Source organism: Triticum aestivum, chromosome 3B, assembly GCF_018294505.1.
Source record: "Triticum aestivum cultivar Chinese Spring chromosome 3B, IWGSC CS RefSeq v2.1, whole genome shotgun sequence".
Classification (NCBI taxonomy): Eukaryota; Viridiplantae; Streptophyta; class Magnoliopsida; order Poales; family Poaceae; genus Triticum; species Triticum aestivum.
This window is the reverse complement of record NC_057801.1, coordinates 96,596,426-96,668,514: the sequence shown is the minus strand read 5'-3', so window position 1 is coordinate 96,668,514 and position 72,089 is coordinate 96,596,426. Positions and strand designations below refer to the sequence as shown.

At 46.7% G+C, this 72,089-nt stretch overlaps 3 protein-coding genes and 1 pseudogene across 3 annotated transcripts; 3 read left to right on the top strand and 1 right to left on the bottom strand.

Moving 5' to 3' along the window:
• Positions 1-36,967: 36,967 nt before the first annotated feature.
• On the top strand, positions 36,968-40,417 carry LOC123067364 (receptor like protein 27-like; the record flags this gene model as incomplete). The annotated part of the gene is made up of 2 exons (XM_044490189.1): positions 36,968-37,622; positions 38,364-40,417. Coding segments are annotated over 2 exons (2,547 nt in total), but the record flags the coding sequence as incomplete, so codon positions are not given.
• Positions 40,418-43,218: 2,801 nt separating this feature from the next.
• LOC123068851 (receptor-like protein 6) lies at positions 43,219-44,395 on the top strand. Its single transcript, XM_044491534.1, has one exon. It carries the CDS (start codon positions 43,231-43,233, stop codon positions 44,041-44,043), a length of 813 nt encoding a protein of 270 aa, XP_044347469.1. The 5' UTR covers positions 43,219-43,230; the 3' UTR covers positions 44,044-44,395.
• Positions 44,396-52,035: 7,640 nt separating this feature from the next.
• LOC123068850 (receptor-like protein 35) lies at positions 52,036-53,644 on the top strand (annotated as a pseudogene).
• Positions 53,645-55,113: 1,469 nt separating this feature from the next.
• LOC123067363 (pentatricopeptide repeat-containing protein At3g62890) lies at positions 55,114-58,067 on the bottom strand. The gene is made up of 3 exons (XM_044490187.1): positions 57,949-58,067; positions 57,008-57,194; positions 55,114-56,926 (listed from the first exon to the last, which is right to left on the bottom strand). Exons 1-3 carry the CDS (start codon positions 58,065-58,067, stop codon positions 55,139-55,141), a joined length of 2,094 nt encoding a protein of 697 aa, XP_044346122.1. The 3' UTR covers positions 55,114-55,138.
• Positions 58,068-72,089: the final 14,022 nt, after the last annotated feature.

The following is a 72,089-nucleotide window of genomic DNA, read 5'->3' as shown; positions in this document are numbered from 1 at the left end:
GTCCTGATGGACGGCGGCAACAGCCTGAACCTGCTTTACCAAGATACAGTGCGCAAAATGGGCATAGACCCCTCAAGGATTAAACCTACCAAAACGAACTTTAAAGGCGTCATACCAGGTGTAGAAGCCAATTGTACAGGCTCAATTACACTGGAAGTGGTCTTCGGATCCCCGGATAACTTCCGAAGCAAGGAGTTAATCTTTGACATAGTCCCGTTCCGCAGCGGCTATCATGCCTTGCTCGGACGTACTGCGTTTGCAAAGTTCAACATGGTGCCGCACTACGCATACCTCAAGCTCAAGATGCCAGGCCCTCGAGGAGTCATCACGGTCAACAGAAACACCGAACGTTCCCTCCGCACGGAGGAACATACAGCGGCTCTCGCGGCAGAAGTGCAATGCAGCCTCTTAAGGCAATTCTCGAGTCTGGCCTTTAAGCGGCCAGACACAGCTAAGCGCGCCCGGAGTAACTTACAACAAGACCACCTGGCACGTTCCGAGCACGCGTAGCAGTGCGGCCCCAACCCCAGCTCCTGCGAAACGTTAAAGCAGATCCTTCACGTACACCATTACGCTCTGAAGATACCATGGGCATGGGGAGAGGAGCACGACCACGATAAACCCAAACTGCGGCTCAACCGCACCAGGGGCTCTCAAGTGTGTCGTTCTTTTTTCTTTTCTTTTTACCTTTTATTTTTTACCCATAGGACTCCGTTTGTCAGAGGCCCTGTTCGGCAGCAGATCTGCCGAACTCATGATGCAACAGCCAGGAAAGGATAAAGGCTACAACGAATATATACAGGTGGTCACTGTTACGAGCATTTTTATACACCAATCTGCAGCCTACCCCTGGAGGGGGGACATGTTTAACCGTCCCATACCTTGCTTATCGCACTATTTGTATCGTTCCGCATTCATAGCAGCACTTATTGAATAAAACAATGCAGCACCTTTTTGCTTATAATTGCATTTCCTTTTCATACATATGTTCATTCACGGCATATTGCATTCGTACACTTTGGTACGGCTAATACACATCAGGGGTTTATGTTCCCCGAATCATGGTGTGATGAGTCCGAACACTTTCACAAGTGCGGCACCCCGAACTTATAGCACTATATGCATCGACTCTGAATCATGTCTTGGGTCAATAGTTGGGTTTGCCCGGCTCCCATGTTTTGGTACCTTACGTTCCGTTATATCGGCTAAGGTAGCACTGGGAGAACCACTGCGATTCCGCCCCAGTTGAGCTGGGTTAACGCCTCAGTGGAGAAAGCTAAAACTGACCGTCATGATGAGGCGAGAGCCGGTCGCTGTTCGAGAGGTTTTTTGCGAGTCCTTAAAGACTTATGCCGCTTAGAGCGAGGAGCCGGATACTGTCCGGCCAAGGCGTGGATAGCGCCCCAAATTCGGCCTTCCGAAGACTAGGGGCTTCGCCGAAATTTAAAATTATAGAATTCTATGGCTAAGTGAGAGTGTTCAAGCATTATAAGTCCGGTTGCCTTGTTCGCTGTGTCGAGCGCCTCCCTAGATGGACCCAAAAATGGGAACAAGAGCGCTCGAGTTTATCCCGAACACCCCAGCACTTGTGGCATGGGGGCTGAAGCCGATGACTTGCCATCTCTCAGATTTGATAAACAGCCGCACAGAAGGTAATATTTTAAATTAACAAGTGTTGCTTAGCGCATATGAACCAAGTTTTCAGCGCACAGGATAACAAAATGTGAGTCTACTCAAATATTACATCTTTGGAGCACTCACCCGCAATAGTGCGGGCGCCCTTCAGCACACTCTTATAATACATCTCGGGCGTGCGATACTCCTTGCCCTCTGGTGGTGGGTCCGTCACAAGCTTCTGGGCATCCATCTTGCCCCAGTGCACCTTTGTGCGGGCAAGGGCACGCCGGGCACCCTCAATACACGCGGAGTGCTTGATGACTTCAACCCACGGGCACACATCCACCAGCCGCCGCACCAGGCCGAAGTAGCTCCCAGGCATGGCCTCCTTAGGCCACAGCCGAACTATGAGGCCCTTCATGGCCTGTTCGGCCGCCTTGTGGAGCTCGACCAGCTGCTTCAGCTAGTCGCTAAGGGGCACCGGATGTTCGGCTTCAGCATACTGAGACCAGAAGACCTTCTCCGTCGAGCTCCCCTCCTCGGCCCGGTAAAATGCGGCAGCATCGGACACGCTGCGAGGAAGATCTGCGAACGCTCCTAGAGAGCTCCGAATTCGGGTAAGCAATAGGTAATTAACACTCACATGCTTACTTTGCATGAAAAATGCCTTACCCGCTGCTATTTTCTTCACCACCTCAATCTCCTGGAGGGCCTTGTAGGCTTCGGCCTTAGCGGCTCTGGCACTCTCAAGATCCATTGCAAGCTCAGACTCTTGAGTCTTCGAGTCACGCTCCAAGCTCTCATGTTTTTTCACGAGATCCTGGAGCTCTTGCTGTACCTCCGCCACCCGCGCCTCCTGCCTCTCTCGCTCGGTGCGCTCCGCGGCCGCATTGCGTTCGGCCGCGGCCACCGCCTCCTTCAGGGTCGCCACCTCGTTAGTGGCCCCTGCATTACCCAATTTATCCTTGTCATATGTCTTGCAACCAAATCCTTTTCTGTAAGGTACAATTTTCATAAGGTATTACTCACCTTCTTTTTCCTCAAGCTGCTTCTTGGCACGGCCGAGCTCGTTCTCGGACCACTCGAGGTTTTCCTTCAAAGTATTGACCTCTGCAGTCAGTGCGGCAGAGGTCAGCAGTGCAGCCTGCAATCCCATATTGACATATTTATTATGGCTCCTGCGTATATCTTTTTAGATCCTCGGTCCGGCTTTTCTTTCCGAACACCGAACTGAACATCAGGGGCTACTGTCTATGCGGTACCATTTTATACATATTGAAATTCTTACCTCAAAGCCTGTTAGAAGGCTGCTGCAGGCTTCAGTCAGCCCGCTCTTGGCGAGCTGCACCTTCTGAATCACCGCACTCATAACAGTGCGGTGTTCCTCTTCAATGGAGGCGCCGTTAAGAGCCTCCAGCAAATTGTCCGGCGCCTCCGGTTGGACGGAGGTTGCCGGCGTCACGGTCTTGCCCTTCTTGCGAAGGGGTCGCCTGCTGGACTCCGAAGCCACTGTGGGTTCCGGGGCCGAGTCCGGTGCAAAGTTCGGGAGGTTGTCCTGCAACACCTCCGGGGCCCTTCCCTCCTGGTGGGTCCCTTCCTGGGATCCCACCTCGGCATCATCTGCGTCACGGGGGGTAGAGGCAGTCGGAAGAGAATCCATATCCGACGCACCTAAGGACCCGCTCGATGAAGCGGGAAGATCATCCTTAGGCGGACTGCAGGGTTGTATGCGGCATTAGAAAGACATTATGTGGTGGAAATCGAAAACCTTGAAGTTATTCGGGAGTCCGGATACTTACGATCTCGCCAGAGCCTTGGCCCTTGGGGGCCAGTCCTCGTCGTCGTCACTGGCGTTGGCGGAACAGTCCGGGGGAAGAGTTCTTCCCCTCTTGGACCCTTCGGCCTCCCTTGTTGGGGAGGCCTTCCTTTTCTTCCCTCCCCCCGCTGGCGGAGAGGCTTTCTTCTTCTCCTCCTCGCCTTGGTGGGAGGAGTCGGCCTCGGATTCATCATCCGATAGCACCTGAAAACGGGAACTCTTCCGAGTCCCCGTGGCCTTCTTCTTGGCCTTCTTCTCCGGCACCACATGGGGTGCCGAAGCCAGCAGCCCCGTTAGGCGGGCGTCAGCTGGGTCCTCTGGCAATGGGGCCGGGCAGATAGCCTGTGTGGCCTTCTTCAGCCAGTCTTGTCAAAGGAAAGGGAGTTTAGATCCCGCATAGAGTCAAACTATGGAAAACAAGCATCCCTTAAAGGACAGAATAACTTACTTCATCAGCTGGACGCTCCAAGCTGAATCCGCGATCTTCGGTAGCGGATGCGGGAGCCCCGACGCCCTTGAACAGCACCTTCCAGACCTCTTCGTACGTAGTGTCGAAGAGCCCATTCAGAGTCTGGTGCTGTGCCGGATCGAACTCCCACATATTGAAGCCCCATCGTTGGCACGGGAGAATCTGGCGGATGAGCATGACCTGGACTATGTTGACAAGCTTGAGCTTCTTGTCCACCAGCTTTTGGACGCAGGCTTGGAGTCCGGTCAGCTCTTCCGAATCGCCCCAAATCCGGCCGCTCTCTTTCCAGGAGGTGAGCCGTGTGGGGATGCCGGATCTGAATTCGGGGGCCGCTGCCCATTCGGGGTCACGCGACTCGGTGATGTAGAACCACCCCGATTGCCACCCCTTGATGGTTTCCACAAAAGTGCCCTCCAGCCACGTAATGTGGGACATCCTGCCCACCATGGCGCCTCCGCACTCCGCTAGGATGCCCTTCACAACCTTCGCCTTGACACTGAAGGTCTTGAGCCACAAGCCGAAGTGGGGCTGGATGCAGAGGAAGGCCTCGCACACGACGATAAACACCGAGATGTTGAGGATAAAATTTGGGGCCAGATCATGGAAGTCTAGGCCATAGTAGAACATGAGCCCCGGACAAAAGGATGAAGTGGGAAGCCCAGTCTGCGGAGGAAATGGGGAAGGAATACTACCCTCTCATGGGGCCTGGGGGTGGGGATGAGCTCTCCCTCATCGGGGATCCGATGCGCGATGTCGCTGGACAAGTATCTGGCGCTGTGCAGCTTCTAGATATGCCCCTCCGTGACGGAGGAGGCCATCCACTTGCCTCCCGCTCTGGACATGTTTGGAGAAGGTTGAGGTGAGATGTGTGGGCTTGGGCGCTAGAGCTCGAGTTCACGGAGATGGATAAGCCAAGGAGGAAGAAGGCGCAGGTAAAAGGGTTGGATCTTTATCCCCTTATATGGGCGGACGGAAACACGCGTCCCCACCGGCCTGGTAAAACTCGCTTATCCCCCAAGCGCCGCAATCAATGGCGCGGTTGGGTTACCCACGTCCGTATTGATGGGAATCCCGGAATAAGGGGAACACGATCTCTGCTTCGACAAGACGCGCCAAGGAAACAGCCTCGCTAAACGCGCTGAGGTGGAACAATAAAAACAATTCGAGTAAAGGCTTGGAAGTGGTGTGACGTCACGCCACAGAATACGTCAGCAGATTGATCTTGTGTAATATTATTCTCTCTACGGTGGTATGTGGAATTTATTTTTGTAGAGCCGGACACTATCCTGGTGTTCACAATCTTCTATAAATTATTCGGAGGAGGAACCCGCCTTGCAATGCCGAAGACAATATGCGCGCCGGACTCGTCGCCGTTGAAGCCTAGTTCAGGGGCTACTGAGGGAGTTCCGGACTAGGGGGTGTCCGGATAGCTGAACTATCATCATCGGCCGGACTCCAAGACTATGAAGATACAAGATTGAAGACTTTGTCCCGTGTCCGGATGGGACTTTCCTTGGCGTGGAAGACAAGCTTGGCGATACGGATGTGTAGATCTCCTACCTTTGTAACCGACTCTGTGTAACCCTAGCCCTCTCTGGTGTCTATATAAACCGGATGGCTGTAGTCCATAGGACGAACAACAATCATACCATAGGCTAGCTTCTAGGGTTTAGCCTCCTTGATCTCGTGGTAGATCTACTCTTGTAACCCACATCATCAATATTAATCAAGCAGGACGTAGGGTTTTATCTCCATCAAGAGGGCCCGAACCTGGGTAAAAACATCGTGTCCCTCGTCTCCTGTTACCATCCGCCTAGACACACAGTTCGGGACCCCCTACCCGAGATCCGTCGGTTTTGACACCGACACTTCCGCTTAGCGATCTACAAGGGTATGTAGATGCACTCTCCTTCCACTCGTTGTTGGTTTCTCCATAGATAGATCTTGGTGACACGTAGGAAAATTTTGGATTTTTGCTACGTTCCCCAACAGTGGCATCATGAGCTAGGTCTATTGCGTAGATTCTTTGCACGAGTAGAACACAAAGTAGTTGTGGGCATTGACGTTGCTCAATATGCTTACCGTTACTAGTCCAATCTTGTCTCGACGGTATTGTGGGATGAAGCGGACCGGACCGACCTTACACGTACACTTACGTGAGACAGGTTCCACCGACTGACATGCACTTGGTGCATAAGGTGGCTAGCGGGTGCCAGTCTCTCCCACTTTAGTCGGAACGGATTCGATGAAAAGGGTCCTTATGAAGGGTAAATAGCAATTGGCATATCACGTTGTGGTTTTGCGTAGGTAAGAAACGTTCTTGCTAGAAACCCATAGCAGCCACGTAAAACATGCAAACAACAATTAGAGGACGTCTAACTTGTTTTTGTAGGGTACGCTATGTGATGTGATATGGCCAAGAAGAATGTGATGAATGATATGTGATGTATGAGATTGATCATGTTCTTGTAATAGGAATCACGACTTGCATGTCGATGAGTATGACAACCGGCAGGAGCCATAGAAGTTGTCTTAATTTATTGTATGACCTGCATGTCATTGAACAACGCCATGTAATTACTTTACTTTATTGCTAACTGGTAGCCATAGTAGTAGAAGTAATAAGTTGGCGAGACAACTTCATGGAGACACGATGATGGAGATCATGGTGTCATGCCGGTGACGATGATGATCATGGAGCCCCGAAGATGGAGATCAAAAGGAGCAAAAAGATATTGGCCATATCATGTCACATTTTGATTGCATGTGATGTTTATCATGTTTATACATCTTATTTGCTTAGAACGACGGTAGTAAATAAGATGATCCCTCATTAAAATTTCAAGAAAGTGTTCCCCCTAACTGTGCACCGTTGCGAAAGTTCGTCGTTTTGAAGCACCACATGATGATCGGGTGTGATAGATTCTTACGTTCACATACAACGGGTGTAAGCCAGATTTACACACGCGAAACACTTAGGTTAACTTGACGAGCCTAGCATGTACAGACATGGCCTCGGAACACAAGAGACCGAAAGGTCGAGCATGAGTCGTATAGTAGATACGATCAACATGAAGATGTTCACCGATGATGACTAGTCCATCTCACGTGATGATCGGACACGGCCTAGTTGACTCAGATCATGTAATCACTTAGATGACTAGAGGGATGTCTATCTGAGTGGGAGTTTATCAGATGAACTTAATTATCCTGAACATAGTCAAAAGATTCTTGCAAATTATGTCGTAGCTCGCGCTTTAGTTCTACTGTTTAGATATGTTCCTAGAGAAAATTTAGTTGAAAGTTGATAGTAGCAATTATGCGGACTGGGTCCATAAACTGAGGATTGTCCTCGTTGCTTCATAGATGGCTTATGTCCTTAATGCACCGCTCGGTGTGCTGAACCTCAAAAGTCGTTTGTGGATGTTGTGAACATTTGACATACACGTTTTTTATAACTACGTGATAGTTCAGTTAAATGGTTTAGAGTAGAGGCACCAAAGACGTTTTTCGAAACGTCGCGGAACATATGAGATGTTTCGAGGGCTGAAATTGGGATTTCAGGCTCGTGCCCACGTCAAGAGGTATAAGACCTCTGACGATTTTCTAAGCCTGCAAACTAAGGGAGAAAGGCTCAATCGTTGAGCTTGTGCTCAGATTGTCTGAGTGCAACAATCACTTGAATCAAGTGGGAGTTGATCTTCCAGATGAGATAGCGATGTTTCTCCAAAGTCATTGCCACCAAGCTGCTAGAGCTTCGTGATGAACTATAACATATCAGGGATAGATATGATGATCCTTGAGGTATTCGCGATGTTTGACACCGCGAAAGTAGAAATCAAGAAGGAGCATCAATTGTTGATGGTTGGTGAAACCACTAGTTTCAAGAAGGGCAAGGCCAAGAAGGGATACTTCATGAAACGGCAAATCAGCTGCTGCTCTAGTGAAGAAACCCAAGGTTGAACCCAAACCCGTGACTAAGTGCTTCTGTAATAAGGGGAACAGCCACTGGAGCAGAATTACCCTAGATACTTGGTAGATGAGAAGGCTGGCAAGGTCAATAGAAGTATATTGGATATACATTATGTTAATGTGTACTTTACTGGTACTCCTAGTAGCACCAGGGTATTAAGATACCAGTTCGGTTGCTAAGTGTTAGTAACTCGAAATAAAAGAGCTACGGACTAAACGGAGACTAGCTCAAGGTGAGCTGACGATATGTGTTGGAAGTGTTTCCAAGTTTGATGTGATCAAACATCGCACGCTCCCTCTACCATCAAGATTAGTATTAAACCTGAATAATTGTCATTTGGTGTTTGCGTTGAGCATAGACATGATTGGATTATGTCTATCGCAATACGGTTATTCATTTAAGGAGAATAATGGTTACTCTATTTATTTGAATAATACCTTCAATGGTCTTGCACCTAAAGGAATGGTTTATTGAATCTCGATCGTAGTGATACACATTTTCATGCCAAAAGATATAAGATAGTAATGATAGTACCACTTACTTGTGGCACTGCCATGTAAGTCATATTGGTATAAAACGCATGAAGAAGCTCCATGTTGATGGATCTTTGGACTCAGTCGTTTCTGAAAAGTTTGAGACATGCGAACCATGTCTATTGGTGTATACGCATGAAGAAACTCCATGCAGATGGATCGTTTGGACTCACTTGATTTTGAATCACTTGAGATATGCAAATCATACCACATGGGCAAGATGACTGAAAAGCCTCGTTTTCAGTAAGATGGAACAAGATAGCAACTTGTTGGAAGTAACACATTTTGATGTGTGCAGTCCAATGAGTGCTGAGGCATGCAGTGAATATCGTTATGTTCTTACTTCACAGATGATTCGAGTAGATGTTGAGTATATTTACTTGATGAAACACAAGTCTGAATTATTGAATGGTTCAAGTAATTTCAGAGTGAAGTTGAAGATCATTGTGACAAGAGGATAAAATGTCTATGATATGATCATAGAGATGAGTATCTGAGTTACGAGCTTTGGCACGCAATTAAGACATTGTGGAAATTGTTTCACAATTAATACCGCCTGGAACACCATAGTGTGATGGTGTGTTCGAACATCATAGTTGCACCCTATTGGATATGGTGCGTACCATGATGTCTCTTATCGAATTACCACTATCGTTCATGGGTTAGGCATTAGAGACAATCGGACTCACTTTATAGGGCACCACGTAATTCCGTTGAGACGACACCGTTTGAACTATGGTTTGGAGAAACCTAAGTTGTCGTTTCTTAAAAGTTTGGGGCTACAACACTTATGTGAAAAATTTCAGGTTGATAAGCTCGAACCCAAAGCGGATAAAATGCATCTTCATAGGACACCCAAAATAGTTGGGTATACCTCCTAATTCAGATCCAAAAGTAATAGGGATTGTTTCTTAAATCGGGTCCTTTCTCGAGGAAAAGTATGTCTCAAAAATTGAGTGGGAGGATGGTGGAGACTTGATGAGGTTATTGAACCATCACTTCAACTAGTGTGTAGCAGGGCACAGGAAGTTGTTCCTATGGCGCCTACACCAATTGAAGTAGAAGCTTATGATAGTGATCATGAAGTTTCGGATCAAGTCACTACCGTACCTCGTAGGGTGACAAGGATGTGTACTACTTCAGAGTGGTACAGTAATCCTGTCTTGAAGGTCATGTTGCTAGACAACAATGAACCTATGTGCTATGGAGAAGCGATGGTGGGCCCATATTCCGACAAATTGTTAGAAGCCATGAAATCCGAGATAGGATCCATGTATCAGAACAAAGCATGGACTTTGGTGGACTTGCCCGATGATCGGCAAGCCATTGAGATAAATGGATCTTTAAGAAGAAGACGGACGTGGATGGTAATGTCCCCATCTATGAAGCTCGACTTGTGGCGAAGAGTTTTTCACAAGTTCAAGGAGTTGACTACAATGAGATTTTCTCATCCGTAGCGATGCTTAAGTCCGTCGGAATCATGTTAGCATTAGCTGCATTTATGAAATCTGGCAGATGGATATCAAAATGAGTTTCCTTACCAGTTTTCGTAAGGAAAGGTTGTATGTGATACAATCAGAAAGGTTTTGTCGATCCTAAGGATGCTAAAAGGTATGCTAGCTCCAGTGATCCTTCCATAGACTGGAGTAAGCATCTCGGAGTTGGAATGTACGCTTTGATGAGATGATCAAAGATTTTGGGTTTATACAAAGTTTATGAGAAACTGGTATTTCCAAAGAAGTGAGTGGGAGCACTATAGAATTTCTGATGAGTATATGTTGTTGACATATTGTTGATCAGAAATGATGTGGAATTTCTGGAAAACATATAGTGTTATTTGAAAAGTGTTTTTAATGGAAAACCTGGATTAAGCTACTTGAACATTGAGCATCAAGATCTATGAGGATAGATCAAAAATGCTAAATGGTACTTTCAAATGAGCACATACCTTGACATGATCTTGAAGGTGTTCAAGATGGATCAGTCAAAGAAGGAGTTCTTGCCTCAGTTGTAAGGTATGAAGTTAAGAGTTAAAGCTCGACCACGGCAGAAGAGAGAGAAAGGATGAATGTCGTCCCCTATGCTTCAGACATAGGCTCTATAGTATGCTATGCTGTGTATGGCACCGGAAGTGTGCCTTTCCATGAGTCAGTCAAGGGGTACAAGAATGGTCCAGGAATAGATCATTGGACAGCAGTCAAAATTGTCCTTGGAGTAAATAAGGACATGTTTCTCGATTATGGAGGTGATAAAGAGTTCAGCGTAAAGGGTTACGTCGATGCAAGCTTTAACACCTATCCGAGTGACTCTGAGTAGCAAACCGGATACATATAGTGGAGCAACCATTTGGAATAGCTCCAAGTGGAGCGTGGAAGCAGCATTTACAATATGACCTAGAGATTTGCGAAGTACATACGGATCTGAATGTTACATATTCGTTGACTAAAACCTCTCTCACAAGCAAAACATGATCAAACCCCAGAACTCATTGAGTCTTAATCACATGATGATGTGAACTAGTTTAGTGACACTAGTAAACTCTTTGGATGTTGGTCACATGGCAATGTGACCTGTGAATGTTAATCACATGGCGATGTGAACTAGATTATTGACTCTAGTGCAAGTGGGAGACTGTTGGAAATATGCCCTAGAGGCAATAATAAATTAGTTATTATTATTATATTTCCTTGTTCATGATAATCGTTTATTATCCATGCTATAATTGTATTGATAGGAAACTCAGGTACATGTGTGGGTACATAGACAACACCATGTCCCTAGTAAGCCTCTAGTTGACTAGCTCGTTGATCAACAGATGGTTATGGTTTCCTGACCATGGACATTGGATGTCGTTGATATCGGGATGACATCATTAGGAGAATGATGTGATGGACAAGACCCAATCCTAAGCCTAGCACAGAGATCATGTAGTTCGTATGCTAAAGCTTTTCTAATGTCAAGTATCTTTTCCTTAGACCATGAGATTGTGCAACTCCCGGATACCGTAGGAATGCTGTGGGTGTACCAAACGTCACAACGTAACTGGGTGGCTATAAAGGTGCACTACAAGTATCTCCGAAAGTGTCTGTTGGGTTGGCACAAATCGAGACTGGGATTTGTCACTCCATGTGACGGAGAGGTATCTCTGGGCCCACTCGGTAGGACATCATCATAATGTGCACAATGTGATCAAAGAGTTGATCGCGGGATGATGTGTTACAGAATGAGTAAAGAGACTTGCCGGTAACGAGATTGAACAATTTATTGGTATACCGACGATCGAATCTCGGGCAAGTACAATACCGTTAGACAAAGGGAATTGTATACGGGATCGATTGAGTCCTTGACATCGTGGTTCATCCGATGAGATCATCATGGAACATGTGGGAGCCAACATGGGTATCTAGATCCCGCTGTTGGTTATTGACCGGAGAACGTCTCGGTCATGTCTACATGGTTCCCGAACCCGTAGGGTCTACACACTTAAGGTTCGATGACGCTAGGGTTATAGGGAATAGATGTATGTGGTTATCGAATGTTGTTCGGAGTCCCAGATGAGATCCCGGACGTCACGAGGAGTTCCGGAATGGCCCGGAGGTAAAGATTTATATACGGAAAGTTGTTGTTCGGGTTCCGGGAAAAGTTCGGGTTTTTCCGGTATTGTACCGGGAAGCTTCCAGAAGGTTACGGAGGATTCCGGAGGGGTCCGGAGGTCCGGAAATTGCTCCACCACGTCCAATACAGCAACATGGGCTGTACGGGGGCGCCCTAGCCTTAATGGGCCAGGGGCACCAGCCCCCCCAAGGCCCATGCGCATGGGAGAGGGGAAACCCTAAGGGGGAGGGCCTCCACTTGACATGGGAGGCACTCCTCCCCCCCTTGGCCGCCGCCCCCTCCTCAGATTGGATCTGAGGGGGCCGGCCCCCCTCTCCCTTGCCCCTATATAAATGTGGGGGGTGGGAGGGCAGCCGCACCCAAGTTCTGGCGTAGCCCTCCCCCTCTCCCAAATCCTCCTCTCCCGCGGTGCTTGGCGAAGCCCTGCAGGATTGCCACGCTCCTCCACCACCACCACGCCGTCGTGCTGCTGCTGGATGGAGTCTTCCTCAACCTCTCCCTCCCTCCTTGCTGGATCAAGGCGTAGGAGACGTCACTGGGTTGTACGTGTGTTAAACGCGGAGGTGCCGTCCGTTCGGCACTAGGATCTCCGGTGATTTGGATCATGACGAGAACGACTCCTTCAACCCCATTCTCTTGAACGCTTCCACTTAGCGATATACAAGGGTATGTAGATGCACTATTCTTCCACTCGTTGCTGGTTTCTCCATAGATAGATCTTGGTGACACGTAGGAAAATTTTGGATTTCTGCTACGTTCCCCAACAGTGGCATCATGAGCTAGGTCTATTGCGTAGATTCTTTGCACGAGTAGGACACAAAGTAGTTGTGGGCGTTGATTTTGTTCAATATGCTTACCGTTACTAGTCCAATCTTGTTTCGACGGTATTGTGGGATGAAGCGGCCCGGACCGACCTTACACGTACACTTACGTGAGACAGGTTCCACCGACTGACATGCACTTGGTGCATAAGGTGGCTAGCGGGTGCCAGTCTCTCCCACTTTAGTCGAAATGGATTCGATGAAAAGGGTCCTTATGAAGGGTAAATAGCAATTGGCATATCACATTGTGGTTTTGCGTAGGTAAGAAACGTTCTTGCTAGAAACCCAAGGCAGCCACGTAAAACATGCAAACAACAATTAGAGGACGTCTAACTTGTTTTTGCAGGGTATGCTATGTGATGTGATATGGCCAAGAAGAATGTGATGAATGATATGTGATGTATGAGATTGATCATGTTCTTGTTAAAGGCAACGCCTCACACACACGCGCGTACGTGTACGAGAGAAATGCGCATCTCTCGGCCCCCGACCTCCCACCGTAACCGGGTACTCCCCGAAATTTTCCTCGCCCTCGCTTCTACCATGGTTTTTTCCGTCATGGACGGCCCAAAGAATGTCAAGCAGCTGCGTCTCCGGCCCGCCCAGGATGAAAAGCCCATTTTCTGTCATGATTTTTTGTCATAGAAGTAGGAGCCCACAACATCTATGATGATACCGGGTTTTGTCACAATTATCGTCATAGAAGTGTCATGTATGACAGAAAAAAATTCATTCGGCCCAAAATGTCACGGATGTGTCTTTTTTTTTGTAGTGCATCGGGGTAGACAGTGGAACGTAAATCCAGATGCAACACGTGAAGATCAATGAGATTGATCGAATTCGAACATAGATCAACACCGTGGAAATGCGATTTCCGCAGTGTTGAAATCTGTTGGAGCGGTCTCGGTAAAACGGTTGTAACTTTTGCATACGAACTCCACTTTTGATTCACGACCCGTCAAACTGAAGCTAACGAATCACTAGGTATCAAATGAGGGATGTTAATTTTATTGGGAGTAATGATCTTATTAAAATATTTAATATGAATTACTCTTCATGAATACATGTCTTAGTGTTTTGCATACTTCTGTTGTAGATCAATGGCACCACCTGCTCAAGTTACCCTTTTTGCGTTGAAATCAGTCTTGGAAAAAGATAATTGAATGGAACAAACATTACCACCTTGTATAGAAACCTGATAATTGTTCCTAGGCATGAGAAAAAGGAACAAGTTCAGGAGAATCCTCTTCCAGAGGAACCTGCTGACAATGCTAATGCCACAACCAGAAATGCCTACCAGAAACTCGTTGATGAATCAAATGAGCTCATCTGTCTCATATTGTCTTCTATGGAGGCCGATATGTAGTAGTAGTTTGAAAATATTGAGGCTTTCAATAGGATCAAGAACCTCAAGAGCATGTTTCAAATGCAGGCTAGGACCGAAAGGTTCAACGTCTGGCGATCCTTGATGGATTGTAAGCTGAAAGAGGGTGATCCACTAAGCCCGCATGTGATCAAGATGATCGGGTACATGCAAGTTGTCCATAGATAAAATTCTGGGTTCTCTTCCGGATAGCTATGGGTTGTTCATCTCGAACTACCATATGCATGGATGGAAAAGAAGCTCACTGAATTGCATGGAATGCTCAAGGTGGCAGAGCTGGATATCAATAAAGGTACGCATCGTCAAGTGTTGATGGTGCAGAGTGATACGTCTCCAATGTATCTATAATTTTTGATTGTTCTATGCTATTATATTACCCCTTTTGGATGTTTATGGGCTTTATTTTACACATTTATATCATTTTTGGGACTAACCTACTAACCATAGGCCCAGTCTGTATTGCTGTTTTTTTGCCTATTTCAGTATTTCGAAGAAAAGGAATATCAAATGGAGTCCAAACGGCATGAAACCTTCGGGAGCGTGATTTTTGGAATGAACGTGATCCAGAGAAATTGGAGTGCAAGTCAAGAAGCAATAGAGGCGGCCAGGAGATAGGAGGGCGCGCCCACCCCCTCTAGGCGCGCCCCTGTCTCCTAGGCCCCTCGAGCCACCATCGACGTACTTCTTCCTCCTATATATATCCACGTACCCCGAAAACATCCAGGGAACAACGAAAAACAATTTCCACCGCCATAACCTTCTGTATCCACGATATCCCATCTTGGAGCCTTCGTCGGCGCTCCGCCGGAGGGAGAATCGACCATGGAGGGCTTCTACATCAACACCATAGCCCCTCCGATGAGATGTGAGTAGTTTGCCACAGACCTTCGGGCCCATAGTTATTAGCTAGATGGCTTCTTCACTCTTTTTGGATCTCAATAGCATGTTCTCCCCCTCTCTTGTGGAGATCTATTCAATGTAAACTCTTTTTGTGATGTGTTTGTCGAGACCCGATGAATTGTGGGTTTATGATCAAGTTTATCTATGAGAAATATTTGAATCTCCTCTGAATTCTTTTATGTATAATTGAGTTATCTTTGCAAGTCTCTTCGAATTATCAGTTTGGTTTAGCCTACTAGATTGATCTTTCTTGCCATGGGAGAAGTGCTTAGCTTTGGGTTCAATCTTGCGGTGTCCTTACCTAGTGACAGCAGGGGTTGCAAGGCACGTATTGTATTGTTGCCATCGAGGATAAAAAGATGGGGTTTATATCATATTGCTTGAGTTTATCCCTCTACATCATGTCATCTTTCTTAATGCGTTACTCTGTTCTTATGAACTTAATACTCTAGATGCATGCTGGATAGCGGTCGATGTGTGGAGTAATAGTAGTAGATGCAGGCAGGAGTCGGTCTACTTGTCACGGACGTGATGCTTATATACATGATCATGCCTAGATAATCTCATAATTATTCGCTTTTCTATCAATTGCTCGACAGTAATTTGTTCACCCACCGTAATACTTATGCTATCTTGAGAGAAGCCACTAGTGAAACCTATGGCCCCCGGGTCTATCTTTTATCATATAAGCTTTCAATCTACTTTTATTTGCATCTTTACTTTTCCATCTATATTATAAAATACCAAAAATATATTTATCTTATCATACTATCTCTATCAGATCTCACTTTCGCAAGTGGCCGTGAAGGGATTGACAACCCCTTTATTGCGTTGGTTGCGAGTTCTTTGTTTGTTTGTGTAGGTGCGTGGGACTTTTGAGGAGCCTCCTACTGGATTGATACCTTGGTTCTCAAAAACTGAGGGAAATACTTACGCTACTATTGCTGCATTGCCCTTTTCTCTTCAAGAAAAACCAACGCAAGCTCAAAACGTAGCAAGAAGGATTTCTGGCGCCGTTGCCGGGGAGGTCTTCGCTCAAGTCAGGACATACCAAGTACCCATCACAAACTCATCTCCCACGCATTTACATTATTTGCCATTTGCCTCTCGTTTTCCTCTCCCCCATTTCACCCTTGCCGTTTTACTTGCCCTCTCTTTCCTAATGTTCTCTCTCTCTTTCGTTAGCCTTCTTCTTCTCCCACGCTTTTGTTGCTGTTATGTCTGAAATTGGGGAGATTATCGTCGATATGGACAATAATGATAACATGGAAAATTCTGAGGCTCCGGCTGAAAACCCCCCTATCTTGCATACTAAAAAGTTTCGAATCGGTAGTGGTAACATTGTTGGAAAAGGTGTTATTCAAGATTTCCTTACTTGTGCCGGTGCTTTACCTTCCATGGGTGGTTCTATTCTTCATAGAACTAGTAGTCTTGCGGATACTATCGCTATGCTTGTAGTTGAACTTGAAAGACAATTTATGCATATGCATCCTTGCATACAAAGAATTTTCCTGGAATTTTCCAATATTGAGCATTCTTCTGTTAAGCGCGTTGTTACTATCTTTTTGGCTCATGAGTTTAGATTTATAATAAGAGAGGCCAAAGAAATCTTTGCGCACTATAGGGTGGACTTCGGTCGTCCTCCCATAGAGGCGGTCCTCTTCGATCAAGAGGAAATTAGGCGTTTTCAATCTTCGGACTATGTTGCTTTCAATTAAAACCTTAGAAAAAAGGTTCCTACCAATGTCCTAGCTGATAGAATTTATGAACTTAATAATGGTTTTTCTCTTCGAAATAATGAGCTAGGATACTCTCTTGAGTATAGGCTCACGAGATTTTTCCAAAAGAATGCTTATAGTGATGAATTAGTTGTTCATTATGAAGGGCCAAAGGAGGAACACGTTCCTCCTGTGATTGATCTTGGGGACTTTTGTCCCGCCAAATTTAGCCCTTTTGATTACTTTTGCTTGCCTCAAAGAAAACTTGCTGCTGAACATAGAGAATATGAGATGAATTTTCAAGATCTATCTTATTATTATGGCACTACTTAGATCTATCTTCGCTTTTATGCCTAGCTAGGGGCGTTAAACGATAGCGCTAGTTGGGAGGCAACCCAATTTTTTTTGTGTTTTTTTGTTTCTGTTTAGTAATAAATTTTGCATCTACCTTCTGTTTAGATGTGTTTTTATGTTTTAATTAGTGTTTGTGCCAAGTAGAACCTATAGGATAACCTATGGTGATAGTTGATTTGATTCTGCTGAAAAATAAAAACTTTGCACACACGAAATTAGTTTTGTTAAATCACAGAAACGTGCTTTTGCGTTGATTCTTTTTGCTGCTGATCAATAGACAAATTGTCCAGGACTTACTATTTTGGTAGGATTTTTAGAGTTCCAGAAGTTTGCGTTAGTTACAGATTGCTACAGACTGTACTGTTTTTGACAGATTCTGTTTTTCGTGTGTTGTTTGCTTATCTTGATGCATCTATGGCTAGTATTAAGTGGTATGAGCCATAGAGAACTTGGAATACAGTAGGTTTAACACCAAAATAAATAAAGAATGAGTTCATTACAGTACCTTATGTGGTGGTTTTGTTTTCTTTCACTAACGGAGCTTATAAGATTTCCTGTTGAGTTTTGTGTTGTGAAGTTTTCAAGTTTTCGGTAAAGTTTTGATGGACTATGGAATAAGGAGTGGCAAGAGCCTAAGCTTGGGGATGCCCATGGCACCCCAATATATTCAAGAGTAGCCAAAAGCCTAAGCTTGGGGATGCCCCGGGAAGGCATCCCCTCTTTCGTCTTCGTTCATTGGTAACTTTACTTGGAGCTATATTTTTATTCGCCACATGATATGTGTTTTGCTTGGAGCGTCGTGTATGATATTAGTATTTGCTTTTTAGTTTCCACAATCATCTTTGCTGTACACACCTTTTGGGAGAACCTGCTTGATTAGAATTTATTAGAGTATGCTATGTGCTTCACTTATATCTTTTGAGCTAGATAGTTTTTGCTCTAGTGCTTCACTTATATATTTTAGAGCACGGCGGTGGCTTAATTTTGTAGAAATTGCTAGTCTCTCATGCTTCACTTATATTATTTTGAGAGTCTTTTAGAACAGCATGGTATTTGCTATGGTTATAAAATTGGTCCTAGAATGGTAGGCATCCAAGTTGGGTATAATAAAAACTATCATAGGAAGTGAATTGGATGCTATGATCAATTTGATACTTGATAATTGTTTTGAGATATGGAGGTAGTGATATTAAAGTCATGCTAGTTGGGTGATTATGAATTTAAAGAATACTTGTGTTGAAGTTAGAAAGTCCCGTAGCATGCATGTATGGTTAAAGTTGTGTAACAAATTTGAAGTATGAAGTGTACTTGGATTGTGCATCCTTATGAGTGGCGGTCGGGGACGAGCGATGGTCTTTTCCTACCAATCTATCCCTCTAGGAGCATGCGCGTAGTGCTTGGTTTTTGATGACTTCTATTTTTTTGCAATAAGTATATGAGTTCTTATGACTAATGTTGAGTCCACGGATTATACGCACTTTTACCTTTCCACCATTGCTAGCCTCTTCGGTACCGTGCATTGCCATTTCTCACCTTCAGAGTTCGTGCAAACTTCGCCGGTGCATCCAAACCCCGTGATACGATACGCTGTATCACACATAAACCTCCTTATATCTTCCTCAAAACAGCCACCATACCTACCTATTATGGCATTTCCATAGCCATTCCGAGATATATTGCCATGCAACTTTCCACTATTCCATTCATCATCATGACACACATCATCATTGTCATATTGCCTTGCATGATCATGTAGTTGACATCGTATTTGTGGCAAAGCCACCATGCATAATTTTTCATACATGTCACTCTTGATTCATTGCACCATCCCGGTACACCGTCGGAGGCATTCATATAGAGTCATATCTTGTTCTAGTTTTGAGTTGTAATTCATGTGTTGTAAATCAATAAAAGTGTGATGATCATCATTATTAGAGCATTGTCCCAAAGAAAGAAAAGGGAAAGGCAAAAAGCCAAAAGAAAAAAAGAAAAAGAAAGAAAAAGAAAAAAAGGAAAAAGCGGCAATGTTACTATCTCTTTGTCCACACTTGTGCTTCAAAGTAGCACCATGTCCTTCATATAGCGAGTCTCATATATTGTGCTTCAAAGTAGCACCATGTTTTTCATATAGTGAGTCTCATATGTTGTCACTTTCATATACTAGTGGGAATTTTTCAATATAGAACTTGGCTTGTATATTCCTACGACCGACTTCCTCAAATGCCCTAGGTGTTCGTGAGCAAGCAAGTTGGATGCACACCCACTAGTTTTCTTTTGTTGAGCTTTCATTCATTTATAGCTCTATTGCATCCGTTGCATGGCAATCCCTACTCCTCATGTTGACATCAATTGATGGGCATCTGCATAGCCCGTTGATTATCCTCGTCAATGTGAGACTTTCTCCTTTTTTGTCTTCTCCACACAATCCCCATCATCATATTCTATTCCACCCATAGTGCTATATCCATGGCTCACGCTCATGTATTGCGTGAAAGTTGAAAAAGTTTGAGATTATTTAAGTACGAAACAATTGCTTGGCTTGTCATCGGGGGTGTAGAATTTGGGAACATTTTTGTGTGACGAAAATGAAGCATAGCCTAACTTATATGATTTTATAGGGATGAACTTTCTTTAGCCATGTTATTTTGAGAAGACATGATTGCTTTGATTAGCATGCTTGAAGTATTACTATTTCTTGTGTCAATCTGAACTTTTATTTTGAATCATTTGGATCTGAACATTCATGCCACAATAAAGAAAATTACATTGGGAAATATGCTAGGTAGCATTCCACATCAAAAATTCTGTTTTTATCATTTACCTACTTGAGGACGAGAAGGAATTAAGCTTGGGGGTGCTTGATACGTCTCCAACGTATCTATAATTTTTGATTGTTCCATGCTATTACATTACCCCTTTTGGATGTTTATGGGCTTTATTTTACACATTTATATCATTTTTGGGACTAACCAACTAACCGGAGGCCCAGCCCGTATTGCTGTTTTTTTTTGCCTATTTCAGTATTTCGAAGAAAAGGAATATCAAACGGAGTCCAAATGGAATGAAACCTTCGGGAGCGTGATTTTTGGAACGAACGTGAACCAAAGGACTTGGAGTGCAAGTCAAGAAGCAATCGAGGCGGCTAGGAGATAGGAGGGCGCGCCCCCTGTCTCATGGGCCCCTCGGGCGGCCACCGACGTACTTCTTCCTCCTATATATACCCATGTACCCCGAAAACATCCAGGGAGCCAATGAAAAACAATTTCCACCGCCGTAACCTTCTGTATCCATGAGATCCCATCTTGGAGCCTTCGTTGGCGCTCCGCCGGAGGGGGAATCGACCATGGAGGGCTTCTACATCAACACCATAGCCCCTTCGATGAGTTGTGAGTAGTTTACCGCAGACCTTCGGGTCCATAGTTATTAGCTAGATGGCTTCTTCTCTCTTTTTGGATCTCAATACCATGTTCTCCCCCTCTCTTGTGGAGATCTATTCGATGTAAACTCTTTTTGCGGTGTGTTTATCGAGATCCGATGAATTGTGGGTTTATGATCAAGTTTATCTATGAGAAATATTTGAATCTCCTCTGAATTCTTTTATGTATGATTGAGTTATCTTTGCAAATCTCTTCGAATTATCAGTTTGGTTTGGCCTACTAGATTGATCTTTCTTGCCATGGGAGAAGTGCTTAGCTTTGGGTTCAATCTTGTGGTGTCCTTACCCAGTGACAGCAGGGGTTGCAAGGCACGTATTGTATTGTTGCCATCGAGGATAAAAAGATGGGGTTTATATCATATTGCTTGAGTTTATCCCTCTACATCATGTCATCTTTCTTAATGCGTTACTCTGTTCTTATGAACTTAATACTCTGGATGCATGCTGGATAGCGGTCGATGTGTGGAGTAATAGTAGTAGATGCAGGCAGGAGTCGGTCTACTTGTCACGGACGTGATGCCTATATACATGATCATGCCTAGATAATCTCATAATTATTCGCTTTTCTATCAATTGCTCGACAGTAATTTGTTCACCCACCGTAATACTTATGCTATCTTGAGAGAAGCCACTAGTGAAACATATGGCCCCCGGGTCTATCTTTTATCATATAAGCTTTCAATCTACTTTTATTTGCATCTTTACTTTTCGTATCTATATTATAAAATACCAAAAATATATTTATCTTATCATACTATCTCTATCAGATCTCACTTTCGCAAGTGGCCGTGAAGGGATTGACAACCCCTTTATTGCGTTGGTTGCGAGTTCTTTGTTTGTTTGTGTAGGTGCGTGGGACTTTTGAGGAGCCTCCTGCTGGATTGATACCCTGGTTCTCAAAAACTGAGGGAAATACTTACGCTACTATTGCTGCATCACCCTTTCCTCTTCAAGGAAAACCAACGCAAGCTCAAGACGTAGCATCAAACTCAGCTAAGTTCAAGAAGAGCTGGTCCAAGAAAAAGGCTAAGGCAAAGGGCAAGGAGAAGGAGGCAACTCCAACTGCCGCCATTGCGCCTGAGTCAGGGACGGCCTCGGGGAGTATTTGCTTTCATTGCAAGGAACTCGGACACTGGAAAAGTAACCGCAGCAAGTGGCTTGACGAGAAGGGCAAGAAGACTGGAAGTATGACTTCTTCTTTAGGTACACTTGTTGTATATGTTATAGACATTTATCTTGCTGATGTTTCTAGTAGCTCTTGGGTATATGATACCGGATCGGTTGTTCACATATGTAACTCGATGCAGGGGCTATGCCGAACTAGGAATGTCACAAGAGGAGAAGTTGACATACGCGTCGGGAATAAAGCAAGAGTTGCTGCATTGGCCGTCGGCACTATGCAACCTAATTTACCTTTAGGATTTGTAATGGAACTTGATAATTGTTACTACGTTTCTGCTTTGAGTCAAAACATTATTTCTGCCTCATGTTTGATGAGACAAGGTTATGAATTCAGTATCAAGGACAATAGTTCTTCTATTTACTTGAATAATATGTTTCATGGCTTTGCACCCGTTGTGAATGGGTTATTTATCCTAGATCTTGAAGGTGAATCAGTCTATAACATAAATGTCAAGAGGCATAAGCCTAATGAGATAAATCCGACTTACATCTAGCATTGTCGACTAGGACACATTAGTTAAAAGCGCATGAAGAAGCTCCATGATGATGGAACTCTAACTTCGTTTGAGTTTGAATCATTTGAGACATGGGAGTCGTGCCTACTTGGTAAGATGACCAAGACTCCTTTTGCAAAGAGTTGCGAGAGGGCGTCCGAGCTGTTGGAACTTATACATAGTGATGTATGTGGACCAATGAGCACGACAGCCAGAGGTGGTTTCCAATACTTCGTGACTTTTACCGACAACTTGAGTAGATATGGATATGTCTACTTGATGAGGTACAAGTCAGAAACTTTTGAAAAGTTCAAGGAGTTTCAGAACGAAATGGAAAATCAACTCGGCAAGAAAATCAAACTTCTATGATCTGATCGTGGTGGTGAGTATATGAGCCAGAAGTTTGATGATCATCTGAAGAGTCATGGAATAGTACCACAACTGACTCCTCCAGGTATGCCATAGAGAAATGGTGTGTCGGAGCAGAGAAATTGGACCCTGTTGGACATGGTCCTATCAATGATGGACATTTGACTTCTTTTTTTTGGAGAAGAGCCCGGCTTTCCTTTGACAAAGTTGTTACCGGCTAGGAATCACACCAAAACCCATAGCTTACAGGAAGAAAAGACAATGCATGACTCGGCTAAACAAGCACACCACAAGAAGATAAGAAACACAACTTGCAACACGATGCAAGATAGATATCTCCATATTTACATGACGATCAAACTCAAAAACAAGAAGAAAAAATAGAGTACAAAACACTATAGTTAACAATCTCTACCGCCCGAGTTGTGACCACTGATATGTCTCTAACATATCTATAATTTATGAAGCATTCATGTTATTATATTATCTGTTTTGGATGTTTATGGGCTTTATTATACACTTTTATATTATCTTTGGGACTAACCTATTAATCGGAGGCCCAACCCATATTGCTGTTTTCTTGCCTATTTCAGTGTTTCAAAGAAAAGGAATATCAAACGGAGTCCAAACGGAATGAAACCTTCGGGAAAGTTATTTTTGGAACGGAAGCAATCCAAGGGACTTGGAGTGCACGTAAGGGAAGCTTCGACGTGGCCACGAGGCAGGGAGGCGCGCCCACCTCCCTTGGGCGCGCCGCCACCCTCGTGGGCCCCTCGTGGCCCCCCCGACCGACCTCTTTCACCTATATAAGTCCATATACCCTAAAACCTTCGAGGAGCACAATAGATCGGGAGTTCCGCCGCCGCAAGCCTTTGTAGCCACCAAAAACCTCTCGGGAGCCCATTCCGGCACCCTGCCGGAGGGGGGATCCCTCACCGGTGGCCATCTTCATCATCCCGGCGCTCTCCATGACAAGGAGGGAGTAGTTCATCCTCGGGGTTGAGGGTATGTACCAGTAGTTGTGTGTTTGATCTCTCTCTTTCTCTCTCATGTTCTTGAGGTGGTACGAGCTTGATGTATCGCGAGCTTTGCTGTTATAGTTGGATCTTATGATGTTTCTCCCCCTCTACTCTCTTGTGATGAATTGAGTTTTCCTCTTGAAGTTATCTTATCGGATTGAGTCTTTAAGGATTTGAGAACGCTTGATGTATGTATTGTCGTGCTTATCTATGGAGACAATGGGATATTCACATCATCTACTTGATGTATGTTTTGGTGATCAACTTGCGGGTTCAATGAATCTATGCATAGGGGTTGGCACACGTTTTCGTCTTGACTCTCCGGTAGAAATTTTGGGGCACTCTTTGAAGTACTTTGTGTTGGTTGAATAGATGAATCTGAGATTGTGTGATGCATATCATATAATCATGCCCACGGATACTTGAGGTGACAATGGAGTATCTACGTGACATTAGGGTTTTGGTTGATTTGTGTCTTAAGGTGTTATTCTAGTATGAACTCTATGATAGATCGAACGGAAAGAATAGCTTCATGTTATTTTACTACGGACTCTTGAATAGATCGAGTAGAAAGGATAACTTTGAGGTGGTTTCGAACCCTACCATAATCTCTTCGTTTGTTCTCCGCTATTAGTGACTTTGGAGTGACTCTTTGTTGCATGTTGAGGGATAGTTATATGATCCAGTTATGTTATTATTGTTGAAAGAACTTGCACTAGTGAAAATATGAACCTCGGGCCTTGTTTCCTAGCATTGCAATACCGTTTGTGCTCACTTTTATCATTAGTTACCTTGTTGTTTTTATATTTTCAGATTATAAAAACCTATATCTACCATCCATATTGCACTTGTATCACCATCTCTTCGCCGAACTAGTGCACCTATACAATTTGCCATTGTATTGGGTGTGTTGGGGACACAAGAGACTCTTTGTTATTTGGTTGCAGGGTTCTTTGAGAGAGACCATCTTCATCCTACGCCTCCCACGGATTGATAAACCTTAGGTCATCCACTTGAGGGAAATTTGCTACTGTCTTACAAACCTCTGCACTTGGAGGCCCAACTATGTCTACAATAAGAAGGTTGTGTAGTAGACATCAAGCTCTTTTCTGGCGCCGTTGCCGGGGAGGTGAGTGCTTGAAGGTATATCTTTAGATCTTGCAATAGAATCTTTTTTTCTTGTTTTATCACTAGTTTATTCTACAAAAGAAAACTACAAAACAAATGGAATTGAGTTTGCCTCATACGCTTCATCTTTTTAATATCTTTCGTGAGTATGATGAAAAGGAAAATTGTGCTCAAGTGCTAGAAGAAGAAGTCTATCAAATGTTTGGTATTACATCTTTGAATGATGAGCATGATTGCAATGTTGTTAGTATAAACTCTTTGAATATCCATAGTACTAATGATGATTGCACTAGTCATGATGAAAATATCTCTTATAAGCATGTCGATTTTTGTGGAGTGTATTGGGTTTGCAAGTACGCACCAAATAGGGAAGATAGATATTGCAAGAGGCATAAGCATTTAGAAACTAAAGGGTTGCAACAAAGGCTAGATAAGAGTGCTGAAAATTTAAGATATCTTTACCGTACTTGTGAACTTTGCAACGAACATGGTCCTTTAGATCTCCGATGCAAATTGTTTCATGATCGAATCGTGTCCAAAAATTGTGATGACTTGATTTCCCTTGCACATCATAATCAACTTAGTTTGCTTTTGGGTTATGAAGAATTGAAACGTGCAACTAGGCATATTCCAGAATTTAACCTTAAGAATTTTCTTGATATTAATCTAGAGGAGATTTATTTGTATTGTGCGGTGAATTGCATTGAAAATCCTTATATTGCCAATTACGTAAAGAAAAAAAAAAGCAAATAGAAGATGAAGAGAATACTAATGAAAGGGAAGAGACTTCCCAAAATCCTCCTATTATTTCTTATTGAACCAATCTCATTAATAAGGAGCTCAGAGAAGAAGGTTGAACCCACACATAATGTGAAGAAGAAAAAGGAAAAACGTAGAAGCAAAGGTAAAAAGGTATCCCTCCCCAATGATGTTGCTCCTACTACTCATTGTGATGATGATAATTGCTATACTATTGGTGCTACCCAATGATGACAGTGATTATGTTTATGATATGAAAAGGCCCAAGCTTGGGGAAGCTATGTTTGATGAGGATGAAATATTCGAGAATATATTTGCTGCAATTAATGTTTGTCCCAAGCTTTGGGATGCTATGTTTAATGAAGATGATATTTTTAGCATCCCAAGTTTTGATATGCAAAGTTGTTATGATGATAGAGTGCGTCTTACCTATGATGATTATATTGATGAAAGTGGGTTTGGAAGAGTGTCAACTTTAGGAAGTAATGATTCCACTATTTTGGAGGATGTTGAATCTTATGATATTTATGGAAGTGGATTTGAAAGAGTGTCAACTTTATTTAGTGATGATTCCACTATCTTGGAAGAGGTTTCAATTGATTATGATGAGAACAAAGTTGCTACTTATGATGATTATTGTGATGAAACTTATGCTATAAAAAGTAGTGATGATTATATTTATAAAACTTGTCATGATTATGATTACCGTTTTTCTGAACATTACTCTTTTAATATAGAAACAATTTATAGTATTCGAGTCTCTTATGATACTCCCACTATTCCTAATGAGAAGAATTTTGCTTATGTGGAGAGTAATAAAATTTCTATGCTTGTAGATCATGAAAAGAATGCTTTAGGTGATGGTTATATTGTTGAATTCATTCATGATGCTACTGAAAATTATTATGAGGGAGGAACATATGCTTGTAGGAATTGCAATAATATCAAGTTTCCTCTCTATGTGTTGAAAATCTTGAAGCTATGCTTGTTTTACCTTCCTATGCTAATTGATTATTGTTCCCATAAGTTGTTTGCTCACAAAATCCCTATGCATAGGAAGTGGGTTAGGCTTAAATGTGCTAGTCATATGCTTCATGATGCTCCCGTTATGTTTCAATTCTTATCTTTTATGTGAGCATCATTGTCATCATCATGCCTAGCTAGAAAGGCATTAAAGAAAAGTGCTTGTTGGGAGACAACCCAATATTTACCTTTACTATTTTTGTGTGTTCACATGATTATTCTACTGTAGTAATCATGTTTTATAGCTTTTGTTTCAATAAAGTGCCAAGTAAGACCTTTAGGATATCTTACGGTGATAGTTGTGTTGATCCTGCTGAAAATCAAAAACTTTTGCATCCAGTAAATTATTTTTGATAATTCACAGAAACGTGCTTTTTATCTGATTCTTTTTGATCTGGACTGGTACACAAATTTCTCAGGTTCTCCTAATTTGGTAGAAGTTTTGGAGTTCCAGAAGTATACGTTTGATACAAATTACTACAGACTATTCTGTTTTTGACAGATTCTGTTTTCTATGTGTTGTTTGCTTATTTTGATGAATCTATGAGTAGTATCGGAGGGTATGAACCATAGAAAAGTTGGAATACAGTAGATATTACACCAATATGAATTTTGAATGAGTTCACAACAGTACCTAAGTGGTGTTTTATTTTCCTGTACTAACGGAGCTTATGAGTTTTCTGTTGAGTTTTGTGTTGTGAAGTTTTCAAGTTTTGGGTAAAGATTCAATGGACTATGGAATAAGGAGTGGCAAGAGCCTAAGTTTGGGGATGCCCAAGGCACCCCAAGGTAATATTCAAGGAAAACCAAGAGCCTAAGCTTGGGGATGCCCCGGATGGCATCCCCTCTTTCGTCTTCGTTCATCGGTAACTTTACTTGGAGCTATATTTTTATTCACCACATGATATGTGTTTTGCTTGGAGCATCATGTTGTTTTATTTTGTTTTTCTTGCTGTTTGAATAAAATACCAAGATCTGAAATTCTTAAATGAGAGAGAGTCTTCACATAGTTACATAATTATTTAACTACTCATTGATCTTCACTCATATCTTTTTGGAGTAGTTTGTCATTTACTCGTGTGCTTCACTTATATCCTATGAGTAAATGGTTGAATGAGTTGAATGTCATAAATCTGAAATTATATATGTTTCATTTGCTTATCCCATGGGGAGTAATGACTTCACATCTAAGAAGTAGAGGTTGTACATTTATTGAAGGTTAGCAAGCATTGTATTGGTCATTTGAACAATTCATGAAAGAATATTAAAGGAAGAGAGATTTCACATATAAATATACTATCTTAGACATCTTCTATGATTGTGAGCCCCATTAATTATTTTCAAACCTGAGCAAATTAGTTGAAGTTGGAACAAGGAAGACAACGTAATGAGTTATGCTTGGGTGTATTTGTATAGAAGTTATATTGTTATAGATCCTCCAACATGTGGTGCTTGCTTTTTAGAATCCTTTGCTAGCCAAAATATCTGTACTAAGCGGGAATACTGCTTGTGCATCCAAATTCCTTGAACCAAGTTTCTTCCATGAGTGTCCACCATACCTACCTATATGCGGTATTTACCTGCCGTTCCAAGTAAATTTGCATGTGCCAAACTCTAAACCTTCAAATAATAATCTGTTTTGTAAGCCCGAATCACTCATGTAGCGACTAGGGGCTGTCAGTATCTTCCATGCTAGGTGGGTTATTCTCAAGATGAGTGGACTCCGCTCATCATTCACGAGAAAAATGGCTGGTAACTGGGATGCCCAGTCCCATGATCAAAAGATCAAAATCAAATCAAAAATAATTGCAAACAAAACTCCCCCAGGATTGATGTTAGTTGGAGGCACCCGTTGTTTCGGGCAAGCCATGGATTGATGATTGTTGGTGGAGGGGGAGTAAAAACTTTACCATTCTATTTGGGAACCGCCTATAATGTATGTAGTATGGAAGATATTGGGAACTCTTGGTTGTTATGTTGACAATGAAAGCATACCTCTCAAAATTATTTTCATCTCTATTTCAAAATCGAGCTCTAGCACCTCTGCAAATCCCTGCTTCCCTCTGCGAAGGGACTATCTTTTAATTTTATGCAAGAGTCAGTAGTATTCCTTCTCATTCCTACCTACTCTTTAGTTGGCAAGCATCGTTTGTTGGGGAAAGATCTAAGCATATATGGCCATGCAAATATATTTGATCATGAATTATTATTGTTGACAAATATCTATATGATAAGTGAGTTGGGAGGCGAAACACTAAGCCCCTATCTTTCTCTGTGTTCGATGGATGCTATTTCTTATAAGAATATACTTTGAGTGGTAGCAATCATGGAAGACTATATGATGGTTGAGTATGTGGAGTTTGCTAAATCAAAGCTCTGACATAGACCCTTCTTGAAAATAAGATGAATTGTAATTGTTTGATGACTGAGAATGAAGTTTGCTAGTTTTCAAGAAAGTTTATGGTCTATGCTTTAACATGTGAATAGCTTGTTACTTGATCTTGAGAAGTTTTATGAGATGAGCTACTATTATGACATATATTCATGCTAGAAAAGGTGATTGAAATTATCATTGATCAAACTTGTGCACCTACTAGCATTCACACTTCATAAATTCTTTCTTCTATCATTTACCTACTCGAGGACGAGCAGGAATTAAGCTTGGGGATGCTGATACGTCTCCAACGTATCTATAATTTATGAAGCATTCATGTTATTATATTATCTGTTTTGGATGTTTATGGGCTTTATTACACACTTTTATATTATTTTGGGGACTAACCTATTAACCGGAGGCCCAACCCATATTGTTGTTTTCTTGCCTATTTCCGTGTTTCTAAGAAAAGGAATATCAAATGGAGTCCAAACGGAATGAAACCTTCGGGAAAGTTATTTTTGGAACGGAAGCAATCCAGGGGACTTGGAGTGCGCGTAAGGGAGGCTTCGAGGTGGCCACAAGGCAGGGAGGCGCGCCCACCTCCCCTGGGCGCGCCCCCACCCTCGTGGGCCCCTCGTGGCTCCCCCGACCGACTTCTTTCGCCTATATAAGTCCATATACCCTAAAACCTTCGGGGAGCACAATAGATCGGGAGTTCTGCCACCACAAGCCTCTGTAGCCACCAAAAACCTCTCGAGAGCCCGTTCCGGCACCCTGCCGGAGGGGGGATCCCTCACTGGTGGCCATCTTCATCATCCCGACGCTCTCCATGACAAGGAGGGAGTAGTTCACCCTCAGGGCTGAGGGTATGTACCAGTAGTTGTGTGTTTGATCTCTCTCTCTCTCTCTCTCTCTCTCTCTCTCGTGTTCTTGAGGTGGTACGATCTTGATGTATCGCAAGCTTTGCTATTATAGTTGGATCTTATGATGTTTCTCCCCATCTACTCTCTTGTGATGAATTGAGTTTTCCTCTTGAAGTTATCTTATCGGATTGAGTCTATAAGGATTTGAGAACGCTTGATGTATGTCTTGCTGTGCTTATCTGGGGTGACAATGGGATATTCACGTGATCTACTTGATGTATGTTTTGGTGATCAACTTGCGGGTTCAATGAATCTATGCATAGGGGTTGGCACACGTTTTCGTCTTGACTCTCCGGTAGAAACTTTGAGGCACTCTTTGAAGTACTTTGTGTTGGTTGAATAGATGAATCTGTGATTGTGTGATGCATATCGTATAATCATGCCCACGGATACTTGAGGTGACAATGGAGTATCTAGGTGACATTAGGGGTTTGGTTGATTTGTGTCTTAAGGTGTTATTCTAGTATGAACTCTATGATAGATCGAACGGAAAGAATAGCTTCGTGTTATTTTACTATGGACTCTTGAATAGATCGAGCAGAAAGGATAACTTTGAGGTGGTTTCATACCCTACCATAATCTCTTCGTTTGTTCTCCGCTATTAGTGACTTTGGAGTGACTCTTTATTGCATGTTGAGGGATAGTTATATGATCCAGTTATGTTATTATTGTTTAGAGAACTTGCACTCGTGAAAGTATGAACCCTAGGCCTTGTTTCCTAGCATTGCAATACCGTTTGTGCTCACTTTTATCATTAGTTACCTTGCTGTTTTTATATTTTCAGATTATAAAAACCTATATCTACCATCCATATTGCACTTGTATCACCATCTCTTCACCGAACTAGTGCACCTATACAATTTGCCATTGTATTGGGTGTGTTGGGGACACAAGAGACTCTTTGTTATTTGGTTGCAGGGTTCTTTGAGAGAGACCATCTTCATCCTACGCCTCCCACGGATTGATAAACCTTAGGTCATCCACTTGAGGAAAATTTGCTAATGTCCTACAAACCTCTGCACTTGGAGGCCCAACATCGTCTACAAGAAGAAGGTTGTGTAGTAGACATCAACCACCCGACTCCTCCCGTGTCGCCCCTGCGCGGTGACCGGGAGGAACCCTAGCGCCACCGCGTCCTCGTCCCTCCCCTGACCTCTCCTCCTCCCCGCCGCCGGGCAAAGCCCGGTCGGCGGCGGCGGGATCTCTTCTCCCATGGCTCACTGGATCTGGCGCGGGTGGATCGCGGCGGTGGTTGGTGGCGCGCCAACGCGGGCTTGGGGGCGATGGCAGTTTCTCCTGGTGTGCGTGGGAGTCCGCTTGGGGCACGTGGCGGCGGCCCTCGGCAAGCGGTGGCGAGCGCTAGGCTCTTGGTGGCGCTTCGGCTTGTGCAGGTGATGGCGGTCCCTTTGCGCGGTCGGCGGCTCCGTATCTGACCGGACGGCGTGGGGGATGGCAGCGGCCCGGCGTGGCCGGCGATCTGAATGCGGTGGTGCCGGCTGCTCGCTGATTTGCCGGTGCTCCATGGTTCTTCCTGGTGGTGCTGGTGGTGACGGCGGCCCGTGCATGAGAGTTGGATCCCTTCGAACTGATATGGGTGAAAACTTGCCTTCGGTGTTTGCTAAGGCCGGCGGTGGCGGCGCTATCTGCGTCGTTCCCTTCTGGAAGGCATCGCCGTGGAGAAGTTCATGGCCACTCTGTGCTACCTCTGGGGAAACCCTAGATCGGATGATCGGATGACAGCGGCGCTCTGGTGTCGTTCCTTCCTTGGGGGCGTCATTCTTGGAGGTACACACGTGATCGAGGGACCAGAGGACGGATTCTTTGGTGGAGCGGCGCTTCATCCTACACACTGATGGCGACGGATCTTGACGGCGTGGCGCAGTGCAGATTTGGAGTTTGCTGTGGGAGGATGGACTTGCGCAGGAGGACGACGATGTCGGGCGTCGTGGTGGTGTCGATGGCAGAGAGACCTGACACAGTACATGCAACAATACATCTCTGAAGAATGCAGCAGGTTGCTGCGGCGGCCTCATACCCGGCAGGCGTCCTGGTTGAGGAATGCGCCGGATTGGTAGGTGCCCCATACCCGGCAGGCGTCCTGATTGGGATCTCAGGTCTTAGATGTTTAGGTTTGGTTGCGATGTCTGTTTGGTATTAGGCCCAGACTATCTGCGCCCCTTCATCAATTGGATAGGTGTAGCAACAGTTGTTGCTTAGACGGTGGCTTTAGTCTTGCTGTTGTATGGCTTTGTAAGGTCTTGTGAGAATAATTAATAAAGTGGCCGTATGCATCGCCCAGATGCAAAGGCCGGGGGTCATCCTCCCTTTTTTAAGAAAAAAAAAATCTCGTCCGTTGTTGATTCATCCCCGTATTATGGTGCATCGACCATGCTGGCCCTCAGCCCTCGACAAGGCCGGAAAATTACTCTACCACGACCCCGTTTCAGTCTGCTATATCCGTACAAGGGCGTCGAGCGCCAACCACGGCATTCCAGGAGTAAGAGCATCTCCAGCCGTTGGCCCCCCAGGAGGCGCCTGAAATCGCCCCCTGGGGGCGAGCCGGCGCAAAAAAACAGCCTGGGGGCGAGTTAGTCCCCAGTCGCCGGCCTCAAGGCCGCCCCCAGGCGCGTCTAATTGTTTTAAAAAAGAAAAGTTTGGCGACGTTCGGTTAAACATGGCTAAATTCAACCAAACTTCGGTGAGTTCATACATATTTAAAATATTTTACAGAAAATAAAAAAAAACGCTACTAGGCCCGTCGCCCTTGCTGCTCCTCACCGCCCGCCGCCCTTGAAGCTCTACATGCCGAGGCGCCTGTAGAACTGCGTGTAGTCGCCGCCGCCACCGCCGCCGTCGTCATCGTTGTCGTCGCCTCCTCCGCGGCCGTCGTCCCAGCTGCACCCCTCCCCAGGTTGGCGCGGCGGGTTGGACGGTCCGGGGGCGTCCTCGTCCTCGTTGCTGTCGAGGATCACCATGCCGTGTTCATCCTCAGGCCCATGCCTGCGGGCGGCTATCTCCTCCAGGGCTCGGTGCTGCCGGACAATCTCGTCGCGGAGGTAGTCGTCCCGCGCCCACTTTAAGGCCTCCTCGTCGGAGAAGCCGCGCCGGGCTATGGCCTCGTACTCCGCGGGGAGGCCGGGCTCCGCCTTCGCCTAACGAGGACGAGGCGTCCAAAGGTGGGGGAGGAGTCGGCGATGCGGACTCCGGAGCTGCGGGTGCGGTGGCTGACCGGCGTGTCCTGGGGCTCCGGCTTGACGGGGCGGAGGCAGGGAGAGCCGGTCGAGCGGCCGGACGAGGAGGAGGACGCCCCCGGGTCCATGTGCCTCAGCGTCCACGAGCTCCCACGCCGGCGGGAGAAGGACGGTGGAACGGGGTACTCCAGCCCGGCGTGTTGCCGCCCTCGATGTACTTGAGGACGGACTCCAGCGTGCGGCCGGGCTCGCCCCATCATCGGTGGCGGCCTTCGGAGTTGAGCCTCCCGGAGGGCACGACGCCGTTGGTGGCCTCGAGCTGCTCGGCGTCACGGCGACGGAAGTAGGGCTCCCACAGCGGGCTGTCGGGGACGTACCGTGGACCTTCCCTCGCCGCCTGCGGCAGAGAGGCGCGGATACGCGCAATCTCCGCACGCCGCGCCGCCCCGGTGGGCGGTGGTGGCACCGGGACCCCGCCAGCGCTGATCCTCCACGCCCCGGGCACCCGCATGTCCGGCGGGACCGGGTACTCGGCCTCAAAAAGGAGCCGAGCCTCGTCCTCGTGAAAGTGGTGGCGGCCGATGCCGTTCGCCGCCGCACCATCGCCCGGGAAACGCTCGGCCATGGTTGAACTTGAGACGGCGAGAGGAGAGGGAGGAACGGGGGAGGAACGGGCGTCGGCGATGGAGTGTATGTGCGTCACCGGCGCGCTGGGGGCGGCTTATATAGGCAGAGGCGCCGCGCATACGCGTGGCCGCCGTGTGTATGCATGGCGGGCGAGGGACGCGCGTCGTCCGGTCTTCACTGCGTCGCCCGTGAGGCATCAATGGAGGAAGCTGACCGGCGCGGCAGCTTTGGCATTGATTCGCCGCGGGAACCGAGGCGATGAGGACGACGAAGCGGCGAGAAGAGCCGAGTCACTTCCAAGGAGGGCCCGCCGGTTTTCACGCCAAAAACGTTTCGGCCGGCGCCCCCAAGCGCCCCCCAGCGCGCCGGGTTCGGCCTGGATCCGCCGGCGTCAATTTCGGTCCAAACCGGCGAAAAATGGGCCTTTGAGGACGCGACTGGGCAGTTTTTTCGGCGCCGGTACAAAAAAATCGCCTGGGAAGGCCGTTCTGGGGACACGGCTGAAGATGCTCTAACACTCGACGTGCTGAGCCGGCCCAGTTTACAACAGCAGAACCGCGTGGCTGGCGTCTTCGCCTCTAGAGTCCAGACCGTGCCGGGGGTCGTTGCTTTGGCGCAAGACCACCTGAGGTCGCTGCGTCCATTATTTACTCCTGTGTAAAGAGTACTCCCTCCGTTCCATAATGTAAAATATTTTTTGACACTAGTGTAGTTATGAGGCACGAACGGAACAGTTTTTCTCCGCCTTGCAGTTTAGCCATCCCATTCTTGTTTCTAAATAGCATAATAACATCCGCTCAAGCACAACTGCTAAGTACTAGAGTAATTTTTTTGGGACGAACTGTTCAGTCAAATTAAATCTGCTCAATCAAACGGCTAGGTTATGGCTTTTGTACCCTGATTAGAGAACTATGGAGCGAAGAAGCGTTGTTCATTTTCATCCCCGGATTCTTATTGACACCTCACTATTCCAAGCATTAGAATACACATCGAAATAATATGCTCAGAGTTAATATAGCTTGAAAGGCACGTTCAATTAAGGATCTGCCTCTCTCGAGCAAATTGACACACACACAGAGACCAATGATCTTGGAGAGCAAGGGCGGCCTCCAAATTTTCAGTCTCCAAATCAGCAATGTCTAATGTTGGCTCGCTCAACTTGTATACCCTAAAACTCAGACACACTATCTATAGTAACCTAATCAACTTCAGCTCACAAAGAGAGCTTCCTAATCGAACTAACAATGTAGCTCTCCTGTTGTAGATTCCTGCCGAAGGAGACACGCTATGGCACTACCCCAGCTTGCAACGGGCCTACGGGCAACTGGACCTTGACTCATGAGAGGTAGCAGCAAGTCGTTCTTTAATTTGAACTTTGAATTAAGTCTCATGAGTCAAGTCTCTGTAAGGCAACGAAAAACGCAGCTACCAACACGGCAACAATAATGGCGCTGCAGCAATTGCACAGGAAATGACGTTGGCCACATAATGGCGCTGCACACGCTTTCATCTTGATGAACCTGTAATGCTGGGAACGAGGGCAATTTACTGTTGATGTTTCTACATCTTTTATTTATAACCCTGAGCACCAGCTTGAGGTTGTAAAGCAGACTCGTAGTAGAAAGATGAGGTACAGGCGCTCACAGCTTCACTTCATCCTGCTATTGCTCGCATACTACTGCCCCACCCACATCGCTGCCAACGGCAATGGAACCACAGTCCAGTGCCTCCCTGGTCAGGCTTCGTCTCTACTCCAGCTCAAGCACTCCTTCCACAACCCAAACCTCTCGTCTTGGCAGCATGGCACGGATTGTTGCCACTGGGAGGGTGTTGGCTGCGACATGGCCTCCAGTCAGGTGATCACTTTGGACCTCAGTTATCGTGACCTACAGAGCACCAGAGGTCTCAGCCCAGCACTATTCAACCTCACCTCTCTTAGAAACCTAAGCCTAGCATCCCAACTCAGCCTGTAAGTGGATGCGGGCCGTCCGCGGCACCCATGTCCAAGCCCGCAAAAATCGCGTCCGTGGACACCCGCGTCTAATCGCCGAAATTATGTGGGACTTACGGGCTTGCCCACGGAACCCACGTTGATCCCACGTCTGCCAACGCTATGCTAAAAAATCACGCGACCATGAGATTGACTCGACCTTGCGGACTGAGCGCGGCAAGCAGCAGCCAGAGCGCCGCAGCTAGGTCCGGCCCAAACCATCCTACCTCACTGCCTTCGTTTCCGCCATCCATGCCGCCGGGCCCGTGTGACCCTGCTGTTGCTTCCGCAGTCGCCTCCCTCCTCATCATCTTCACCCACCACATCACCTCCCTGCTACCATTAGCTGCCGCTTGTACCTCATCGAGAATTCAAGACCTTCGGGCGACCTGAGCACTCGCCGGCAATCGTGGTGGCACAACAACAACCAGCTGTGGTGGGCGCTGTGAATATCCAATCCCTCCGCACAAGCACTGCTACGGCTGCCGCACGCAGCTCGAGCTGATGGCTGATGCTGCCATTCGCGGGAGGATCATCAGTGCCCGCAAAAAGGCATCAGGAAGCCAACTACAATGTCGTATCAGTTTTCTGTTGCTATGATGATCGCGGCACTGTTACTACTGTATAAGCAATTTCTTGTCAGATTTTGGACCTTCGATTGATTTGAGTCACCGCTGAGTGCAAGACAATGTGATTGGATTTCGGTTGCTACTTTCTTCTAACTGCTGTTTTCCTGGGAGCCAGCTATAGTCGAGTTTGAAGTATTGCGTAACCAATCAATGGCTTACTGTTGCATCAGTGCTTATAAGAATTTAACTTTAGTGGGCATCCCACTAAACCCACTTATTCCGCATAAAAACATGTGAGCTTTGGCGGGCCTCCCACATAACGTATGCGGCAACTGTGGGGCGGACGCGGGACTCCCGCGTACAGTCCCACTTGCACCCTGAATCCCAACCGTCGGGTTTGAGAGGCTTAGCGAGCTCATCTCCATTGATTTGCGTCATATAAACCTTGTTGGTCAAATCCCTATTGGCATTGCTCACCTCAAGAAATTGCAGAAACTCGATTTCTCCTACAATACTGAACTTTATTTCGGTGAACCAAGTTTTCAGATGGTTGTAGGAAATCTGAGCAATCTGAGGGAGCTCTATCTTGATGCAGTGAAAATCTCTCGCGATGGAGAAACTTGGTCTAACTCTTTAGCAAACTCTGTTCCTCGATTGCAATTCCTTAGTTTGTATGACTGGTCTACCAGGTCAGATACACTTCCTTCTCAAGACTCCAGTCCCTCCAGAAGATCAGACTTTCACAAAATAGTATCTCCGGCGAGGTTCCTGAGTTCCTTGCTGCCTTCTCTTCCTTGAGTACCCTTGATCTATCTGATAATGAATTTGAAGGGCAGTTTCCCACAAAGATATTCCACCTAAAAAAGTTAAGGTCAATTGACTTGTCTTTGAACACTAGGCTTTTCGGGCACCTACCAAATTTCCCAGTTCAAAATAGTTTGGAGTTACTTGATCTTACGGACACCAACTTCACTGCATCAATACCAGACTCTTTTGTCAACCTCAAGTTCTTGAGATCCTTGGCGCTCAGCATGAGAGAACTTGCCGATGGCACTATCCCTTTAACATTCAAGCTTCCTAGCTTACAGTTCCTGTCACTCCATGGGTCAGGCTCGGAGAAGCCAAATTTCTCTTGGATCGGCAATCTTGAGCGTTTAAGATACTTGGACCTGGAACACTACAACTTGTCCAGTCCAATAACTTCTTGGGTTGGCAACCTTACAAGTTTGACAAGTTTGTTGCTTCGAGATTGCAGCTTATATGGGAGGATACCCATCTGGATCGGCAACTTAACAAATCTTTCTAGGCTATATCTTACCAGCAATAACCTCCAAGGTGAGATCCTAAATTCCTGGGTTTTTTTTTCCTGATGTACCTACAATGAGAACTTTGTTCGTGGGAGATTTTTTTCTAATGAAAGGGAATTGAACCTGGTTTTATAAATGAAAAGTTATATAGTCTAGCCATAAAAGAAAAGGGTTCCCGCAAAAAAAGCATAAAGGAAAAGGGAACTGACATATTGCTGATTCGGACTAAATGCTCAACAATAATAAGGAAAAGTGTTAAAGAAACGCCAGCATCCTAGTCTTGTACTCCCTCCGTTCGGAATTACTTGTCTCGGAAATGGATGTATCTAGAACTAAAATACGTCTAGATACATCCATTTTCGCGACAAGTAATTCCGAACAGAGGGAGTACATCCTAGAAGATCGATCATAAGAGAAATCATATGAGCTGCTAACTTGCCAATGCACAACCTTTTGATATGTTAAATATCTGCTCCGCCACTCGCCATAGACTTGGTGCTGCACATTTCTTCCGTGCTCTTTCTTTAATAGATCCCAAGATTCAATTGTGATGCATCACAGAATTAGGATCATCAGGATAAACAGGCTGAAAACAAGCCTTGTTCCTTTCTTTCATAAAGCCCGTAAAATTTCTGGCTTAATATATTAAAAGTATTATCCATTCAGTGCCATGTTATTTTTTTCGCATGCAATTCTATTTCGATTTAGAAGAATATATCTGTAAATTACTACCCTTTGAGTTTGACCGGTTTTATCTCTATATGTGCAGGTGACATTCCAAAATGTTTGTTCAATCATCCAAAGTTGGGAGAACTGAACTTAGGATCAAATCAACTTTCTGGTCATCTTGTGGATGTTTCTGCACCTCGATCTTCACCTTTATATTACATTGTGTTAAGTTATAATCAGCTAAGTGGCCACATACCCAAATCATTCTTTCAGTTGACAAAACTAGAAGATATTCTGCTTGAATCGAATAAACTGGAGGGCGCTGTGGAGCTTAGCCTTCTTTCAGGACTGAAATATCTAGAACTGTTGAGCCTTTCTGACAACATGCTATCAGTAACAGATGGAGAATATCCATTTCCTTCCCTGCCAAACATGCAAAACCTATACCTTGTGTCTTGCAACCTTGCAAAAATACCAAGTATGTTGAGGCATCAATATGAGATGGATGATGTTGACCTTTCAAACAATAATATAGATGGAGTTATACCATGTTGGTTGTGGGAGAATGGGGAGAACAGTATCCGGTTCAACCTTTCACACAACATGTTCACTAGCCTGGAGAAGTGTACACTACTTAATCCTACCATGAGGAGTTTGGGTTTTCTTGATCTTAGTTCCAATAGACTTGAAGGGAATTTACCAATACCACTCATATCCAGTACATTCGGTGGAGTTTTGTTAGATTATTCCAATAACAGCTTCTCTTCAATTACACCAGCCGTGGATATGCATATCAACAACTCCATCAAGCTAGATTTGTCCAAGAATAAACTAAATGGTGATATACCAACTTCAATTTGTGGTGGAAACTATGAAATCCTAGACTTGTCATACAACAACCTTACTGGCCCGATTCCAGCCTGCCTAATTCAACATGGCAATATGAAAGTATTGAAGATGAGAAAGAACCAATTACATGGGATACTTCCTGAAAATATTGGAGAAGGTTGTATGCTTCAGACAATAGATTTGAACAGCAACCTAATTGAAGGGAAAATACCCAGATCACTCTCTAACTGCAGAAGCTTAGAGGTCTTTGACATAGGTAACAATCATATTGTTGATTCTTTCCCGACCTGGTTGGGCTCCATTTCCAATCTTCGAGTTCTCATCTTGAGATCCAACCAATTCTATGGTTCAATTGGGAGTCTTACAAAAGGTGTTGCTGCAAGAAAAATTTTCTCAGGAATGCAAATTGTTGATTTGGACTCAAATAACTTCTCTGGGAGCTTGAGCTCAAAATGGTTTGACATGCTACAAACAATGATGGCAAACTCTAGTGGTGAGGGTAATGCTCTGGCCTTTGATAGTAGTTTTCTTGGGGATCAATACTACCAAGAAATTCTCACATTTAAAGGGATTGAACTTACATTTACCAAGATCCTGACCACTTTCAAGATGATCGATTTCTCAAACAACGCTTTTGATGGTCCCATCCCAGCCTCTGTTGGAAAGCTTATTGTTCTTCATGGTCTGAACATGTCACATAACGCCTTCACCGGAAGAATCCCATCAAAGCTTGGTGACTTGGCACAACTCGAGTCACTGGACCTCTCCCAGAACAAGCTCTCAGGGGTGATTCCACGGGATCTAACCAGCCTAACATATCTCGCGGTGCTGAATCTCTCCTACAACAGTTTGACCGGAATGATACCAGAAGGGCAGCAGTTCTCGTCATTTACCAACAGTTCATTCCAAGGCAATGAAGGACTGTGTGGAAGGCCACTTTCCAAACAGTGCAACAGTTCAGTTACGGGAACTCTCAACTCATCGGTGTCTTCACAAGACAGTGTTGGAACCATAGTGTTGTTTGTGTTTGTGGGATCCGGCTTCGGAGTTGGCTTTGCGGCGGCAGTTGTGTTGTCAGTGGTTTGGCAGGCTAAACGTTGGAACTGCAATTGTTTCCCCGTTCCACCAGTGACCATGATATGACTCGGGGTGTGCCAGTGTGTTTGTGTATCACGTATTCATATGAGCTTGTACGAACCTACTTGTATAAGGTTAATGCACCTTTTCATATAAGACTTGTAAAGTAAGGGAACAAAATCATAGTACGAGCTTGTACGAACCTGCTTCTTAAGGTTAATCAAGACAGAGTCTGTGGTAAACCTTGATCCCCATGTCTTTTGCGGCCAAAGTGTGGTCAACTGAGGACACCTGAAAATGGTAATAAATGAGTGCAATTAGAATTACAGTTCCTAGTGCCAATCCTGTATTTCTCGCGCCATTTTTTGGGAAAAATAAATGAGAGATGTGTATATTTTGCTCCCACCATGAGGATGGAGCCGTCGCCCAGGCACATTCCATCGAACACATGGAAGGCGACGACGAACCCCATGGCATCCCCGGTGACCCCTGAGTGAAAACTGATAACTGTCTAGCAACTTGGGTGGCCTCCCTGCTCCGGCTTGCCGCGTTTCATGGGTCTCATCTCTCCGGCAAGTGATGATGCTCCGACTTGGTGCATGAGCTGCTGCAGCCACCTGCGGACACCGGCGCTGCGGCGCGACGCGCGCGTGGGACAGGCAGACGCCCACCGTGCTCGCCACGAGGATCGATGGCCGGGAGGGACCGCACCCCCTCTGCTCCGTCGCCTCGTAGGTTCGATTAGTTGGAGATGTCACGAAATATGTGGGATAAGATTCGCATAATTCGACTTAACCAAGCTGGGCCGGCCAATCTTACCATGTTTCCTTTCTGTAACGGAAAAAAGAAATAGCACACCCTGTTTCCTTTATGTAACGGAAAAAAGAAAGAGCACCCCCCCCCCCCCCCCCAGAGGCACAGAGTTACTTCGCGTGGATGTGCCTCTCAGAAATAAAAAAAAGGGGTGGGTCGTGCTTCCGGCTTGTTTTTTTTTCCGGTTTTTTATGAAAAAAAAGTTCATCCAAACTAATTTCGAAGATCTCGATACGAGAAATCCAACAGTGAAAACGGTTCACGATTTAAACACACGATTTAAGAGATAAAATATTTTGAATAAACGAATATACAAAGAAAAAGGAAAACTCCAATGTTGTGAGAAGCGGTCCGAAAGTTTAGAGTGACATTTGCAAAGGCAAATCCTATGTGTATTTTGCAAACGGATTCCTACAGCCAACCAAGCTGGGCCCGCCCATCTCACCCTGTTTCTTTTCTGTAACGGAAAAAAAGAAAGAGCACACCCTGTTTCCTTTCTGTAAGGGAAAGGAAGAAAGAGCACATCCCGCAGGGATCGAACTAAAGATATCCATCCACTTCGAGCTGAACGCCATTAACCATCACGCCACTTTGCCCAACGTGATTACTAACATCCTTTTATTTCTTTTCTTAGTTCAATGTTCCTTTTCCTTTTTTTTCCTTTTTTGGTTTATGTTTTTTTTCCTTCGTCCTGGCTCAATAATTTCTATTGTAATTCATGAACTTTTTCTTCAAATCGGTAAACTTTTTTTCTAATTCGATGAACTTTTTTTCAAAGTCAACAAACTTTTTCAATTAGATGAACTTTTTTCATATTTGTATTTTTTTTGAAAAACCATGAACATTTTTTTTCAATTTCAATGAACTGTTTTCAAAATCGATAACCAAAAATAATAATATTTTTTCTCTTTTTCCACAAGGATGTAAACCAAACCAACGGCTTGAGAGATTGAGCATAGCCACAGCCGAATGTATGTACCACAACCACAAAAGAAATTCCACTGAAAAGGCAGTCAGACACGGTACAGCGACAATACCTGATTTGCCGAATCGGTCTATGAAAGCAACTATATTTCAAAGGTAGTGATCGTTTGCACTACTAAATGGCATCCTTAGAAATGCAAATACTAAATGGCATTCTGTAGCGAAATGAGACCAGTTATCTTGCAGAGCATGTTCCCTCGGAGTACAATACAGCGACAATTCCACCTTCTTCTTCTGTGGTGATGGAAAATCAAGTACAATACAGTTTCTAAACACAAACTGGCATGCTGTGCCATTGTACACCATCGAGGAAGCATCAAGCCAGTAGCGAAATGACTCCAGCTAAACAGCCAGCACCTCCACGTCCTCCTACTCCTGCTACTGAGCAGCTTTGCCGGCCACCGTCTTCCTCACGAGACCAGTTATCTTGCAGAGCACTAAATTGAAACAGAAACCTTTAATATTCTTCTTCCTTCGGTCCCCAAATCAGCTATAATTAGTGTGTGCAGCCTTTCCCAATGTTCCTTGTCTGAACTAATATCCCATAAAACTCAGGCTCCATATCTAGTAATCTAATCAACTCCAGCCCCTATTTTACAAGCAAACAGTAACCTGCGAATTTTCAGAACATGTACGTTCCCAAGGTATTTCTCCGAGTAAAACAGAAAGATTAAATTCTCCATTTAGTCTTCAAATCAGCTATAACTAACAGTATGTCTAGCCTTTCCTAATGTTGGCTCAACTTATATACCCCTGAAACTCAGACAGTCAGACTCTCTTTCTAGTAATAATCTAATCAACTCCAGCTCTTGAGGAGAGATTCCTAATCAAATTAAAAACGTAGCTCTCCTGCTGTAGATTCTTGCCACTGGAGACACGTTGCACACTACAGTACAGTGACAACAATAACTACAGTAGCTTGCAACGGGCCTACATGCAAGTAGACCTTGACTCATGAAAGGTAACAAACCGTTCCGTAACCTTTGAATCAGTCAGCAACCAGTCGTGTGCACATCAACAGCACTGCCGTATTGCACAGGAAATAACATTGGCCACATGATGGCTCTACACATGCTTTCGTCTTGGACAAACAACAGTGGCATTTAACATAAACTTGTACTGCTAGCTAGGAACGAGCAAAATGCACTGCTGAAATTCCCACTTGTATTGTTCTACCCTGTATTATATATTGCCTCTGAGAACTAGCTTGAAGTTGTAAAGCCTGACAAGCAAGCAGTAGAAAGATGAGCTCCAGGCACCCACAGCTTCACCTCATCCTGCTACTGCTTGCATACTACTGCTCCACCCACACCGCTGCCAGTGGTGGCAATGGAACCACAATCCAGTGCCTCCCTGATCAGGCTTCATCTCTACTCCAGATGAAGCGCTCCTTCTTCCACAACCCCAACCTCTCGTCATGGCAGCATGGCACAGACTGTTGCCACTGGGAGGGTGTTGGCTGCGACAGGGCCTCTGGTCAGGTGATCACTTTGGACCTCAGTGATCGTAACCTGCGGAGCACCAGTGGTCTCAGCCCAGCACTATTCAACCTCACCTCCCTCACAAATCTCAGCCTCTCTGGTAACGACTTTGGCCTGACCAGCCTTCCTAGTTTTGGGTTTGAGCGGCTGATCGAGCTCGTCAGTCTCAATTTGTCTGATGCGTGTTTTGCTGGTCAGATAGCCATTGGAATTTCCCACCTCAAGAATTTGCGTTCGCTTGATCTTTCCTATAATACTGATTTGTATCTTCAAGACCCAAGTTTCCAAACCCTCGTAGCAAACCTGAGCAATCTGAGAGAGCTTTATCTTGATAGAGTGAGCATCTTAAGTGGCGAAGCAAATTGGTCCGTTGCTTTAGCAGACTCTGTTCCGCTACTACAGAATATTAGTTTGTCTACGTGTGAACTAAGTAGTCCGATCCACCATTCATTCTCCCAACTCCGTTTTCTAACAACGATCAACCTCGCAGATAATGAAATTTCTGGTCAGGTTCCTGGGTTCTTTGCAAAATTCTCTTTCTTACCGAAAAAGGGTTTCCCCCCGCTTTATAAATAAAGCACCAACACTTACATCCAAGTAACCGATACAAACGCACGCCACACAACCCAAGGCAAGAAACAAGAATGCCGGGCACCGACACACAACTTCAACGACTACCACAAGATGAGAGATCATCCGGGAAGAAGTGCAACGGACCACGCCGGACCGAGGGTTCCAAGACGATGCCTCCAAGAAGGGCACGACCACGGACCGTCGCCATCGTCCGATCCAAAGATCAGGTTTTCACCCGGAACACGACGGGAGGAGTGAGAGCACCACGACGGAGCCTACAGGGAGGAACACGACATCCGCGGACGCCGCCACCGTCGACCCGTGTACGGACAGGTAAGTGATGAACCCCGGTGCTCCACCCTTCCACTGCATCCCCGGTCGGCTAACCACCTGCAACCATGCCACCCAAGCGGCCGTGGTTGCACGCCCGCATCCGAGTCGCGCAGTCCGCCTACGACCGACGTGACTCCCACCGCCAGGGCCGCCGCCCCGCCACCGGACCACCTCGAAAAGCCCCAAAGGTCACGTCTTGGACAAGATCCATGAGCCCAACCACCTCAGAACCGCCGGCGACCACAGCCTCAAGGGGAACCGAGCCCAGATGGCCGGGGGAAGGGGGAGGAGGAGGAGCCCCCGAGGCCGAATGCCCAGATCCGCAAGAGAGCGCCGGCCACCGCCCGCTGCCGAGGAGGAGGGCGCACGGAACCGCCGAGCTGCATCCATGAGAGGCCACCGGGGAGGCCTTCCCGCGCCGAGCGCCGCCGTCCAGCCGCAGGGGCCCGGCTGGACAAGGGCCGCCCACCTCCACCGCTGCCGCGCCGCCCCGCCACCTGAGATCCACGGCGAGAAGGGCCGCCCGCGACCCGGTCGCCCGTGACCCGCAGCGCCAGACGAGGCGCTGAGGCGCTGCTGCGAAGCAGCCGCCGCCGCCACCACCCGCCGGCCTGCACCACCACCATGCCGCCTGTCGCCCGACGCCACGCCGCCGTTGCTGGCCTACTCCAGAGCGCCGCCGCACCGCTACGCCCGGCACGAGCGCAGCATCCCCACCGGCGAGATCCGGCCCGCGCCGCACCCCCCCCCCCCGCGCAAGGAGACGAGATGGCCCCGCCGCCGCCGGCGACGACCGGGCTTCGCCCGCTCGTGCCCCTTGGCGGCGGCGAGGGAGGAGAGAGAGAAGGGGAGGGTGGCGGCGGCGGCGGTAGGGTTGCCCCCCGGACGCCCGCGGGAGCGTCGCGGGAGGGGAGGGGAGGGGATAATATGAGGCCTTGCCCTTGGGTATAATATGTTTGAAGGGAAATTTCCCACAAAGATTTTCCAGCTAGAAAATCTGATGTATCTTGATGTGTCTTACAACAGTCTTATGGCGCGCCTACCAGATTTCTCATTGGGAAATAATTTGGAATGTTTAGATCTGAGGAATACAGAACTTTTGGGCGGCATACCAGACTCTTTTGTCCATCTCAAGTCCTTAAAATTCTTGGGCCTTAGCAGCATAGGATCTCCCGAGCAGCACACTACTTCCATAGCTAACCTTACGTCCCTAAATGGACTGTGGCTCTCTGGGTTAGGAATAGAGAAGCCAATGCTCTCTTGGATTGTCAGACTTGAGAACCTGACAGATTTGACACTAGAAGACTATTATTTCTCTGGGCCGATTCCCTGGTGGATCAAAAACTGTACGAATCTGATGAGCTTAGAGCTCAGTAGTTGCAGTTTATCTGGGGCAATACCTACATGGATTGGGAACTTGACCAAGCTTTCATATTTGGACTTATCAGATAATATGCTGAGCGGTAAGACAACCCCCTTACCCCAGCATATCACATCATTATTACGTTACTTTTTGGGTATTTAGTGCCATTTGATTACTGTTTTTTATCTGCATGCCAGGCAAAATTCCAAATCTTGGTCAAATGAAGTTGACCAATCTTTCATATTTGGACTTATCAAATAATAGGCTGAGCCGTAAGACAACCCACCCTTCCCTGGCATATCACATCATTATTACGTTCTTTTGGGGGTATTTGGTGTCCTTTGATTACCGTTTTCTATATGAATGCCAGGCAAAATTCCAAATCTTGGTCAAATGAAGTTGACCAAGCTTTCACATTTGGACTTATCACATAATATGCTGAGTGGTAAGACTGTTAGACCTTTCAGCCTGAGCATTGATAGTTGTGGATGACACTAGGAGAGTTGGGACAATTTTCGTTGGTTTATTTCTCACACAATGCCATGCCAACCTGAGGGGTTGGGGATACATATTTATAGGCTGCTAGCCAGCCAAGGCATATGCTAAGATGCTGCTAAGATGCCAGTCTAAGATGCTAGTCTAAGATGCTAGTCTAAGATGCTAACTGACAGTCCTTGATGGTCAAGAATAGAACTCTATCCTAACAGCCAGTCCTTGATGGTCCAGGACTTTATCCTCCTAACTGCCACAAGGACCATGTGCTGCAGCCCCACAAGGACCCTAGTACGCAGACTTATCCATCATTCTCCCCCTAAGTCTTGTACGTCGTCTTGTGGGAGAGTTGAATCATCCCAATCCTGGAGCAAAGTTCGAGGAACTTGACCCTCCCAAGGGGCTTGGTGAGCAGGTCTGCGAGCTGATCCTTGGTGTTGATGTAGCTCGCCTCGATGCTCCCTTCTTCCACACAGCTACGGATGAAGTGATACCTCAGTCGGATGTGCTTGCTCCGTTCGTGGAACGCGGGGTTCTTTGCCAGGGCCAGGGCGGACTTGCTGTCCACCAGGAGCTGCACCGTTCTTGTGTCTTGAACGAGAAGATCACCAAGCAGTCGAGCAAGCCAGAGCGCCTGAGTACAGGCGGTGGAGGCCGCTATATACTCAGCCTCACAGCTGGACAGGGCCACCACCTGCTGCTTGACTGATTGCCAGCTCACGAGACACTTGCCGAGGAAGAGGAGGATCCCGCTCGTGCTCTTGCTGGTGTCGATGTCGCCGGCGTGGTCGCTGTCGCTGTACCCGATGAAGTGTGCCGCCCCAGGGCACCTAGGGTAATGGAGGCCGTGGTCGAGGGTCCCTGCTATGTAGCGGACGATCCTCTTCACTGCCTGCTGGTGTTCCGACGTTGGTCGCTCCATGAACCGACTGACATAGCCGACGGAGAATGCCAAGTCCGGCCGTGTGTGAGTGAGGTAGCGAAGGCTCCCCACAAGGCGTCGGTACTTGCGTAGCATCCACTTCCTCCGTCGTGCTGTCGCGACTTAGTTTCAGCCTCTCCTCCATCGGAGTGAGAGCTGGATGGCAGTCGGTGAGCCCAGCTAGCTCAATGATGCGCTTGGCGTAGGCGGACTGTCGAAGCGCGATCCCGGAGTGGTCCTGGTGCACCTCAATCCCTAGATAGAAGGAGAGGAGCCCTAGGTCATTCATCTGGAACGTGGCCTTCATGTCTTCCTTGAACGCCGCCACCTCTGCATCTTTGGTGCCGGTGATCACCAGGTCGTCAACGTAGACGCCCACCAGCAGGGCATTTCCTCCACTCCCCCGTCGGTAGACGGCAGCCTCATGCGGGCTCTGCTCGAAACCCATCTTCTTCAGCGTGGAGTCCAGCTTGGCGTTCCACGCCCTGGGTGCCTGCCGCAGGCCATAGAGAGCCTTGCGCAGGCGGATCACCTTGCCCTCCTGGCCGGGAATCGTAAACCCCGGTGGCTGATGCACGTAGACTTCCTCCTTCAAGTCGCCGTTGAGGAATGCCGACTTAACGTCCATGTGGTGGACACGCCAGCCCTCCTAGGCAGCCAGCGCAAGGAGAAGTCGCACGGACTCCATCCGTGCCACGGGAGCGAAAGCGTCGTCGAAGTCGACTCCTTCCTGCTGCAAGAAGCCTCGGGCCACCAAACGAGCCTTGTGCTTGATGATGGCGCCCGCTCCATCCCTCTTCAGCTTGAACACCCACTTAAGGGTGATTGCGCGGTGACCTCGAGGGAGATCAGCAAGCTCCCAGGTGCGGTTTTGCTCGATCGCATCCATCTCCAACTTCATCGCGGCGCGCCATGCCACGTCTCTCTCGGCCTCTGCAAAGGACCGTGGTTCGCCGTCTTCACACACGAGCTGTAGCTGCGCCTCCAGGTCACGTGGCACCAGTCCTGGCACCGGCTGGTCGCCGAGCACATTATCCATCGTACGGTACCGCAGCGGTTCGCCTCCATACCATGCGTCGACCCGCTCCTCGTCGTGAGTGAGCGGGGAAGCGAACTTCATCGGGTTGTGCTCTGCGTGAGCTGGTGCTGATGAAGACGAGCCCGGAGTGGCGACCGCCGGGGCTGGAGTATGCGGCGTCGCCGGTTGTGGTGTCGTCGGTGTAGCAGGCGCCGGAGTCGATGTAGTTTTGGGGGCCGGGGTAGACGTGCCCGGTGAAGAGGAGCTGCTTGCTCCCCCAGCTTCCTTGAAGTGAGCGTACTCGACAATGAAGTCGTCATACGTCGGCGTCGAGCCGTCGTCCACCGCCTTGTCCCATTGCCATCCTCGCCCTTCGTTGAACACGACGTCTCGCGCTGTGCGCACACGTTGTGTCTTTGGGTCGAGGATGCGGTAGGCCTTTGAGCCCTCCGCGTAGCCGATGAAGACTCCCGGAGTGCTCCTGTCGTCGAGCTTACCGGTGTGGCCGAGCTCCTTGGCGAACGCAAGGCAGCCAAAGACCCGCAAATGAGAGACCGCCGGCTTCCGCCCATGCCAGGCCTCGTACGGAGTTCTGCCGTCGAGTGCCTTAGTAGGAGAGCGGTTGAGGATGTAGACGGCCGTTAGCACCACCTCTCCCCAGAAGACAGCCGGCATCCCTCTCTGCTTGAGGAGAGCCCGAGCCATCCCCACAACCGTCTGGTTGCGCCGCTCGACAACGCCGTTTTGCTGCGGGCTGTACGGCACGGAGTAGTGGCGCTGGATGCCCTCATCGGCGCAGTACGACGCGAATTCAGCCGCCGTGAACTCGCCGCCGTTGTCAGTGCGCAACACGCACAATTTGCGGCCGCTCTCCGCCTCCACACCAACCTGCGCGCGCCTGATGGCGTCCGCCGCTTCTCCCTTACTGCCGAGGATCATCACCCACATGTAGCGGGAGAGATCGTCGACGAGCAGCAGGAAGTAGCGTCGACCTCCTGGTGTGGCTGGCGTCACCAGGCCGCACAGGTCTCCGTGCACGAGCTCCAGCTTCTCCTTAGCCTGAAAACTCGCCTGTTGGGGAAAGGGGAGTCGTCTCTGCTTTGTCAGTACGCAGATGTCGCAGAACTGCTCCACATGGTCGAGGCATGGCAGGCCTCGCACCATCTCCTTGGCACTTAGACGCTTCAGGGCCTCAAAGTGAAGGTGCCCAAAGCGCTCATGCCACTACCACGCCTCGTCGTCTCGACGGACAGCGAGACAGACCGGTTGTGCCACCTGCACATCAAGGACGTAGAGTCGATTTTCACCTCTGGGCACCTTGGCGAGAAGGCGACGCTGGCGATCCCAGATGCGTAGGACCCCATGCTCAATCAGCACGCGTGAGCCGTTCTCATCCAGCTGTCCCAAGCTGATGATGGAATTCCTTAGCGCGGGGATGTAGTAGACACTGGTGAGCAGTCGGTGCTCTCCCATCTTGGTGGTGAAGATGACGGAGCCGACGCCCTTTATCTCCACAGCGGAGGCATCCCGGAACTTGACGGAGCCTCGCACATCGGAGTCGAGCTCGGCGAAGAATTCCCTTCGACCGGTCATGTGGTGGGTGGCACCGGTGTCGAGGCACCACCCCGTAGCCTTGTCCTTCCCGGAGCCATCGCCGAGAAGAGCGTGTGCTTTTGGCTCATCGAGGTGGATGAAAGCCTTTGCGACTAGAGTCGCCGAGGGTAGCTCAATGCTTGCATGCGCCATGAACAGAGCCGTCTCCTCCTCCTTCGCCTGTGTGACGTGAGCCTGGCCTTGTCGTGGTTGCCGACACTCATTGGCCCAATGGCCAAACCGGCCACAGTTGTGGCAACTGTTGTCTTGTGCCGGCCTGGGCTTGCCAGCGGCGCCGTCCTTGGCGCCTCCGCGGGCGTCACCTTCGGCACGTCCTTGTGCCCTGCCCGGGGGCCTCTTCGCGCCTTACGCTGCTTGCCACGCTTGCGGCCGCCCGTCGAGGAGGAAGGCTCCCCCTTCTTCCTGTCACCAAGGCTGGGATCCCACTGCTCCCGAGTTAGGAGCAGCTTCCCGCCGGTGGTGACGGGCCCCGAGGGGGGTTGTGGCTCGTCGGTGTCGACGACCTTGAGTCGACCTATCGCCTCCTCGATCGTCATCGTGGAGAGGTCCAGCAACGACTCGATCGAGCGAGCCATCTGCTTGTACTTCTCGGGAATGCACCGAAAAAGCTTCTCGACAGCTCTCTCCTTGGTGTAGGTGGCATCGCCAAACTTCACCATCTTCTGCAGCAGAGTGTTGAGACGGAGAGCAAAGTCATCAACGTCCTCACCTGGCTTGAAGCCCAGGTTCTCCCACTCCTTACGAAGTGCCTGCAGGGTGGACTTGCGGGCACGGTCGCTGCCGATGCGTGCTGCGGCGATGGCGTCCCAAGCCTCCTTGGCAGTCCGCTTGTTGAAAAGCGAGAACTGCATCTCGGGCGGGACTGCGGCGATGAGGGCGTCCAGTGCCCGTCGATCCTCTAGGTGGTCGACGTTGCTGTCCTGGACTGCCTCCCACATGCGCCGCACCTGGAGCCTGACCTTCATGATCCCGGCCCACTCGACGTAGTTGGTTTTAGTGAGGGTAGGCCACCCAACACTGGAACCAACATCCCTGACCACAGTCCGGACCTCGTAGAGGCCGCGGTCCTGGTCGTTGCAGCCGCCGTCGCGGTGCGCGCCTCCACCTGGAGCGCGGGCGTGCTCGGCTGCCCACTGCGCCGTCCGCTCCTGCGCCACTTTGGCGCGATCTGCGTCGGCGCCGTCGTCCGCAGGCGCGGAGCTGCTGGAGCTGCCGGGGCTGCCGCGGAGTGCCTTGGCATCCGCCGTAGCCTCACGGGCTGCTTCTGCTGCTGCTGCTGCTGCTTCTACCTCCGCCCTGGCTGCTTCTACCTCCGCTCTGGCTGCTGCCAGCTCCGCTGCAGCCAGCCTCGACACTCTTGCCGCCGCAGCAGCCGCTGCTACAGCCGCTAGCTCACGCTCCTCTGCCACGGCGCGCTCGGCCTCTTGCCGGCGCCGCATGCTCGAGGTAGCCGTGTGCTGAGAGCGACCTGCAGACATGGCTCGCTGCAGGGGGGCTGTTGCGTGAAGAGGAGGCTGATGAAGACGAGCTGCTGCTCGACAGTCCGGAGGGAGGAAGGTAACCAGAGGCAGACGGAGCAGCTGCTGCTACCGACTTGGGCTGCTCATAGGAAATGCTCAGGGTGCAGGTTAACCTGGCTCTGATACCACTTGTTAGACCTTTCAGCCTGAGCATTGATAGTTGTGGATGACACTAGGAGAGTTGGGACAATTTTCGTTGGTTTATTTCTCACACAATGCCATGCCAACCTGAGGGGTTGGGGATACATATTTATAGGCTGCTAGCCAGCCAAGGCATATGCTAAGATGCTGCTAAGATGCCAGTCTAAGATGCTAGTCTAAGATGCTAGTCTAAGATGCTAACTGACAGTCCTTGATGGTCAAGAACAGAACTCTATCCTAACAGCCAGTCCTTGATGGTCTAGGACTTCATCCTCCTAACTGCCACAAGGACCATGTGCTGCAGCCCCACAAGGACCCTAGTACACAGACTTATCCATCAAAGACAACCCCACCCTTCCCTGGCATATCACATCATTATTACGTTCTTTTGGGGGTATTTGGTGTCCTTTGATTACCATTTTCTATCTGCATGCCAGGCAAAATTCCAAATCTTGGTCAAATGAACTTGACCAAGCTTTCATATTTGGGCTTAACATATAATAGGCTGAGCGGTAAGAACCCCCCCCCCCCCCGGCATATCACATTATTTTGGGGGGTATTTAGTGTCCTTTGATTACTGTTCTCTATCTGCATGCAGGCGAGATCCCAAAAGCTTTGTTCGCTCTTCCGTCATTGGAAGCACTAATGTTATCATCAAATGAACTTTGTGGAGCTCTAGAAGACATTCCAGACCCATTATCTTCTTTCATGTACTCCATCGACCTAAGCAACAATAGCCTTGCAGGTCATATATCCAAATCTTTCTTTGATCTTACGAGACTTCAAGATCTCAGGCTTGACTCGAATCACTTCCAAGGCACAGTAGAACTTAGCCTTCTTTGGAAGCTGAAGTCACTGCAATCATTGTGGCTCTCCAACAATATGCTATCAGTGATAGATGTCGAGGATGGCTATCCCTTTCCTTAGCCCCATAACATCAGAGGACTAGGACTAGCATCTTGCGACCTTACAAAATTTCCAGTTGCATTGAGGTATACAAATGAGATGAGTTACTTGGACCTCTCAAACAATCAAATAGATGGAGTCATACCAAGTTGGATATGGGTAAATTGGAAAGATAGTATATCCGTTCTGTACCTCTCACACAATATGTTCACTAGCCTTGAAAACTCTCCATCTGTTGTTCATATGAACAATTTAAAGTTTCTCGATTTTAGTTCCAACAAACTGCATGGCAGTGTACCTATACCGCTCACGACTGGGTCCCAGCTTTTCTTAGATTACTCAAACAATAGCTTCTCTTCCATTATACCCGACTTTGGTAGGTACCTTCCCAGCGGGACCAACTACCTTGATTTGTCCAGGAATAACTTAAGTGGTCACATACCAAGGTCTCTTTGTACCCAACAATATCTCGAGATACTGGACTTATCATACAAGAATTTCAGCGGTGTGGTACCATCCTGTCTAATGCAAGGTAGCATGATCTGGTTGACTACGTTGAAGTTAAGGGAGAATCATTTCCATGGGATGCTGCCTGAAAATATTGGAGAAGGATGTGCGCTTCAGACAATAGATTTGAACAACAACCGAATTGAAGGGAAAATACCCAGATCGCTATCAAATTGCCAACAGCTAGAGCTCCTTGATGTTGGTAACAATCAAATTGTTGGTTCTTTTCCATCTTGGTTGGGGGTTCTTCCACAACTTCGAGTTCTTGTCTTAAGATCCAACCAACTCAACGGAACCATAAGGGATATTAAAGGTGACCATACAGTCAGAAACTATACAGTCAGAAACTACTTTGGAAGTTTGCAAATACTTGATTTAGCCTCCAACAACTTCTATGGAAACCTACCAAAAGGATGGTTTAATGAACTGAAAGCAATGATGGAAAACGTCAGTGATGAGGGACAAGTTCTGGGGCATGAGACAAATTCAAGGGAAGGATTTTACCGAGATACTGTTACCATCACATTCAAAGGGTTTGGTCTCAGTTTCACCAAAATCCTAAGCACTTTCAAAGTAATAGATTTCTCAAATAACTCATTTGGTGGTCATGTTCCAGAGTCAATTGGGAGGCTTGTTTCCCTACGTGGGCTTAACATGTCATACAACAACTTCACAGGACAAATTCCATTTCAGTACAGAAACTTGTCTCAGCTGGAATCGATGGATCTCTCTTGGAACCAGATAACAGGGGGAATACCACATGAGTTAACCTCACTTACTTCTCTTGAATGGTTGAATCTTTCATACAACAACTTGTATGGAAGAATCCCGCAAGGCAACCAGTTCTCAACATTTTCAGACAGTTCATTTGAAGGTAATGCAGGCCTCTGTGGAGTTCCACTCTCCAAACACTGTGACAATCAAAGTTCAATTTCTCCAACTGGAGTGGCTCTTCCGGAATCTGAGGGTTTGTGGCAGGACAAACTCGGTGTTATCCTTTTGTTCGCATTTGTTGGCTTGGGATTTGGAGTCGGCTTTGCATTGTCATTCTTGTTGCGACTGTATTGCCGCATGGAAGGATGGATCTGCAAGCAAGCATGAATCCATATGTAATAATAGAGCACTTTTACTATGTACTGTATTCAGTTTTCTTCCTGAAAAAACATATGCCGTGTGCATATGGGTTGTACATTTTTTGAGGATGCATATGGGTTGTACTTGTTAGATGAGACAGCTTAAATAAGCCACTTTTCTGTGGCAGAAGTTAATTAGCTGCTTCCTTTCGTTGCATTGGATTGCCAACAGTGATCAACCTTATGGTATATACAATTATTACACATAATATGCAGTGTGTTAATTCTTTTCCTGGAAATAAGATATGCCGAATGTTTATGTGCTACACACTTGTCAGATAGGAGTATATAATCAATCCATTTTCTTTGGAGATACTATTTTATCTGGTTTGTTTCACACACGATGCTCAAATATGTCAGTTAGTGCCATCAACAAAACAAATGAAACGGCCCGTTTGTTTTAGCGACTTGAACTCTGACTGAGGTTTTCTCTACCTGAAGAGTACCCGGGCTAAAACAGAAACACACTTAGCATCGGAAATACAGCTAACAAGCTGACTGCAGCAATCTGAACCAAAATTATCGGTAGAACGAGCATTCATATTGAAATTCCACAAGCCAAAAAGGTTCATATATGAAAATGGTTCAGAACTAAAAGCAACATGAAACCAAATGCAGATTAATGATATTGTATTGTCAAGGTTATACCCCTGTAATATATATTTTCATCAGAGACGAACATGAATATCTATTCGCGACTTAATAACAGCATGATTACATGTGTACATTATAATTAGTAAGATTTTTTTTTCTTCACCAACTTTATCCCCTCAACTCATGCATCACTAATACACGCTATATTTTGGGAGTATGACGAAAGAGTTTTATTTTTTGGGTGCTCAACAGCCCATGCTCTATGATGAGACAAGTACCGCTGTTAATACATAATCCTATTAGTTACTACCAATAATCCTGGCACAAACAGGTGCCATTTTTATACAAATGGAAACGTGTTCGATCTCTAACAATAATTTCTCTAATACCATATATGTACATTGTAATTAGCAAGATTTTGTTTTTGTTCACCAACTTTAACGCCTCAACTCATGCATCGCTGATGTATCATGAAACAGATTTTTTTTTGTGCTAAACAGCCCATGCTCTATATTGAGACCAAGTACCACTGTTAATAGACAAATTTGTCAGTTACTACCAATAGTCCTTGCACGAACAGGTACCATCTTTGAACAAATGGAAACGTGTTCGATCTCTAACAACAATTTCTCTCCCATATACTTTGGATATAAGTTTGGTGACATGATGGCAATCTTGGCAGACTCTGAGGTTCTTGACAATCCGAATGGGTATATTATCATTTGTACTTATCAAAGCAAATGCGATTGCCAGCTTCTCACTGTGGCGGCTGAGTGCACCTTCCATCTCTTCTTCTTCAATGTCAAGCAAAACCTCTTTCTTATCAGGCACGTAACCTTCCTCCAGCCTTATCCTACTATCTATCTCATACCACTTTGTCAAAATATCTTTTATGCGAGGATGAGACAGATCTCCAACAATGAATTGGTGGATAACTCCGTTAATCTCCAAATTGCTACATCCAGGTGTCTTCTCAACTCCCTTCTCACGCATTAGGTGCCTAATTTCCCTCGCAGACGCATGCCTACCAGAAGCAGAATATATGTTACCTAAAAGTACATAAGCACCACTTTTGTCTGGCTCCAGTTCAATCCAGTGCTTTATAACATACTCAGCCAACTCCACATTCTTGTGAAACCTACAACCAGCCATTAGAGCTCCCCAGATTAAGGCATCCGGTTTCATGGGCATTTTCTCAACCATGTCTCTGGCCTCACTCAGCAGGCCATTCCGTGCCAGGAGGTCTACCATGCATCCATAATGCTCAATCTTTGGTTTAATACCATAGTTGTTCACCATGGAATTGAAAAGCTGCCGACCCTTGTCAACCAACCCAGTGTGTGTGCAAGCACAGAGAGCACCAATGAAGGCAATGTCATCCGGCTTAACACCTGAGCTCTCCATCTGGGAGAAGAGCATCAATGAGTCTGAGCCTCGGCCGTGCATAGCCAGGCCCTTTATCATGGTAGTCCAGGCCAGCACATTCTTGTCCTTCATTCCCTCAAACACCTCCATTCCAAGCTGCATCTCACCACATTTGGCATACATATCAACCAACGCAGTGCCCAGGAACACGGTCATCCTGATATTGTTTGCTCTGAGGTAACCATGCACCCACTTCCCCTGCTCCAGAGCCCCCAGCTGCGCGCACGCAGCAAGCACCCCGACGAGAACCGTGTCGTCCGGGCGGACACCTTGGGCCTGCATCTGGGAGAACACCCCCAGCGCCTCCCTCCCGTCCCCAGCCTGCACGTACCCATTCACCATGGCGCTCCAGGACACGGCATTCCTCTCGGGCATTTCGTCGAACAGCGAGCGGGCGTCGGCGACACGGCCAGCCCTCGCGTGCGCCGTGATGAGCGTGTTGAACGTGGAGGCGTCGACGGCGGCCGCGGCGCGCAGCAGCAGGTGCGCGTCGGAGAGGCGGCCGAGCAGGCCCGCGTGGACGCGGATGAGCGCGTTGTTCACGAGGAGGAACCCGGTGAGGCCGAGCCTGACGGCTTGGGCGTGGACGGCGAGCGCGAGGCGGCGCGCGCCGGGGACGGCGGGGGAGAGGGCGAGCGACTTGAAGAGGGAGGGGAGGGTGTGCGGGGTGGGCAGGAGGCCCGCGCGGATGAGGTGGGCGTAGAGCGGCAGCGCGGCGTGCGGCGTCCCGGAGCTGGCGAGCGCCCGGATGAGCGCGTCGTGGAGCTCCGCGCTGCGCCGGAGCAGGCCCGACGTGACCAGGGCCGCCTGGATCCGCGCGATCGGCCGCGCGTCGGCGCCGCCGCGGCACCGCGACAGCAGCTCCAGGTAGCGCTGGACGACCACCATCTCATCACGTAGTGGTGGTGTGTTTTTCCTCTAATAAAATGGCTCACTCACAGTCACAGGCAGCGCCACGCAATACGAAACAGTACATAGAGGGGAGCGAGATGGTTTGACCTGCTGTTCGACAATGGGCTCCTGAAGGCGGATCTTGAGGACGGAGACGAGGCGACGGCCGCCGCGGGTTGATGACCGCGAAGAGGGGGAGGGTGAACCAAGGGTTGGCCGCGGCGCCGGCCCCGGGGGCTTTCCTCCGACGCGAAGGCGCCGACGAGTGTATATGTTGTAGGGGTGACCTTTTTTACTGTGGCCCAAACAAAAAATCCCGTTTCGAAGAACTTTTTTTCAACAAAGGGTAATATATTATTATGAAGATGATATCAAGTACACCCGGCCTCAGCAGCAACTCAATGCCACGAGCAATTCGAGGCATTAAGGATGCACACAACCAAGAAGAAGAAGATGATGATGATGATGATGATGAAGAAGAAGAAGAAGAAGAAGAAGAAGAAGAAGAAGAAGAAAAAACCAAGATCTAAGGCACGCAGTAAGCAACAATGGCATCATGCACTACCGTGACAACAATGGGCTGCAAGTAGGTTCTCCAAAAGCAATATATTCACGAAGATAAGGACAGACAAGTGTCACTGTCGCCAGATTCAGTCAAAGACTAAATCCTGAGTTTTCACTATGAGAGAAGAACTGAACAAAATCATGCAATGCCTTCAACAAAGTAACGATGTCGAAACACCACCATTGCCAGATATGACCAGCAAAGGACACAACATGGGTTTCACCCAGAAACTCCAGTCACGGTACTGAAGTAGCACCACCAAACGCAGGCACGAACTGTTGTTGCAACCGCTGGACCACCCCCTTCATTCCTTCAATCATTGACAATGCCGAACACAGACAAACGCCCACACGCGTCGTGTTCCAGACCACTCAGCAACAAATATGCATAATCCTCGTGCACAAGGACCATGGAACATGACATCTGAGAACGTCTACAGCCTGAATGTTTGGCATTCGAACCATTGTCTAGTGCTCACACACACAGTTCTGATGGGAAAAGTTGTGCTCCTATGAGCTTGTTAACGGGCGACGACGCAACTGCCAGGAACCGCCGGAACCCACGATAAGGGCACTTTCGGCAGACCCATGCCATCCTCGCCATCGGTTGATGATGCACTTGGGAAGGATTCCTTCAGTTGTCCAGCTATAGCCGTCATCGTCCATGTCCCTAATCTGCAAATTGGAATCAGATCGGAGCACAGTCGTACCGCAAGTGACCGCCGCCGTCGTGGATGGCATCTCCGTCTTCAAATCTTGATCCAACGCCGCACATGTCGCCACAACCACCACCGCCCAGATCCAAAGGCGACCGTCGTGCTGCCCTCGCAGCCGCCCCAGCCATGCCACCACCAAAAGGTTCCGAGGCGGCCGCCCTGCTTCTGAGCTCCGCCGAGCGCAACACCGTCTAGGGCCGGACCCCGTGCAAGGCTAGAGGTCCCCTCGGTGGGAGAGGACGAGAGTCCGCCTTCGCCGTCCATCGAACGGGCTTTACCCGTTGGTTTCCTCCGACGGTGGCGGGGTGGATGGAGGAGAGGGGAGATGTGGGCGGCGGCTAGGGTTTCACCCGTGCCGCCCCTAGGAGCGGAGTGGGTGCGACCACAAGGTATGCTTACTTGGAACTTGAAAGTAAAACTAACATTAGGAGGATTTCAGAAATGGATTTTTTTTGCGAATATTCAAAAATGCAGGATAGTAAAAACAATAGAATTGTGATGTCATGACTATTTAAATCCTACATGATTTTAGTTTTTTTGATATCAACACAAAAAAAGAAACAAATGATATTTTTAAGAAGTCAAAGAGGGGTAGTTATCCCCACCTAAATTTCATTTATTATTTATCTACAACAAGGCTTTGTAGCCTATTACAAAATAGGGTTCAAGCGCCACTAGAGGGCGGGAGGAGAAGATGGCCCCGACGCCGCCCAGGCCGACCGGGCTTTGCCTGTCAGCATGTGCCGGCGGCGGCGAGGAGATGCGGAGGAGGAGGGAGGGGGGCTAGATGCGGCAGATCCGTGGCTGCCCCCGACTGCCCGCGGGGGCTGTGCAAGGAGAGGGAGAGAGGGGAAAGTGATATCGCAACTTGGAGAAACATCCCTCCTTGCAACCGATCAGTGCCAATAACCCGTTTGAACACCCCATGCGTTTGCGTATAAGTATAAGGTGTTATTTGTCGTAACAAATCACAAGTCACATACGATGTATACATCGTGAATTATAATGATATTTTGATCAATATCTAAGTGTCTAAGTTTGTTGTTCCACAACAACACATGAACATTCGACTAGTCTTTATATTGCTGGTTAAATCTGGTCCTTTGTAGCATCAACTCAATCCTCACCTCACCCCATACCGGCGGCAGACACGTATGGTGTGTAGCCTAGTTAAAGAAAGAAAATGTGATTATCACGCACGCAACCCACACCAATCATTATCCGATCATGTCTAATGATTTTGTACCAACGTAACCTCCCCATTGTTCTGAGACCGACAATCTCCGAGAAAATGTGATCGCCATTAACGCAATCCTAAATCTTTGCTGCCGATCGAACGCCACACACACCAATCATTATCCGATAGTGTGCAATGATTTTGTACCAACGTAATCTCCATCCATTGTTCCAAGACCGACAATCTCGGAGACAAACTGGCCCTCACGTAGCCTAATGCCGGCCGGCCACCTACATGGCCGCACGTCTACACCATTTTAATACTCTCCCCTGACCCCTCACCTGGTCACCTTGCCGCGTCTATATATGAACCTGACGCCTCCCGCCATTTCCACACAACCAAAGCCAGCCGCAGTTGTCTCCATCGATCTAGCACGCACGTACGGAGTTAGTACCAGTCTCCCCTTCCAGCAATGGCGGCCTACCTCCCCCTCGCCGTCCTCGTGGCCCTCCTCGCCGCCACCGGAGCCAGCGCCCACGGCTACAGCCAGACCCCCTCGCCGACGCCCGCCACGCCGGCACCGGCTGCCAAGTGCGACAAGGTGATGCTCAAGGTGGAGGGCGTGGTGTACTGCCAGAGCTGCACGCACCGGAACTCCTGGTGCCTGGACGGCGCGACGCCGCTGCCGGGGGCGAAGGTGACGGTCACCTGCCGCGACGCCAAGAACCGCGTCATGGAGTCGCGGACGCCCGTCGCCGACGGCAATGGCTACTTCCTCGCCGACTTCAACGTCACCGAGAAGGCCGACTACTACATGGGGGACCCCGCCAAGGCCTGCTTCGTGCGCCTGCTCGCGTCGCCGGACCGCAAGTGCGACGACCTCACCAACGTCAACTACGGCATCGAGGGCGCGCCACTCCGCCACGAGGGCAAGCGGTGGTCCGGCCAGGGGTACGAGAATGTCGTGTACGCCGCCGGCCCGCTCTCCTTCAAGCCGGACACCTGTGCGCCCAGGGGCCACTACTGATTCGTCCGTTGATTTGAACTGCACGTACGCGCGCGCGTGCGTGCGCAAGGCAGATGCGCCTGCGCTGCTTCTTTGGATTTGAGAAATTTGTGGAGCTTCAAAGCTTTATTCATGTGTTTTTTCTTTTACTTCTGTTCTATTTATTGATAGAATATTTTTTTGTTACTATGTAATCTTGTGGGCAAGTCTTATTCAGACCTCTTCCTTGGACAAGTCAAGTATATTTTTTTCCACTTCAAACGCATTATACACACGGGTAGCGCATTCTCAATAAGAGGTAGTGCATTTTGATTCGTCTTGAGAACTAGTGGTTGCGGCCTGCTTGAGAGAAAGTTGTGTCATGTTTCTTCATATTAAAGAAAAAAAGTCCTTCAACTTCCTCTGAAAATAAAAATAAAATTTTCTCGCATCACATGAGCACCACATCCATCTCAAAAAGAAAAGAAAAAGGCAAAAAAAAACTTTTCTCAAAAAAAGAAAAAATGTCACACTTCCATTTTCTAAAAATAATCTACCAAAAAGTCAAAAAACTTTCTTACCGTGGCCAACCAGCATGCGCCACATGGCATAGCTAGTTGGCCTCCCTTTCAGTGCGATTAATGGGTTTAATATTCCCCAAATACAATATATTTATACTTCGAGTAAAATTTACTTTGGATTTGCTAATTCTCCATCAATTAAGAATTAGTTAAAATCTCAATAACTGCTATGACCGTCAGATTAGATGAAGATTCATACATATTTGTCCTTTCTGTTTTTCTGTCTCTTTGTGCACATTTACATTTTTTGTTATTTTCTGCATGTAACTAAAGTTGCACGCATGTGTGGCCTTGCACAATTACAGTTCTTACGTACATAAAATAGTTCCCTCTAAAAAGTTGTTTCCACACAAAAGGGCATAAAACAAAATTAGGTGTACATGTAAAGCAATGTTTGTGTAGTTAAATTGTACTATATAAACTGAACTTGAGTATCTTTTTCATACGTTTCATACTAATTAACATGAGAGTTTAACATGATAAGTGGTTGCCATAGTAAGTAATTTATTAAAATCTTTATTGTCGTAATTGAAGTATCTTACTTCTTGGTTATATCACTTAGCCCTTTGTTTTATGGTCATACAATTTTACAAAACCTTACTCTAACCAACTGTTGCCCGCTAGTAATGCCAATCGCTTTATATGTCAACATTCCACATGGCAATGGCTCAACAAAAGTGGAGCTTGATTATAACTCTATGAGGTGAGGACCAACAAAGGCGAGGGCACATTTCGTAACGATGTGGTTTTGTGACATCAGATGATCATAACACCTAGAGTTAAGTATCACTAAAAAGAAAAACGTGGCTTTCTACCACTAATTCACCATTTACTGAATACATGTGCCAATCCAATTACTTCAGGCAATTTAAAACAATTAAATTCCTTCATTAGCAATACTATAAATTAAAATGGATAAAAGGTGCATTAACATAAATATTTGTAGCTAGAAGAAAAGCAGATTTTTTTTCATATTATGTCATATTCTTCTACATAGTACAAGAATATTTTTGAATATTGGATGATGTCGATCTAATGCTAAAGATGTGGAAAATCCGAGCACTGTTGACCGTTGGATATCTTCTTCAATGCACATGATTCTACCACGTGTACTATCCAAGAGACTACATTATTGGGCTTAAGCACGTCCTACATAACTAAATATGTGATATTTCTCAACCTGTAAGCATGTAAGCTCAGTATGCCATGCACAGAAAAATCAACCTTAACATGCATCCATGCATGGTAAAATATTTTTCATTCCACTATGCCATTTAAATTCAATATTTTTTTGCAATTATACAATGCAGAAATTTATGTATTTTCAGTTTTAGTGTTCATGATATTAATTCAAATACTCATCTTCCATACAAACAAATCTCCTTGAAATATATTCCAATTAACTTTTGCAATAACACGTGATGTATTATCTAATTCCTTCTATTTCTGATATATGAATATCCCGGATTCTACATTTGAGGGCTCTTTGGTTCAAGTGATGCTCATAGGAATTTTAGAAGATTGGAAACCTTAGAAATTTTCCCTAGGTTGGTCATTGGTTCATAGGATATAATCATAGGAACATGAAATTCGTAGGAATGAGATGTCATGCATATCAATTTTTATAGGAAGAGATGTCATTTGGTTCATAGGATGTTTTTCCATAGGGAGGAGCATGAGGTTGTGGGAGATAAGGATGAACGAGGCAAGGCCTTATCTGTAAATGTGGAGAGAGGTGCGGGTATCTTTTGTAAAATTGTCATAGTTGGCTTTCTATCCGTCAGATATAGATCGGACGATCTATATTACAAGATGGCAGGCATACCATCATCACCAACTCGGTTTTCTATAAGAGTATAAATAAATATAAATATAGATATAGATATAGATAGATAGAGACTAGGGAGTACTAGTAAGGACACCATCTACTGCTTCGTGCACTACTCTTGCGCTCCATTCGGCGGCCGTAACGTCCCCTACAGCCACTCCCTCCTGCCCTACATTCGGCGGGCGCTGTTGAAATTTGGGGAGTGCACTCTCGCGACTGCTGGCAGCCACGACTTCACCGACAACGACTTCTTCCCCTACCTCGACAACCTCTTCCTCAACGACATGGGCGACAACCTCAACGCCAACAGTGCTGCCCCCATTGCACCGTATGTGTTTCTGTCCTTCATGTTCGAAATCATGGTAGAATTCATGTTTCTACTCTGTATCCTACTACTATGCTAGTCCACATGATTAGTTTCATCTCTGTTATAGCCGTCATGATTTATTTTGTGCTTATTCGGATTAAATCTCGTAGTAACTTGCTCATATATTCAACTGGCGCAACGTCCCCTACAGCCACTCCCGTTTCATGGACGGCCTGGTCGATGCCTCCAAGGAGCTCTCCGTCCACTGCTATGAGTGCCCGATGCCGTTTTGTGGCTCGCCGGCGGACATGGTGCATCACCTCACGTATGCGTGCACCGGTCACTGTTGGCCCTTGGCGGAGAACATCAAGTACCCGTTCACCATGCCGGAGTCGCTGGAGGATCACCGCCGCCTGCTAGTCTCGGAGGAGGACGACAACGTCTTCCTCTTGATTGTGGGCACCGGCGAGGCCTGCGCAGGCCGCCGCCCCGTCTTTGTAATGTGCGTCAGGGGCGACGCCGATGACGCTGACACTGACACGAGGCCGATGTACGGGTGCGTGGTCAGTGTTACTACCCCTCCGGGTCGCGTGGGCGGCGACACCGGCCTCATCGAACGGACTTGGACTCTGGGGAGCTGGGACTATCCCGCCAATGTGGACTTGGAAAACCCATGGCATCTTTTATCCGCCGATGCGGTGCACGGGGACTCCAAGGAGGTTCACCTGGACATACGCATTATCAAGTTAAATGTTGATCATTAGTCTTCGCTCAATGTAATCCGCTGTCTAAGCATGTGGAGACTTCCATGCAGGATCTTGCTCTATTGGAGTATCGCGCATGAATAAAAGTGTATCCGTTTATGGTTTAGTCTAGAATCTTCCATGTATGAATTTTTACTACAGTACTGATGAAAGACTTACGATGAACCATTTCTTACATCTCATCCGCCCCCTTGCAAGTCATCCTGATTTAATCCCTCCGTCTAGGTGTATAAGCTCATGGTCAATATAACTTAATAGTATAGCCAACTGTTGACTATAAGAAAGTGCCATGTCATCTGTAGCCAACATGTATAACAATCGATACTCAAAAACTAATTCTTAAAGATCATTTCTTGCAAAGCACAATAAGTGTTATTTCTTCACAAGTTTTGGATGCAGGTTGAACAGTTGAACGCTTTTCTTTGCAAAAGATACCTTTTTATCGATTTCACCCGGATGTTTGTGAGCTCTAGAGATGAAATAATATCCGAAGAAACCTATTGATACCCGTTACACATGAGATGACCCCCACATCCTTTGTCAAAATAAACAACTCCCCGATTAATGCATTTCACTCTTCGGTGCAACGCACGGGCACCTTACTACTATAGATTAGTACGACCAAAAATTGAACTAACATTATACATTATATAGTATGATAAATGCTGATGCATGTCACCTAAAATTATATCATTCAAAACTATCACTACAAAAAAAAAAGACACATCCGTGACATTTTGGGCCGAACGAAATTTTTTTCTGTCATACATATGACACTTCTATGACGATAATTGTGACAGAACCCGGTATCATCATAGATGTGGTGGGCTCCTACTTCTATGACAAAAAATCATGACAGAAAATGGGCTTTTCGTCCTGGGCGGGCCAGAGACGCAGCTGCATGACATTCTTTGGGCCGTCCATGACGGAAAAAAACTGTGGTAGAAGCTAGGGGTAGGAAAATTTTGGGGAGTTGCCGGTTACGGTGGGAGGTCGGGGGCCGAGCGATGCGCGTTTCTCTCGTACATGTACGCGTGTGTGTGCGAGGCGTTGGGCTCTAACTGAACCCGAGCGATTGCACTGCAGGCTACGCGTTACTGAACCCGAGCGATCGATCGATGGCTGTTAACTAAACTCGATGGAGCGATTCCTTCGCTACTGCTGCTAACTAAAGCCGATCGATTGGATGAACAGTGAGCGGTGGCGTTGCCTCTGGATGAACAGGACCCCGTGGTGTGGAGGGCTGGATGAACAGTAGACGGTGGAGGGCTGGATGAACAGTAGACGGTGGAGGGGTGGTTGAACAGTAGCCGGTGGAGTAGCGCGTGGTGGAGGTTGGATGAACAAGAGCCCGTGGAGGCTGGAGGAGGTGTTTGGCGAGACCGAGGACGAGGCAGAGGACAATGCCGGCTCCGACGAGTCCCCGCTCTGCTGGCGTCGATGACGCCCTGCTCAGCCGAGGCCCCGCGGCGCCAACAACGAGGCAAAGGACACCGCCGGCTCCGCCGAGGCCCCGCCCCGCCAACAACGAGGCAGAGGACATCGCCGGCTCAGCCGAGGCCCCACACCTGCCGGCAACGTGGGGGAGGATTTCCACCGCTCCGCTGAGGCACTGCCCGCCGGCAACGAGATAGAGGACATCGCCGGCTCCGCCGAGGCCCCGCCCCGCTGCCAACGAGGCCGCGCCACACAGAAAACGAGAAAGAGTAGAGCACGGTAGGTCGCCGCCACTCGGGTCCAAGTAAGGCCACTGCTGCTACCCTCCGGTTGAAGCCAAGCTAGGCGGGTTGACCATTGACGGCCGATTAGCTTCTTGGCGGCGACGTGGAGTCGAAGAGCTGTGCTGGAGAAGAACGCTGCTTCTACTTAAGTGCTGGTGCAGTTGGCTGACTGACACGTGGGCCCAATAGGCCACATGTCAGTTACGCAACTGCACCTGCAATTAAGTCACTGAAGCTTTTGTTCGGCTCAGCGGGACACAGGTGGGTAGCTTCGGTTAATTAATTATACCTCCAGCGCACCCCTTTTTAGTTTTTTTTAGAAAAGGAGGATGACCCCCGGCCTCTGCATCTGGGAGATGCATGCGGTCACAAACACCCCTTTTTAGTTGAAGAATGTATGAAATTTAATTAAATCCGGCATGTTTATATGAAATCCGACCGTGTATGAATGAATTTATTTCGGTTAGTTCGAATTCCTGTATCACTGGCATTGGATGAACATGCAAAACAATACGTACTAGCATTATTCCCAGGGTGATCACCTCGTTTGCAGCAGTTTCACATGTACTACCTCCGGTCCTTTCTATACAAGTTTTGTCTGCAGTCAAAGTATCTCTACTTTGACCAATCTTATACAAAAAAAGTATGCACTTTCACAATGTGCGAAGTAAAAAGGAACAGAAGGAGTACAAAGAGTTTGAGCAGCTTTTTAGCATTTCTGTACATTGCAATCAAACACACAGGGCTGGCAATTCATAGAGAACATTCAAAATAATCGATGATTATGCATCTCAGCGACTCACATGTTAGAGGCAATATTTACTTCATGACTAAAGAAAAAAGAAAAAAAATTGATCGACGCTGCTGACAGCAAGGGCGTCCCATTCGAAAATATTAAAGCATGTCTTAAAATCAATGAGAAAAATTTGACAAGGTTGTCCCATTCCAAAATATCAAATGCCTACGATTGTGGAATGGGCAGGGTTTGCCATCACTTCGGACATTGACATGGCACCTCGTGCTAAATAAACCAACTGTTCTTTTTGTGCAGTTCCACCAAAATCAACCAAATTCACGCGTAGCTTCTATGATTTCGCCCTTATATGTTGCAACGCCTTGAACTTATCGGCACCTCCTTTCTTGTGGTGGAAATGAATGATTCGATATATTCATGAACATTTTGTGCAGTTTCCGTTGAAATCAAGCTGATCACCCATGTTTGCACAAATACAAAAAAGTGATTAGTATAAAGCAAAATGTACTATGAATTGACAGTTTAAACAGGCACCTACATGGTCCATGTAGAGCACACTTTTAGAAAAATGGAACTCACCAGAAAGAATCCTAGAACAACATTGTACTCGTGCATCACAACAAAAAAAAGGAGATTTGTCAGTCCTTCTGAGCTGAAGTTAGTTTGGTCTTGTGGGGAGTAATGTAACCATCCTTCAACTGCTCCTTCTGATGAGAATCCTAGAACAATATTGTACTCGCGCATCACGGCAAAAAATGGAGATTTGTCAGTCCTTCTGAGCTGAAGTTAGTTTGGTCTTGTGGGGAGTAACGTAACCATCCTTCAACTGCTCCTTCTGATGAGAAGATAGACAGGGCTTCTTCATCCTGGCATAATCGGAACTAGTCACTTCACGTACTCCATATTCTTCTTCAGAGGAAGATGATCCTATTGTGCAAAGACAAGAGGACAACTAAATGCTAGCATCCCTATTTGCTCGAAAAAAAAGGAAAGGAAATATTTAAAACAACATAGATGAAGCACTTCTCAAGGACAATACCACTTTTTCATGATAGTATCTAAACAGTAGCACAACACCAATAGAGATGACAAAGCTCAATCATATGGATGAATTTGTGGGCGAGTACCAACCTTTGTCAGGAGGCTTATTGTGTAGAGCATATAGATCAAGCACTTCTCCGGAACCATCTGTTGCTATCTACTATGGTGGCCATAATTACTATATACTCCTTGATTAGTTTAATGTTTCCAACATCTTTTTGTGCAGTTCCACTAAAATATATGGTATCTTCAAAGAAGATCCCTGTTTGCACAAGTAGAGATAATTACGTATTACATTAAGAGTGTCATCAAATCAGTGGCAAAACAATTGCTCGTTCCAGCCATAACAATAAATTAAGATGCAAAACTATATCATTACTTGTGTCATCACAGTTCCAGTGCTTCATTACAGCACCGGGAGTTGATTTTTGTTTTTCCGCTTGTTCTTCCCCTTCATCACTTGGTTCAATAACAGACAAGCTTCGCCTTCAATGTAAGATTTGGCATGTCAATTAGGGAGCACAAGTATAGCACTAAACAATGATATTAATTTTCTGATGAAAGTGGCAAAATACAGGCCAGTAGTTGTGAAATATCCTTATCTTACCCCAATGGGATATTACGGTGCACATACAGATTGGAAGTCTTGTCTCCATTTGTGCAGTTCACTAAAATCAAGCAACATTATCGTACAAGTAGCACAACATATGAAAGCACACTGCAGAATCATGTGAAAGAAGGCTAGTACTGACCTCTCATGATGCGGAATTCAAACAACTCACAAGAAGAAGATCTGAACCAAATTCGCCTTAACGGATAGGAAGTAAGATCTCCTCTTGTGCAGTTCCACTAAGATCAAGCAATCAAGCAACGTTGTCGGTGTGACATTTTGGTTCAACTACACAAAACACTCTTAAAACAAAAATGTTTTGTGAAGTGCAACAAAAGGTCACAACGGCAACGAGGTGAAGTAGATAACCCTGTTTACACAGAGGTGCAAAGGAAACAATTAGTGGTCAATAACGGTGGATGACACAGAAGCCAACAAAAAGAAGCATCTACCTTATCTAAATGGGAAAGAAAGCAAGACAGTAGCATTTCTCAAATGGTGGCATTGATTAATATTAACATAGAGATTATATTAACAATAAAATTCGTTAAACATGTAATTTGCTTTTAACTGTGGCATTGCATCAATTTTCCAGCGGCATTATTAGAGGGTGTTTGTTTACAGGGACATTTTGGTGTAGGGACTAAAAAAACTCCGTGTCAGTCACATCTAAACCAAACAGGAGGGACTTTTCGGGACTAAAAGTGGGCATTTGGGACAAAGAAAGAAGACCCCGAGGGAGTCTTTTTGGGACTTTTTCCAACAGTTGCCCCTGCCACGCATCGCACCTTGTTTCTATTAGTTCATTACTAGTGGTAACATGGTCTTTTATCATGTCATTTAATAACCTCTAGTCCATGTTTAATCCCTGGAACCAAGCAGGTAGGGACTAGGGAGTTTTTAACCAAACAGGGCCTTAGATTAACAACAGCTAATGAGTTGCACGGGACAGTGGATGCACCAGCACCTTGTGCATCTACCGATGTACTGTGGTCATGCACAGTCTATTGCAACAAAGAACAAACAACCAAGGAGCATATTTGTGTTGGTCCCAGTTTTGTTATCTTTAGACACCTTTCCCTATGTGAGCGCAACAAATCTAGTCCTGCTCAAACTCTACAGCCTTGTCCCTTCCTTTCCTTTTTGAACTAGTACTTTCGCCCCTTCCTTTCCTATTTGAACCACGTCCTAGTTTTATGCGATACAACTTTCCCCACTACTTTCCCCCATTCCTTTCCTCTTTGAACCACGTCCTAGATTCATGCTATACAACTTTCCCCCTTCATTTCCTCTTTGAACCACGTCCTAGATTCATGTTATATACAACTTTTCCCACTACTTCCCCCCACTCCTTTCCTCTTTGAACCACGTCCTAGATTGATGGTATACATGCAGCTAGAGCAATGCATGTGGAGTAAGTAAAATATACCTTAAGGTTCTTGGGGCGTGGTTCGGTGGGCGACAGGACGGCGGCAAAGAAGAAGGGGTCGGAGGCCCTCCCGCGCCGCCGCTGGGTGGAAAGTGAACAACAGCGCTGGTAGTGGATTCCCTCCCTCGCCGACGACAACAGCGTTAAGCCTCCTTCCCTTCCCGGCGGACGGATCCTGCCGGCTCTTTGAGCAGCAGTGAGGGGAGAGAGAGAGAGGCCAACAAAGTCTTGTTTAGATCTGGAGGGCGAGAGAGTGTGAAGAGAGCAACTACAAGCGCTGAGGCTCCAGCGGGAGAGGGCGAGAGAGTGTGAAGAGAGCAACTACAAGCGCTGAGGCTCCAACATGTATATATATAATGGAGAGAGAGTGTGAAGCGTGCAAACCCTAGAAAACATTTTGACCAGTCAAAGAATCCTCCTGGCAAAAATTATGCTCAAGTGTAGTTATCGAACCAGAGACCTCAAGTTTGATGAGCGAACAGGCTAACCAGGTACACAACCCTCCCGTTATGTTTAACGAGAGGAAAATAACCTTTTATACATTCCTGCATTCGTGTGACAGGCATGCCGTGTTTTTTTTGTGTGGGAGTCATTAGGATTTCAATCATAATCGTGTCATGTGGCTTTGGTGGTAAGACTATCCACAGTGGTGCAGAAATAATGCAGCCTTAGTCACCTTACCTCTCTCCACGTAGTACGTTGGGTCCCACCAGTCAGAGAGTGAAACAAACAAATTAATAAGAAAAATTAAAAGCGTCAGCGGTGTATCTTACTACCTCACACATCTCACTACTGCTCGGGAACACTGTCCAATTGATCCCTCTGTTCGCTCACGTACTATTTTAAGTGAATCCTTATTATAACATGCACATAAATTTTGGGCACTTGTATTCGACTTAAGTCAGTATGCCACCGTATCTCGTATACTTACTACTCCCTCCGTCTAGGTGTAATAAGTCACGTTAGAAGGTGCAACGGGACCAAGGTGCGTGCGTGTGCGTGTGTGTGTTTAACAGCATGTGTGTGTTAGAGAGTGCGACAGATCAACCTACTCCTATAGAGATATGGTGTGTAGTGTACGATTTTAGCCGCGAGAGTCGGTGCATCCTCTCGTTTCCGGCCGTGTCCGGTAGGGACATGCGGACAGCTGCCACGCCCGCTCCTGACTAGCCTGGCCCACCCAAAGCCCCTCCATAGCCCGTGTGCGCTTCCCGCCCGAAACGGTCAACGCCGCTCCAAAGAATCGGTGCCGCATTCATGCCCGGGAAGAGCGGACGCGACCTCTCACTGGCGCAAGAGTAATGGTTGCTTCGTCCATCCAACTTACTGCTGGGTCTATGTGATTTGACGGCTCATTGGTCTTTATTACTGAGGTGGTAGGACTGCTGGATGTCCCACGCTTTCGGCGAAAGGAGGTAGTAGATTACAATTTTCTCCATTCTTACAGCGGAGGAGTGCAAGAGCAGTGAAAACACGCAGGCTCAGTGATTACATGGCCCACCTCACACTATCACCGTGCGACACCTAACTCTTTACATAGTACTCCCTCCGTTCCTAAATATTACTAGATGAGTCCCCACGCGTTGCCGCGGAACAGCGGTATATCTCTCTGCGCAAAATTATCGATTTCATAGAACTAAAAGAAAAATCTATAGCCGCATGACAAATGTGGTAGCCAAACTAAATAAATTCCCATTATCATTTAGATCATCCCACGTAAGGAAAAAAGATCAGCCAACTCCTACTGCATAATGGGATTATATTCTTCTTTTTGACATGTTAATGGGACTTAAAAGCTCACTTACATAGATGCTACCGGTGCATGCTTGCATGCAGACATGTTGATGTGATTTAAAAGCCACTCACATGCATGTGCCACGGTACGTCTGCATGCTTGCATGTGGCTTAGTGTGGAGCCTCTCAACGTCTAGATCAGACAGCTATTATGACTGATTTACTTCATCTAATGGCTACGTCAATTTTGATGATGTGGCTCAAGGAGAGGATAGAGAATTCCTAGTAGTGGGGGCTACTATTACTAGTAGATAAGTCTTTGTAGAGATTCCACTAGGTGAACTACATACGGAACAAAATGAATGAATCTACACTTAAAATACATCTATATACATCCGCATGTGGTTAATGGTGAAATCTCTACAAAGACTTATATTTAGGAACGGAGGAAGTACTAGTATAGTACTAGTACATACTGTAATTTATCAGCGAGATAAATTTGTACAATGCTATGAAGCTTCCAGCTCCTGCTACATGTATCTTGCGTCCAAGGTTACCCGTTGCAACATTTCGTCAAATACAAAGGAGACTAACATGCATGCTATTGCATCTCAATGATTGACAGATCATAGCAAATATGTACTCCCTCCGTTCCAAAATAAGTGTCTCAACTTTGTGCAAACTTTAGTACAAAGTTGTACTACTACTAAAGTTGACACTTATTTTGGAACAGAGGCAGCTAAAGAAAAAAATGATCCATGAAGTCCCTAGCCCTTGAACTGTGAACCCTGACCAGGCTTCAATTTGCTCGCAACATTCGAGCTTCCTAATAAATGAAGTTTTCAACATTTTGACCATCGGTTCATTTTGTGCAGTTTCACCAAAATCGAGATGAGCATCCCTGTGGCAAAGAAATTGAAGAAGCGTGATTAGAATAAGATTACTAGGACTAGTTGATGAGACATAAACTCATCACAAA

Coding starts and splice junctions, on each gene's coding strand:
- LOC123068851 (XM_044491534.1), top strand. CDS start 43,231: ATGAGCTCCAGGCACCCACAGCTTCACCTCATCCTGCTACTGCTTGCA.
- LOC123067363 (XM_044490187.1), bottom strand. CDS start 58,067: ATGGCGAGGATGGCATGGGTCTGCCGAAAGTGCCCTTATCGTGGGTTC. Junction 57,195..57,948: donor CAACTTTTCCCATCAGAACT/GTGTGTGTGAGC, acceptor TTTGGGCCACAG/TAAAAAAGGTCACCCCTACA. Junction 56,927..57,007: donor AGCCCATTGTCGAACAGCAG/GTCAAACCATCT, acceptor CCATTTTATTAG/AGGAAAAACACACCACCACT.